This window comes from Bombina bombina, chromosome 6 (assembly GCF_027579735.1).
Source record: "Bombina bombina isolate aBomBom1 chromosome 6, aBomBom1.pri, whole genome shotgun sequence".
Taxonomy (NCBI): domain Eukaryota; kingdom Metazoa; phylum Chordata; class Amphibia; order Anura; family Bombinatoridae; genus Bombina; species Bombina bombina.
In genome coordinates, this window is record NC_069504.1 from 904,921,887 (window position 1) to 904,993,975 (window position 72,089).

Genomic DNA, 72,089 nt, shown 5'->3' on the forward strand with positions numbered 1-72,089 from the left:
GTTATGCATGGGTATGACTGATACAGGTGATCATGCTGCAAGTGTATAGGATAATCTAGCATAATGCTCTGCAAAAGCAGTCATGCTTAAAATAGAGATGATATACCAGGGACTGCAGCTGCTTATCTATGTAAAGATATTCATTTAGGAACATGCTAATGCTTATGAAAAAATTTAGAGATAAATTACAAGACATTTTTGTTGTGTTGCTATAGAATATATCATCCAAAACTAAACATATTTAAAAGAAACATATTGTTTGCTGCAAATGTTTTCAATAGCCAAGCTCCACCCACTAGTTGCCTCATTTGGAGGAGATAATCTGGGCTTGAGTTTACAATTGACGAGGCTAGTCACTGTCACATTGTAAGTGTAACACACATTATTTTGCAGTTAGCTCTTAAATTCAGTTTAGGAAAGATGTGTAGCAGCAGGGTTAGCCTTAAAGGGGACATGAACCCCAGAACCTTTCTTTCATGACTAAGATAGAACATACAATTTTAAACAACTTTCAAATTTACTTCTATTATTTAATTTGCTAAGTTCTCTTGATATCCTTTGTTGAAAATCATACATAGGTGAGCTGAATATATATGTCTCTTATTTGGTAACCTGATCTGTTCAGTTAGCTCTCAGTAATGCATTACTACTCCTTTAACAAAGGATACCATGATAATTACACAAATGTTATAACAAGTAAATTGGAAAGTTTTTTTAATTGAATTCTGTATCTGAATCATGAAATAAAATTGTTGGGTTTCACGTCCCTTTAATAAAGATGCAGGGTGATTTATTTATTTTCTGAGAATTTGAAGTCACAATTTTCAGAGCCAATCTAGATAAAAGAGGGGCAAACTAAGTTATGACACAACTAAACCTTTTATATTAACCCTTTGATGACAGGGTTTATTTGTCTACATCCCGTGATCACAAGATTTCAATGATGGGATCGGGTCAGGGGGGCATCCCTATGACGCCAGGCACACCCTCCAGACCGCGATCGCATCCTGCAAGCGCCATTGGCTTCAGGACAGCCAAACGGCTAGGACGTTCTATTCCGTCCTAACGGTGCTAAAGCCTGGCGCGGTTAGGACGGAATAGATCACCATAACGGTGTTAAAAGTTTAAAGGGACAGTCTATATCTTAGTTATCTTAAAAATCTTATCTTAGATTAAGGTACAAATATCCTCCTGCGCCCTTTCTATATCATGCAGAAGGACCAGTAAAAAATATTTTTTAAAATAAATATAATTTCTGGTCACTTTGAAATGGCTGCTTAGCTCAGCCCACTGATGACATCACGATCTGGGCTGCATCTAGGCACTCTGCTGAATAGCATTGAAAGTGTGTTGTATTCAACTAGTGAGCCTTTTGTGATTGGATGCCATATACAGCCCAGATCATGATGTCTTCAGTGGGCAGAGCTTGGTAGCCATTTCAAAGTGGCCAGAAACAATATTAATAAAATACTAAAATAACTTTTTTTACCATACCTGCTGCATGATATAGAAAGGGGGCAGGAGGCTATTTGCAGCTTAATCTAAGATAAGACTTTGACTAAGGTGCAGACTATCCCTTTAAGATCTCTAAGGTGTTTACTGCCCCTTTAAGAATACATGGGAAACCGTTACCCAAAAAAGTGCTGGACTCGGAAGTCCTACTCTGTAATATGGACAAGTTCTACTTACTGAAAGAGTAGTTCCGCCTGCCTAAGAATATGGTACCATGGCATCTTCAGCTATGCTGATCTGTATGCTACTCGTATGTTACATGAACAGATTTACAAAACCATGTCCATAATCAACTGCAGACATTTGTCATTTAATATTTTTACAGCCAGAAGCAGATTTCAGAGGCCAGGTGACATCCACAACCTAGTATCTCACAAGTTTTAGCATCATAGAGAGATGAAAGTATTCAGTGAAACTATGCTGAGAAATTTGCAACATGTATTTCAAAATGTTTATTACAACATGTTCGCCGTTATAGTAAATTCTAGTTTCCTTCATTCTTTCTACATGACAAGCACTTTGCTGCATGAATTATATTCTATTTCACAGTTTCTGCAAAAGCTAGAACAGGAAACCTGAAAACTTCCTGCTATGAAATTCCCCCCAGTACACTTTTGGGAGTGTTAATATGCAGACAATTACAGATATGCAAAACATCTGATCATTGCACTTATTTTTGAAGGAGGGGAATTATTTTTAACAATTCAAGTAAAACCAGCAGATTATCATTTAATAAACACAAAATAAAAGGGAAAGCATGTTGTAATTTGAATACTCTGAAGACAAGTAGTGCGTCTAGCGTACTGCAGAACTTTCTGAAGCAGACCACAGGGAAATAAAATGTGTAAAAGTTCTATTTGGGGATAGATTCCTCTCCCTGACACGACAATACCTTTTTTTTTGTTTGTTTTTAACATGGAGTTTAAATGTCTTTGTTGATTGTGCCAAAGACGGCTGCCATGTACAAAATAAATTGACTTTCACTCAACACGAGTTTCCTTTTGTTCTGTGAATGTAGCAATTTGCTTGTGTTCTGCAATACAGAGCTTTTTTTTCTTCTAGTCTCTCGACAATGGCTGGGAGGGAACATGTTGATAATCAATCTGTGGTACCCGTGGGGCTGAGGACTAGTGTTCAATGCGGCAACATCTAAGGAACCGCAGAGGGCCCGCTTCTACTCCTGCAGTATAGTTACCATACCAACTGCATTCTGAAATAAAGTGCCATGGGTAATGCTAAAACAATATTAGGATTTCAAATAAGAGGGCTATTAGGTTTAAAGGGACAGTCAATTCAAAATTAAACTTTCATGATTCAGATAGGGCATGCAATTTTAAACAACTTTCCAATTTACTTTTATCAGCAAATTTGTTCTCTTGGTATTCTTTTTTGAAAGCTAAACCTAGGTTGGCTCATAGGCTAATTTCTAAGCAATTGAAGGCAGCCTCTTATTTTTCACAGCTAGACAGCACTAATTAATATGTGGCATATAAATAACTGCGCTCACTTCAGGGGCATATTATAGCCTAGGCCAACAAGGCCGGTGCCTAGGGCAGCAGATTTGGGAGGGGCAGCACATTTGTCCTATCCTCTCTATAAAAGCCAGCACACAGTACAGTGAGCGATAAAGCGCAGGCTTTTACAGAGAAGACAAGGCACATGCGCTGATTAAGGTCGCTCTTCACAGGCAGTGTTCCGTTAAATTGTTGCTTCATTTAGAGCCGCCAGCGTTTTTGCAGTGGAAGCGGTCTTGGTGAGAAACTTGACAGGGGATATGGTTATAAGGTGAGGCTGGAGGAGACCTTGTGCTGATATGCTGCCGCCCCTTGTCAGCTGTGGTGGGAATGCGAGCACAGTGCTTATTGCAGGTCTTAGTAACTAACAGACTGGATGCGTATGTGCACTGCTTAGATCAGCTTGTGATGTCTAATCATAACCTCTCAGTGCTAATGCATGTTAGTTACTAATAGCTAGCTTTCTCTGCATTCATGAACGCATGGAGTAAATAGTAAACGGACACTTAAAAAGTTTCATTACTTGTATGATGGTAATTACTGTATGTTGTTGCATGTAAAGGGCAGTGATTGATTGTTTTTCTTTCTCTCTCTCTCTCTCTCTCTCTCATGAAAAAACAAAAACATTTTACACACTGACCCAAAAAAATAAGAAGTGGGGAAAAAACAGAATTTATGCTTACCTGATAAATTACTTTCTCCAACGGTGTGTCCGGTCCACGGCGTCATCCTTACTTGTTGGAATATCTCTTCCCCAACAGGAAATGGCAAAGAGTCCCAGCAAAGCTGGCCATATAGTCCCTCCTAGGCTCCGCCCACCCCAGTCATTCGACCAACGGACAGGAGGAAAAAATAGGAGAAACCATAGGGTGCCGTGGTGACTGTAGTTAGAGAAAATAATTCATCAGACCTGATTAAAAAACCAGGGCGGGCCGTGGACCGGACACACCGTTGGAGAAAGTAATTTATCAGGTAAGCATAAATTCTGTTTTCTCCAACATTGGTGTGTCCGGTCCACGGCCTCATCCTTACTTGTGGGAACCAATACCAAAGCTTTAGGACACGGATGAAGGGAGGGAGCAAATCAGGTTACCTAAACAGAAGGCACCACGGCTTGCAAAACCTTTCTCCCAAAAATAGCCTCCGAAGAAGCAAAAGTATCAAATTTGTAAAATTTGGCAAAAGTATGCAGTGAAGACCAAGTCGCTGCCTTACATATCTGATCAACAGAAGCCTCGTTCTTGAAGGCCCATGTGGAAGCTACAGCCCTAGTGGAGTGAGCTGTGATTTTTCAGGAGGCTGCCGTCCGGCAGTCTCATAAGCCAATCAGATGATGCTTTTAAACCAAAAGGAAAGAGAGGTAGAAGTTGCTTTTTGACCTCTCCTTTTACCAGAATAGACGACAAACAGAGAAAAAGTTTGTCTGAACTCTTTTGTAGCTTCTAAGTAGAATTTTAGAGCACGGACTACATCTAAATTGTGTAGCAAACGTTCCTTCTTTGAAACTGGATTCGGACACAAAGAAGGCACAACTATCTCCTGATTAATATTTTTGTTGGAAACAACCTTTGGTAGAAAACCAGGCTTAGTACGCAAAACAACCTTATCTGAATGGAACACCAGATAGGGCGGAGCACACTGTAGAGCAGATAACTCAGAAACTCTTCTAGCAGAAGAAATAGCAACCAAAAACAAAACTTTCCAAGATAACAACTTAATATCTATGGAATGTAAAGGTTCAAACGGAACCCCTTGAAGAACTGAAAGAACTAGATTTAAACTCCAGGGAGGAGTCAAAGGTCTGTAAACAGGCTTGATCCTAACCAAAGCCTGAACAAATGCTTGAACATCTGGCACAACTGCCAGTCGTTTGTGTAGTAAGACAGATAAAGCAGAAATCTGTCCCTTTAGAGAACTCGCAGATAATCCTTTATCCAAACCTTCTTGTAGAAAGGAAAGAATCTTAGGAATTTTTATCCTATTCCATGGGAATCCCTTGGATTCACACCAGCAGATATATCTTTTCCATATTTTATCGTAAATCTTTCTAGTGACCGGTTTTCTGGCTTGAACCAGGAGTATCTATCACAGAATCTGAAAACCCACGCTTTGATAGAATCAAGCGTTCAATCTCCAAGCCGTCAGCTGGAGGGAGACCAGATTTGGATGTTCGAATGGACCCTGAACAAGAAGGTCCTGTCTCAAAGGTAGCTTCCATGGTGGAACCGATGACATATTCACCAGGTCTGCATACCAAGGTCCTGCGTGGCCACGCAGGAGCTATCAAGATCACCGAGGCCCTCTCCTGTTTGATCCTGGCTACCAGCCTGGGAATGAGAGGAAACGGTGGAAACACATAAGCTAGGTTGAAGGTCCAAGGCGCTACTAGTGCATCCACTAGAGTCGCCTTGGGATCCCTGGATCTGGACCCGTAGCAAGGAACCTTGAAGTTCTGATGAGACGCCATCAGATCCATATCTGGAATGCCCCATAGTTGTGTCAACTGGGCAAAGATCTCCGGGTGGAGTTCCCACTCCCCCGGATGGAATGTCTGACGACTCAAATAATCCGCTTCCCAGTTTTCCACACCTGGAATGTGGATCGCAGATAGGTGGCAGGAGTGATTCTCCGCCCATTGTATTATTTTGGTCACTTCTTTCATCGCCAGGGAACTCCTTGTTCCCCCCTGATGATTGATATACGCAACAGTCGTCATGTTGTCTGATTGGAATCTTATGAATCTGGCCTTTGCTAGCTGAGGCCAAGCCCTGAGAGCATTGAATATCGCTCTTAGTTCCAGAATGTTTATCGGGAGAAGAGACTCTTCCCGAGACCATAGTCCCTGAGCTTTCAGGGATTCCCAGACCGCGCCCCAGCCCACTAGACTGGCGTCGGTCGTGACGATGACCCACTCTGGTCTGCGGAAGCTCATTCCCTGGGACAGGTGATCCTGGGTTAGCCACCAACGGAGTGAGTCTCTGGTCTTCTGATCTACTTGAATCACTGGAGACAAGTCTGTATAGTCCCCATTCCACTGTTTCAGCATGCACAGTTGTAATGGTCTTAGATGAATTCGCGCAAAAGGAACTATGTCCATTGCTGCAACCATCAATCCTACTACTTCCATGCACTGAGCTACGGAAGGACGAGGAATAGAATGAAGAACTTGACAAGCGTTTAGAAGTTTTGACTTTCTGACTTCTGTCAGGAAAATCCTAATTTCTAAGGAATCTATTATTGTTCCCAAGAAGGGAACTCTTGTCGACGGAGACAGGGAACTTTTTTCTATGTTCACCTTCCATCCGTGAGATCTGAGAAAGGCCAGAACGATGTCTGAGTGAGCCTTTGCCTTTGAAAGAGACGACGCTTGTATTAGAATGTCGTCCAAGTATGGTACTACTGCAATGCCCCTTGGTCTTAGAACCGCTAGAAGGGATCCGAGTACCTTTGTGAAAATGCTTGGAGCAGTGGCTAACCCGAATGGGAGGGCCACAAACTGGTAATGTTTGTCCAGAAAGGCGAACCTTAGGAACCGATGATGTTCTTTGTGGATAGGAATATGTAGATACGCATCCTTTAGAGATCCACGGTAGTCATAAATTGACCTTCCTGGATTGTGGGTAGAATCGTTCGAATGGTTTCCATCTTGAACGATGGTACTCTGAGAAATTTGTTTAGGATCTTTAAATACAGAATTGGTCTGAAAGTTCCCTCTTTTTTGGGAACTACAAACAGATTTGAGTAAAATCCCATTCCTTGTTCCGCCGTTGGAACTGGGTGTATCACTCCCATCTTTAACAGGTCTTCTACACAATGTAAGAATGCCTGTCTCTTTATTTGGTTTGAGGATAAGTGAGACATGTGGAACCTTCCCCTTGGGGGTAGTTCCTTGAATTCCAGAAGATAACCCTGAGAAACTATTTCTAGCGTCCAGGGATCCTGAACATCTCTTGCCCAAGCCTGAAGCAAAGAGAGAGAGTCTGCCCCCCACTAGATCCGGTCCCGGATCGGGGGCTACTCCTTCATGCTGTTTTGTTAGCAGCGGCAGGCTTCTTGGCCTGCTTACCCTTGCATCGGTTTCCAGGCTGGTTTGGTCTGTGAGGTATTACCCTCTTGCTTAGAGGATGCAGAATTAGAGCCCGGTCCGTTCCTGAAATTACGAAAGGAACGAAAATTAGACTTATTCTTGGCCTTGAAAGGCCTATCTTGTGGGAGGGCGTGGCCCTTTCCCCCAGTGATGTCTGAGATAATCTCTTTCAATTCTGGCCCAAAGAGAGTTTTACCCTTGAAGGGGATATTAAGCAATTTTGTCTTGGATGATACATCCGCTGACCAAGACTTTAGCCAAAGCGCTCTGCGCGCCACAATTGCAAACCCTGAATTTTTCGCCGCTAATCTAGCTAATTGCAAAGCGGCATCTAAAATAAAAGAGTTAGCCAACTTAAGTGCGTGAACTCTGTCCATAACCTCCTCATATGGAGTCTCTCTACTGAGCGACTTTTCTAGTTCCTCGAACCAGAACCACGCTGCTGTAGTGATAGGAACAATGCACGAAATGGGTTGAAGAAGGTAACCTTGCTGTACAAAAATCTTTTTAAGCAAACCCTCCAATTTTTTATCCATAGGATCTTTGAAAGCACAATTATCCTCGATAGGAATAGTAGTGCGCTTGTTTAGAGTAGAAACTGCCCCCTCGACCTTAGGGACTGTCTGCCATAAGTCCTTTCTGGGGTCGACCATAGGAAATAATTTCTTAAATATAGGAGGGGGAACAAAAGGTATGCCGGGCTTCTCCCACTCCTTATTCACTATGTCCGCCACCCCCTTGGGTATAGGAAAAGCGTCGGGGTGCACCGGAACCTCTAGGAACTTGTCCATCTTGCATAATTTTTCTAATAAAAGCAGTGCGCGTAGATGTTCTAATTTAAATTTAAATGTCACAACATCAGGTTCAGCCTGTTGAGAATTTTTTCCTGAATCTGAAATTTCCCCATCTGACAAAACCTCCCTCATGGCCCCTTCAGATTGGTGTGAGGGTATGACAGAACAATTATCATCAGCGCCCTCCTGCTCTTCAGTGTTTAAAACAGAGCAATCTCGCTTTCTCTGATATGCAGGCATTTTGGATAAAATATTTGCTATGGAGTTATCCATTACAGCCGTCAATTGTTGCATGGTAATAAGCATTGGCGCGCTAGAAGTACTAGGGGCCTCCTGCGTGGGCAAAACTGGTGTAGACACAGAAGGAGATGATGTAGAACCATGTCTACTCCCTTCATCTGATGAATCATCTTGGGCAACTTCATTATCTGTGACAGTACTGTCCTTACTTTGTTTGGACGCTTTGGCACAATTATCACATAATTTAGAAGGGGGAGACACATTGACTTTCATACATATAGAACATATCTTATCTGAAGGCACAGACATGTTAAACAGGCTTAAACTTGTCAGTAAAGCAGAAAAAACGTTTTAAAACAAAACCGTTACTGTCTCTTTAAATTTTAAACAGAGCACACTTTATTACTGAATATGTGAAAAAATATGAAGGAATTGTTCAAAATTTACCAAAATTTCACCACAGTGTCTTAAAGCATTAAAGGTATTGCACACCAATCAGAGCTTTAACCCTTAAAATAACGAAACCGGAGCCGGTTACAGTTTTAACCCCTCTACAGTCCCAGCTACAGCCTTTGCTGCGACTTTACCAAGCCCAGAGGGGAATACGATACCAAATGACGCCTTCTAGGAACTTTTCCAACTATCTTCAGATCCTCACACATGCATCTGCATGTCTTGCTCTCAAAAACAACTGCGCAGTAATGGCGCGAAAATGAGGCTCAGCCTACAACTGGGAAGGCCCTTCCTGACTGGAAAAGGTGTCTAACATAGTGCCTGACGTTAAAAAACGTTCCCCAAGTTTATAAGTGTGAAATACCAGCATAAACATGTATAAAATGCCCAAATAAAGCAATCGATTTTGCCCATAAAAGTGTCTACCAGTGATATAGCCCATATTAAGCCCTTTATTCTGCTTGAGACTAAGAAAATGGCTTACCGGTCCCCATGAGGGGAAAAGACAGCCTTCCAGCATTACACAGTCTAGTTAGATATATGGCTAGTCATACCTTAAGCAGAAAAGTCTGCTAACTGTTTCCCCCAACTGAAGTTACTTCATCTCAACAGTCCTATGTGGAAACAGCAAAGGATTTTAGTTACTGTCTGCTAAAATCATCTTCCTCTCACAAACAGAACTCTTCATCTCTTTCTGTTTCAGAGTAAATAGTACATACCAGCACTATTTTAAAATAACAAACTCTTGATAGTAGAATAAAAAACTACAACTAAACACCACATACTCTTAACCATCTCCGTGGAGATGTTGCCTGTGCAACGGCAAAGAGAATGACTGGGGTGGGCGGAGCCTAGGAGGGACTATATGGCCAGCTTTGCCATTTCCTGTTGGGGAAGAGATATTCCCACAAGTAAGGATGACGCCGTGGACCGGACACACCAATGTTGGAGAAAAGGCCTAAAACCTCTGAGGGGGGGGGGGGGGGCAGCAGAATATTGAGTGCCTAGGGCAGCACTAAACATAAATACACCACTGGCTCACTCCAGTGAAGTTATTTACAAGTCAGCACTGACTGGCTAAAATGCAAGTCTGTCAAAAGAACTGAAATAAGGGGGCAATGTGCAGTGGCTTAAGTGATTGTAAAGTTTAATGAATTACTGCCCAGTATCTAAAAAAACTTTACAATGACAATTCTTTTTTTGAAAAAATATTAACCATTGCATTATGGTAAACTTACCACCAATCCTCCACCCGCATCTCTCATACTGTATTTAGCATATAGATGACAAATCTTGCTTCCTCCATTAGTTACATGTCCCCTTTGTTGTCTATCTCATGGAGGAAGCCGGATTTGTCATCGATATGCTAAATACAGCAAGAGATGCGGCAGAGAATTGGCGTTGTGTTTACCATAACGAAATGTAGGGCTGCACGATTAATCGCAGATGCCATTTTAAACCGTGATTAATCGCCATGATTTAAAAACCGTGACAGTCCGTGTTTTTTTTGGAGAATTTTTTTTTACTTTGTTCGTCATGAAAACAGAGGCGGAGTCCTCCAGGCTTCAATTGTATGAGGGAGGATGAGAGGCAGCCCCATGGGCAGACCAGAGAAGCCCATTTTGTTGCAGAGTATGTGGGAGCAATGGCAACAGCCCCTTCATCTGGCAGTGGTCAAGCGGTGGTGGGACATGCGCTCAAAGTTGTGACTCTAAAGTGAGTATTGTACAAAAAATGTAAAGTGCCACTGCCATATTTTTTTTATTAACTTCTGTGACGCATAACATTGATTGATTTGATTCCCTGATAATTGAGTTGACTGTAGATAGATCATCAATCATCATCGTATGAGCAATTAGGTGAGTAGTCATAGTGTACACAAAATTAGTTTAAAGTGGCTTTTTTTTTTATAATCTTCTGTGACCATAACATTGATCGATTCCATTCATTTCCCTGATAATTGAGTTGACTGTAGATAGATCATCATACTGTAGTATGAGCAATTAAGTGAGGAGTAGAAGGGTACAAAAGTTTAAAGTGGCTTTTTTTTTTTTTTTAATTAACTGCTGTGACGCATAACATTGATTCCATTCCATTTAAAATCTATTTTTAGATAATGATAATTTTTATTATATATAAAATATATCATTGAGTTGAGTGTAGTAGATAGTATATTGCTCTTGATTCAGAACAGAAATTAAATATATTAATTTAATGAAGAAAACAGGTGGTGTTTTGTTTTGTTTTTTAACTTTTTATGATGTCCCTTACTGTATGTGGTCTTTCCAAAAAGTAGAAATGGTCTCCCCTGCCACCCCCTACGTCTATTTTTTCCTCCCTCCCACCGCCTTATTCTATAACTTTTATGTTCATTGTTCAACCAACAGCAAGGACTGCCTGTGAGTTGCCTCCAAATTCTAGTATCAAGTTCAACAAAGTCAGCCAACACATGTGGTTCCAGAATATATTGCATCCTGTTTCTTCTACAACATCAAGGTCATCCACATCCTGCACTGCATCCTTTTTTTTTTCTTCTACAACAAGGGCATCCACAACATCCTGGAGCCTGTGTCTTCTACAACAGCAAAGTCATCCTGCAAGTGCACTGCAAGCCTGTGTCTTCTACAACAGCAAAGTCATCCTGCAAGTGCACTGCAAGCCTGTTCTACAACAACAAGGTGAGCCACATTCAGCCAGTGTGTTCTACAACAGCAAGGTCACCATTCAGCCAGTGTCTTCTACAACAGCAAGACCATTCATACAAAGCCAGTGTCTTCTACAACAGCAAGGTCATTCATACAAAGCCAGTGTCTTCTACAACAGCAAGGTCAGTCATACAAAGCCAGTGAAGTGTCTTCTACAACAGCAAGGTCAGCCCTCCAGAGCCAGTGTATTTTACAACTGCAAAGTCAGTCTCCTCCAATGAAAGACTGTGTTGCCTCATTCTCAAATAAAGATGATGAGCAAACCCATTGTTGTATTCTTTATATTCAATTCATTACAAGTAAGCCTGTGGTCTCTTGACTCTCAATCAATGTGACTGCATCATCAAGCCCATTGTTGTCTTTATATTTAAATGCAAAAGCCTGTGGTCTCTTGTCTCTCAATCCAGGTGACTGCATCATCAATCCCATTGTTGTCTTCTTTATATTCTTCAAGTGCCGCAAGCCTGTAGCCTCTTTAATATCAAGGTAACTGCATCATCAATCCCATTGTTGTCTTCTTTATATTCTTCAAGTGCAACAAGCCTGTGGCCTCTTCAATCAAGGTGACAGTATCATCAAGCTAATTGTTGTCTTCTTTATATTCAAGTGCAAGCCTGTGGTCTCTTGTCTTAATTGCAGCAGAAGCAGATCATCCTCCTTCTTGATCCAAAATAATTGAGATTCAAAAATCTTTAGGAAGATTTTTCAAGATACTAGCATCATCAGAGCTAAGATGTAACAGCTAACTTCATAATCAAGCCCATTTAATTGTTGTCTTTCTATTCAAGTGCAAGCCTGAGTGTGGTTTCTTGTCTCTCATTATGCCACCCTACTGATCCTGGCAGCGTGTGCGGTAATATAAATCTCTCTTTTTTTTGTGCCAGCTGGTAGTGTGTGCGGTAGATAAAATTCAAGATGAGTTCTGATCCAGAGCTGTCCGTGTCCAACAATGATGATGATTATGATGACTTGCTGTTGCCAAAGAGAAATTCAACATCAGTTGTTTGGGAATATTTTGGATTCAGAAAAGATGTGACACAGAACCAAGTAATCTGCAAGATTGTGGAATGAGTGTTGCAACAAAACGAAGTAACACAACAAACCTGTTCCAGCACTTTAAAAAATGGCATAAGGAAATCTTTGAACAATGTATGGCAAAAAAAAAACACAGGCAGAGAAAAGATAACACCAAAAAGTTGTGAAGGTAAAGTTGAGCAGAAAGTGCACCAATCAATCATGAAGGCATTTGCAAGTACATCACCATATGCGAAGAACTCAAAAAGGCATATAGAAATAACCTACGCTATTGCATATTATATATTTAAAGACATGGTGCCTGCATACACGGTTAGTAACAAAGGCTTCAAAAAAAAAAATTAATGAGTCCGCTGCGCCATCTCTGCAACTTGAATAAGCCATAGTATCATAGCAGAACAGCTACCTGCTTTCTCCCTCCATTGATAGTGAGAAAAACTCTCTGCAATGGTGGGAAAAACTACATCAGATGAACTTTCCCAAATTAAGCAAGCTTGCACAAAAAATATATTTGTGTTCCTGCAACTTTAGCACAGGAGGAAATGTGGTGACCTGTCAAAGTTACGATTACCATTTTGGATTTAAAATTAACCTTAACCAGTCCACGACCAGCAGTAATTATTAAAATCCAATTATTTTTTTTAAAGTTATATATTTATGTTATTCTCCGATTTTAAATATATAATATAGGAAATATTATATATAATATATTAAGTTATTACATAATATTACTAAATTATTTCCTAGTACTACAAATTACAAATCATCAGAATTTCTTCCTGGGCCCTCCTTTTACAAGCTCTACAGCTTATAGTTTGCACTTAATGTGTCACTCACTATGACTAACCCACCCATTATATTGTCAGGTCAAATTACTTCTTGATTCACATGTCCCTTCTGTGTGAAACTGCGCATGCACTTAGTGCACTGACTGCAGTCTGGCTGTAGGGATGGCCAATGCCATAACCAGGGCATGTTCCAATGTTTTGTATTGTATTCACAGTTTTATTTTGGAAAATGTAATGTACTCTTACTGTACAATGCTGCAGTGCTGCTGCATGGATGTTAAAATGTTAACAACAGGTTGCAAGATTGACCTTGTCAATGCCACATCCCTCATGTTTTCCTGGACAGTCACTCAGCTAAATGACTAACACATGAAGCAGTGTGCATTGTACTACCTTCACTACACTTAGAAACACAAATCATCAGACAGTCAAATCAATCAAATAGTCAAATAGTCAGGTCAGCAGTTTTCAGGTTTCTCCATGCATACACTGCTTCATTTGTTACTCATAGCACAGCTAGACTGACTGCCAAAGAAAACATGGACAATGTGGTAAGAACTGGTCAGCTAATTTCATTTCAATTAGCTTTGTGTGTCTTGAGTTCACTTGTTTGTATTATGTACTCTCTAACTATAACTGTTCTTAGTGTACTGTTATGTACTACAGAATAGTTGTGTGTCTGATGTAATATGACAGGCAGTACAGGATGTCAGGATTGACCTTGTCAGTGCCACATCCCTTATGTTTTCCTGGACACAGTGCACAATCACTCAGCTAAATGACTAACACATGAAGCAATGTGCATTGTACTACCTTTACTACACTTAGAAACACAAATCATCAGTCCGTCAAATCAATCAGTTAAAAATCAAGTCAGCAGTTTTCTCCATGCATACACTGCTTCATTTGTTACTCATACCACAGCTAGACTTACTGACCAAGAAAACATTAAAAATGTGGTAAGAACTGACCAGGTAATTTCATTTCAATTAGCTTTGTGTGTCTTGAGTTCAATTGTTTGTATTATGTACTCTAACTGTTCTGTTATGTACTACAGAATAGCTGTGTAGTGTGTGATGCAATATGACAGGCAGAGCAGGATGTCAGGATCGAATTTGTCAGTGCCACATCCCTCATGTTTTCCTGGACAGTGACAGTTAGCTGTGTGTGCATTGTACTACCTTTACTACGCTTAGAAACACAAATAATGCTGCTGGTCCAACACTTTTCAGGTTTCTCCATGCATACACTGCTTCATATATGTTACTCATACCACAGCTAGACTGACTGCCCAAGAAAACATGGACAATGTGGTAACAACTGGCCAGCCAATTTCTTTTCAATAAGCTTTGTGTGTCTTGAGTTCACTTTTGTATTATGTACTACTAACTCTACTCTAACTATAATTGTTCTTAGTATTCTGTACTACAGCTACAGCTGTAAATTAATGTAATATGACAGGCTGCAGGATGTCAGGATTGACCTCGTCAATGCCACATCCCCCATGTTTGCCTGGACAGTCACTCATATAAATTAATAACACATGCAGCAGTGTGTTCATTGTACTACCTTTACTGTACTTATACACAGACAAATCATACTGCTGTAAAGTCAGCACTTTTCAGGTTTCTCCATGCTTCCACTGCTTCATATGTTGATCATAACACAGCTAGACTGACTGCCCAAGAAAACATGACAATGTTGTGTGTCAGAAGACCTAAGAACTGGCTAGTGGTAACCACAGCACAGGCAGCTAATTTTATTTTAACTATTTTGTGGTTTGTATTTTTATGCTCCCAGAGTGTATTGGCCATTGAGAAACATGTACATTAAGATTCTGTAGTGTTAAATACATTTTTAAATGAGAAATTAAGGCGTTTTAGTCATTTTTAATAAAATTGCGATTAAAACCGCAAACCACATTTTTTTGGGTCGAAAATCGTTATTTTTATTTTTGCCCATATCGCCCAGCCCTAACGCAATGGTAAATGTTTTTAAAAAGAAGCGTTTTTGTAAAGTTTAAATAAAGTGCCCCTGTTTTTAAGATTATTTTTAGATACTGGGCAGTAATTCATTAATCTTTACAATCACTTCAAATACAAGGTTATCACAGAGGTGAAAAGTATTAATATAGCCGTGTTGGTTATGCAAAACTGGGGAATGGATAATAAAGGAATTTCTCTCTTTAAACAACAATTCTAAAGTAGACTGTCCCTTTAAGAGATTTTTCCTTACAGGCAAATTCTCAGATGTTAGCCTTTTCTTACAACCGCACGTAGAACCAGCAGAGCTATCTCCTGTAGCATGTGCTTTCACTGAATGCCAGCATTTTCTGGAGGGCTAAGCAAACCCAATCTATATGATCACTCATTACTACGGGTATAGCTCCACTAGATATAGGAGGTGAAGGGGTAAACACAGAACAGCCTGAAGTGGCGTTTTCACGCTTTTATACATTTGTTTCTTACAGTAGGTGTCTCCATGATCTTCTTTAAAGGGGCATTGTAATATAATTGTATAGTGGGCCTTTTGATACTAGCATACATGTCAGCAATTAACTGCTACAAATATTACTAAAACATTTAGCTTTTAGACTGATTTTAAATTGGATATTTGTCATTTTTTATAGATACAAAACATAATCAATAAGCACTGCATTGTGAAAGATCACAATAGAAAATATATATTTTAAATGCATTTAAAGCTGTCATTCTGTTTTACACAGTTTTGCAGCCCAGAGACATGACCCTTAAACAGCACTAAATTTGCGGTGGCCAGTTAGAGACAAAGGAATGTTGGCACTGATCAAACAATCACTGTGTATGATGCTGCATGTCAGGGTAATGACTTATCAAGAAATACACTTTATTTGACAGGCAATTGGAAAAAAAATCCAAGATAAATTACTGAAAAATGTGGGCAAAATAAACAATGAAAAACATCACATTTTTTATTTCTACATATAATTAAACATTTATAGAGAACTGAATTTTCAGTGTCACATCCATTTATTACTGAAACTCACTCAAGATCACTGACTGGGCAGGCAAAAGAACCAAAAGAATGGTCATAACACAGGGTCCTATCTCTTTGTGTGACAACTGGCACTAGGAGGCTCTTCTTTCAGAATTAAAATCAGCCTAAAAAGTTGGAACTTTTAGCACTGACATATGCTGGGGTTAAATACTCCCAAAACAAAATTGTATCAAAATGTCCCTTTAACACACATAGCAGATCTCCCCTTACAAAATTTACATTTTCCCAGTGACTTCCAGCAAAAAGGAACAAAGTGTCACCATAATGTAATACAGAGAAATGGGAGATCACAAAGTATAAGGAGAAAATGCCTTCAGCAGGCAACATGCGTTTATTTAATATATTATACAGATGCCTCTGAGTCTAAAAGGGCAAGGGGGGGGGTGAACCTGCAACCATAGTGTCTTATTAAGGATGGAGAGGGAGGTGGGGGAGACTAACTGAAAGCAGGGGCAACAGAGGAGGAGAATTAGATCATATTTTAATACAGAACATTGAAAATAATAAGAATTTAAGACATGTAAAAATCCAGATGGAATAGTAAAATTAAAGTATTTATACACATACACGCAAAAAAAATATATATTAACAACGAAAAAAAAAAAAAAAAGAATTCCAAAAAGAGTCCATGGCAGGACATGGGGAATATACAGAACCTGGCACCCCTAGAAAAGGAGCCAGGAATTCCTAGCCTGGCCCCTCTGCAGCTGGCCCAGGGAAAAGCCTGGCATACAGCAGGCAGCAGCCATTATATGTTCTGACAGCATTGCAACTTTGGTTTGTTTTCAGTGGTGGGTGGCACATCGATGTGAACCACGTTGTTACTGGGGGATATATCATTCACGCGGATGTCAGACATCTGCTTCTGTGAAACAATGCGGTAAATCTCTGGAAGAAAAAAAAAAGGGAGAAAAATACACAAATTACTACTTTTATCAACATCATACAATTCTGATCAATCAGAATACACCATCATGTGATACATCAGGGGTTCGTTTTATTTGCCATGGTTGTTTTAGAGCAATCTCTCTTATAAGGGCAAAACACAAAGCGTACTTGTTTTTTATTGTCAAATGGGCTGAACATGGCCGTTACATTGTCGTGTATTAAATAAATAGTCTCTTAAATCTCAACGGAATTATCTAAACATTTTTACCCTACAGTTTTTTCTTGCAACTTAAAAAGGTGGCAGACTAAGTAAATATTCAAAACACTAATTTTACTAAAAGATAAACTCAGTGTTGGGAGCAAGGTTATAAAACACCAGAAGAGACTATACATGACTGCAAACAAAAGTATGTCAGATTATGGAATCCACTTGATGTGGCTAATCTTAAAGGGATAAAAAAAAATGGGACATGAAACACAATTTTTCTTTCATGATTCAGATAGAGCATGCATTGTTAAACAAGTTTCTAATTTGCTTCTATTAACTCATTTTCTTCATTCTCTTGGTATCCTTTGTTAAGAAACATGGAGGTAAGCAGCAGTTTTTTCAAGAATGTAATTCATTTACAAGAGCACTAGATGGTGCCACTTTTTCCCTGACGTAATGCTCATTACATGTGAACACTACTAACCTAGTTATCTCTTCAAGAGAGGATACCATGAGAAGAAAAAAAAAAAAGCAAATTTATTAACAGAAGCAAATTGAAACCTTTTTTTTTTTTTTTTATTGTATTCTGAGACTGAATCAAGATAGGAATTAGTTTGTCCCTTTAAACTCTACAAAAAAGAATGTGCAAGTGAAAGAACACTATTTAAAATGTGATTAGAAAAAAGTAATATTTCAAAAGGAACAGTCTAGACCCTTACTTCATCATTTATTGTTACATACCAGACCAGCATCTTATAGATATGGGAACAGTTGTAGGATGCTGCTCTTATATGTAACAATAAATAATCAAAATTATGTATTGGGTCTAAACTTAACCTTTAAGATGTTTATTTAGATTCTGAATAGAACAAGAAAAAGGTGTTTTTAGTACTATATGTTAACCAAGCCATGAATGTTCACCTGCCCATCGTGCCAAGACAAACACAATAGGCAAGTCCTGGTCTAGTACACACAATGCTATCTTTAAAAGGAACATAAACTTCACAAGTGACTTATAAGGAATTAGTGCCCAGTATTTAAAAATACCTCTTAAAAACTGGGGCACTTTAATCCAATAAACTTTACAAACATGTTTTTTTCATTACGTTAGACCGCCGATTCTCCTGTTTTTAAAGAGTATTTTTAGATACCGGGCACTTATTAAACTTTACAATCACTTAAACAATGCTTCCTGTAAAAGCCATCATTTTATCAGCAACAGCTTTTACTCTGATCAGGCCAACATAAAGCTACATGCATACATGTACTCGGTGTTCCCAAATTAAAATACTGCGCCTCCTCAAATACCCAAAACTGGGCTAGCTTGCAAGTGGCGCACTGTTGCAACCGTGCAAACACGCATATTACAATTTGAAAGTAAACTTTGTGCTCGAGCGCAAACAAAAACAGCTCTCAAAGTATTAGCGGGACTGGAGACCTAGCGTCAAATGTAAAGGTTATAAAAAAAATTAAAAAACATGTTCAAAACAAAAACTATTACACTCATATATACACTTCCTGATTAAAAAATAAATAAAACATGAATATTAATAAAACTGTTCTATAAGGAGGGGGAGAGAGAGAGGGGGAGAGAGAGAAAAGAAGAGAGAGAAAGAGAGAGAGAAAGAGAAAGAGAGAGAGAAAGAGAGAGAGAGAGAAGAAAAGAGAGAGAGTTTGGAATATAAATAATTTACATTCCAATGTTCTTCACTTGGAAGAAAATGTTCTTCGTTGGTCTAATGAGTCAGGTTAGCGTGCACACAATAAGCCCCAATTGAAGTCTAAGGGGAGAAGTTAGAGCTGTCTCAATATATGAACTCCTGAAATTAGCACGCCTGATCTTGTAATACGAGCACTACCCTGCCAGCGTCAACATTTTTTTACTTTGAGTGAAGGTTGCGCGCAATAAAATATTTTGTTTTAACAAACATTTAAACGGTTTTTACTTAAGTTTTTTTCTCTTTTTAGTTAAAACCAAATGCACATAAGAGGGGGGAAAAAAATTAAGTTTGTTTTTGTGTCAAAGCCATATCGGTGATACACTCATGTAAACATCACGTTTTACCCCTTTCCGACGTTAGGACGCTCCATGCCATCCTAACTGCACTGGGCTTCCTGAATGGGATTGCGGTCTGAGGGGAGTGCCTAGCGTCATAGGGACACCCCCTGACCCGAATCCCATCACTGAAATCTCGCGATCGTATGAACTATTGCGTGATTTCAATTTGTTTACATTGGAACGTTGTTCCGATGTAGACAAATGAGCACAGTCATGAAAGGGTTTAAGATCTGTCATGATGGATGACAGTGTCATGTATCTATCATTCATTTGGTCATCAAGCTGCTGGATCAATTTTGAAGTCTATTTCATCTGCATCTGGGTCATTACTGAACCTAAGTACATAAATGAAATTACCATGCACCAACTAGCTTTAATATAAAAATGTACACAGTGCACTTTATTAGAATATAGGCAAATTTTTCACAGAAATACACACAAATATACAGTATATATACGTGTGCGTGTAAAAAAATGTGCTAATGCACAGCACTGGTAAAACAAAGGATGCAAGCCTTCCATACAAGTGGCTGCAATCTGTTGCAGACAGAGTATAAATTGAGGATAAACCAAAATAATAATAAAAGAAAAAGCCTTAAAAGGGACCGTCTATTCCAGAATTTGTATTGTTTAAAAGATAGATAATCCCTTTTTTACCCATTGCCCAGTTTTGCATAACCAACAGTTATATATATATTATACTCTGCAATGAGCATAGTTGTGCTGCCCTATTTCTTACACTAGGTGACACTAAATACATCACATTGCCTTCTGCAATTTCCATTTAGCAAATTATAATAGCACGCTTGAATACCAATCTCATCCATAATCAGATATAGTTTCAGAATATATACACAGTATATTGTGAGACAAGATGTATTGTATTGGGAGCCCACAATAGGTTTGTGATCTGTAAATAGTCCTACATATAGTTGTAATGTATTATCATGGGACAAACGCGCCATTATCTGTACAAGAAAGATGCTTCTCTGCTAGCAGTAAGAAAGACGTTAATAGGCAGAGGGTGTCTATATTTCTATTATTTAGGGGGGCACAAGCGTGTCCAGCATAAATCATTATTTTGTAAACATAACAGTACTCTGTTCCTACTAATATTTAGAATGGGATCCCTCTAAAGACGACATTGCTTGGGCTTCTTAGCTCCCAAGGTGTTTACGTGTATGTGGGTGTAACAATGTACAAATACATACATGCATTAAAAAGGGATAGTCTAGTCAAAATTAAAAACTTTCATGATTCAGATAGAGCATGCAATTTTAAGCAACTTTCTAACTTACTCTTATCAAATGTTCTCCGTTCTCTTGGTATCTTAATTTGAAAAAGCAAGAATGTAAGCTTAGGAGCCAGACCATTTTTACTTCAGAACTTGGGTAGCGCTTGCTGATTGGTGTCTAAATGTACTTGCTTTTTCAAATAAAGATACCAAGAGAATGGAGAACATTTGATAAAAGTAAGTTAGAAAGTTGCTTAAAATTGCATGCGCTATCTGAATCACGAAAGTTTAATTTTTGACTACACTATCCCTTTAACTTAATATTGGGGTTGAAAACATTAAAATCATTTTTTTTAATAATATCACATAAAAATGCAGAATAACCTAGAATGTTAGGAATCGGAAGCATAATGTTAAGACCGGGCTAACAGAATAAAAAAACTATCACCTCAGCATCATTTGAATATGCTATACCTGGTCTACACAATCTACAAACGGCAAGTAAACACAGACTGCCGCCAGGGAAATGAGAACAGAGTTATGTGTTCTCCAGCTCTTCCTATCTTGTGACCTTGAGAATATTCCCATGTTCACGTACCTAGAGGACAGATTTAACCCCATTGTTGCCACAGGTCCACTGATGCAAAATAATTAGTAACCAATTACAGCCAGAAGGCAAAAATGGCCAAGGAAGACAGAAAAACATGCGTCACTTACTGGAAATTACAATCATCCAGCTTAATTTTTATAATAGTAAGGATAAAATCATTATAGTGAAGAAAATAAAAAATAAAGCATATGTCACTGAAAGAGAAAATCTTAAAAAACAGGTACTGCAAAAAACCTGGAAGATAGTGCCCAATTACAAGGTACTGAAATACTAAGAGGTGTGCAGTGATGATGACCAAACAAATTACTTCAAATTAAAATATTAAATCAATATCAAAATATTGAAAATTGAGAATGGTGTATTTTAAAAAGGGACAGTAAAGTCAAAATTAAACTTTCATGATTTAGATAGGGCATGCAAATTTTAAACAACTTCCTAATTTGCTTTTATCATCAAATTTGCTTTGTTCTCTTGGTATTGTTTGTTGAAAGCGAAATCTAGGTATTGTTCACATGCTAATGTATAAGCCATTGAAGGCCGCCTCTTATCTTGACACACAGCAGTAGTTCATGTGTGCCATATAGATAACATAGTGCTCACTTCCAGTTGAGTTATTTTTGAGTTAGCACTGATGGGACACTACTTGAAAATGTATATTGTTTAAAAAGATAATCCCTTTATTACCCATTCCCCAGTTTTGCCTAACCAACACTGTTATATTAGTATACTTGTTACCTCTGAGTACCTTGTATCTAAGCCTCTGCAGACTGCCCCTTATCTCAGTGCTTTTTACAAACATGCATTTTATCCGATTAGTGCTGGTTCCTGCATAACTACACAGGAGTGAGCACAACGTTATCTAATATGAACTAGCACTGTCTGGCTTTCAAAAGCTAATAAAAAAGACTTGAGATAAGAGGAGGCCTGAAAAGGCTTAAAAGCAGACAGAGGTTTAGAGGTATATTAATATAACAATGTTGGTTATGCAAAGCTGGGGAATGGCTAGTAAAGGCGTTATCTATCTTATTGAACAATAAAAATAAAAAAAATCAGGTAGGCTCTCCCTTTAAAGGAATGATAAAAGCAAAAAAAAAAAAAATAGTGCAGCAATCAAAAATCTTAATATTTTTTGAAAAATGAAGGCGATTATATTTATATTGAAAATGAAAGAAAATACAATGTTTGTACACAGCATATCCCTAGTGACAAGTTATAAGGACAATGCCAACAGCTTTATTTTAGGTGAGACGTGCACACAAACCGAAAGCAACTTTACCAGAGCGTTCTACAATGTCAGTAGTTTGTATATAAGGTGCAATGGTGTTTTTTACTCTTTGTCAGAGTCCCCTTGTCTATGTGCTCAACCACTACTAAAGGGTTAAAGGGACATAAAACCTAACATTTTTCATTCATGATTCAGATAGATTATACACTTTTAAACAACTTTCTAATTTACTTCTATAATCAAATTTTCTTTATCTAGGTATCTTTTGTTGAAAAGCCAGGGCAAAAGCTCATGAGTGTACACGTGTCTTGAGCACTATATGGCAGCAAGTGTGCATGAATGTTATCCATTTTCAAGAGCACTAGATGGCAGTATTATTTCCTTCCATATATTATTCTTTAACAAAGAATACCATGGGAACAAAGCAAATTTGATAACAGAAGTTAATTGGAAACTTTTGCTATGTCCAATCTTCACCAGCCTAACCTTACTCAGGTGGTCTCAGTAGGAGAAATTAAATAAGATACTGTCACACATTCAAGTTCTGCAAAATGACAGTTGTCTACTCACATGAAAAGAGGGTAGTTTGGCCGCAGAAAAGAAATTCCAGCAACACTGTTAATGTATTCAGAAAGTTTTCAGATTCAGCCACTGTTAATTTGCCGTTACGTTCACAGAAAATTCAAGTTGTTTTATGTCCCTTTAAGTTTATGTAGTTGCATGTCCACATATAGGGAGTAAAACTATTTGTGGCTGAAGAATTTTTTGTGTGCAGTGTAAATGATGTACTTTGAGATTTCCAGCCTGTCTTAGACATGAAATGGCACACAAGGATAATATTTCACTGCTGTACTTTGAGCAGCAGAAGGCTCCTACCACTGACTTAATGAATAACGACAAAAAATACTTTCACCATAAGGAAGCAGATGTATTATAATGGTTAGTACATTAGAAATACAACCAGCACCACCGTACTGATGAGGAAGAAAACGTGTGGAAAGCTTTGTTTGACTCATGAACTGCAAACAGTATATGTTAAAAATTCTGAAAAAACAAGCAACATAGGAATATATTTTTACAATGTAATTTGCAGTGACAAATTTGTTATATATCCAACTTTTTTTTTTTTAATCATTAAAACACTCTGGGCCGGAGTGAAAGCAATATTTGCACTCCACTGTGTAACACCAGTGCACGCTAATGTGCGTTGGCATTACAAGTTGTCAGCAATGCAAATGTGAGCTTGTGTTTGCATTGCGATCACGAGAGCGCGCTTCCATAAGCTCCAGAGACAGCATCAGAACCTAAGCGCAGTGATGGCAGCAAATATATATATATATACACACACATATTAACACAAATATATATGTTTATAAGCATATACATATATATTTCCCATAGTCCACAATGTAAAGGCACTCCCACCAACTTTACCCTCAAAATACTGCCTAGTGCTTAAAAAATAAAAATATGCTGCTATCTTTATGTTTAATAAAATACACTACACTGTATTTTGGGGGTATATGGGGCACATTTATAAAATTAACCAGAGATCTAATCTCTGATTAATTTTATAAGCGCTAATTGCTATTGTGAGCTTGCGGTAGCAATAACTAGACAATTGTAATCGCTGGTTAATTATCTCACGCCTGCAAACGGGCACATTTTGGATAATTTAAAGCTCCACCTATAATCTAGCCTGTACCTTTAAAAGGGACATGGATTCCAAAAAAATTCTTTCAGGATTCAGATAAAGACTACAAATTAATAAAGGTTTCTAATTTACTTCTATTATAAAATGTGTTTAGTTCTTATGTTATTCTTTGATGAAGAGATATCTAGATAGGTAGTGTGCACGTCTGGAGCACTACATGAACGGAAATAGTGCTGCTGTCTAGTGCTCTTGCTAATGTATAACATTGTTGCAAAATTGCTTCCACATCGTGCTGCAGACACATGCCCACTCCTGAACTTACCTTACTGCTTTTCAACAAAGGATAACAAGAAAACAAAACCAACATGTTGATAATAGAAGTACATAGGAAAGTTGTTTCACATTGTGTGTTCTATCTGAATCACAAAAGAAACATTTGGGTTCGATCAGGAAGCAAGTTGCTGGTCTACTTTACACATGAAACAAGTTTGATGACTTTGTTCTTCTTTACAATTAAAGATGATACCAAAGGTGTTTATGCTGATGCACTAAAAGAGGAGAGGATCTCACCTGTTAGGATGGTCTGGAAAGCAGCTTCCACATTTGTTGAGTCCAAAGCAGATGTCTCAATAAAAGATAAACCATTCTTTTCTGTAAGAGCACACATCAAGAGCGATCAGATCATTTCAGAAATAGCCGTATTAATATAAATCTGTGTGACACGTACATTAACACGTATATAGGTAATCTGTATGACACGTACATTAACACGTATATAGGTAATCTGTATGACACGTACATTAACACGTATATAGGTAATCTGTATGACACGTACATTAACACGTATATAGGTAATCTGTATGACACGTGCATTAACACGTATATAGGTAATCTGTATGACACGTGCATTAACACGTATATAGGTAATCTGTATGACACGTACATTAACACGTATATAGGTAATCTGTATGACACGTACATTAACACGTATATAGGTAATCTGTATGACACATACATTAACACGTATATAGGTAATCTGTATGACACGTACATTAACACGTATATAGGTAATCTGTATGACAGGTATATTAACACGTATATAGGTAATCTGTATGACACGTATATTAACACGTATATAGGTAATCTGTATGACACGTACATTAACACGTATATAGGTAATCTGTATGACACGTACATTAACACGTACATAGGTAATCTGTATGACACGTACATTAACACGTACATAGGTAATCTGTATGACACGTACATTAACACGTATATATGTTTTCTGTATGACACGTACATAGGTTTTCTGTATGACACGTACATTAACACGTACATAGGTAATCTGTATGACACGTACATTAACACGTATATAGGTAATCTGTATGACACGTACATTAACATATATATAGGTAATCTGTGGATAAATCTATACTGCTCAATTCACACAAACAGCATCAGTAAGAATTTTGTAAAGTTTATTTAAAATCAAAGAAAAACAAACCTATAACATTGAATAATGCTTCATCCCAGTCTTTACAATGTTTAACTCACTCTGATCAAAAAGATAAAATGCTTGAGTCCAAGTGAAAATTATAGGGTGTCACTAGGTGCTCTGAGATTTAAAAGGGACAGTCCACTGGATTCTTGTTATTGTTTAAAAAGATAACGTATTTCTTACCCATTCCCCAGCTTTGTACAACAAACATTGTTATATTAATATACTTTATATCCTTTAAATCTCTGCCTGTTTCTAAAGCCCTTGCCGCCTATTATTTCAGTGCATTTTATTAGCTTTTTACAACCAGGTGGTGTTAGATCATGTGTGCCATATAGATAACATTGTGCTCACTCCTGTGGAATTATGCATAAACCAGCACAAACTGGCTAAAATGCAAGATTGTAAAAGCACTAAGATAAGGAGGCAGTCTGCAGAGGTAAAAAGTATATTAACATAACAGTGTTTGTTATGCAAAACTGAGAAATGGGTAATAAAGGGATTATCTATCTTTTTAAACAAAATGTTTCAAGTAGGCTGTCCCTTTAAGTATTTTCTAATTTCTAGAAAAGCACTTGGATCCTTTGCTCATGGAATTTGTCTTTTCAGAGCTGGATTTATTTTTATGAACGTTCACACTAACATCTGTGCAAATCCAGATCTTAGCATTGAACTTTCACAGAAATAAACCCGGCAACGAAAAGAGCCGAATCCCAAGAGCGCCTGCCTTCTTCCGCATTTGGATCCTAACGAGGGATCCAAATGCACAAGTCTACTAATTATAAAGATTTTTCAGCTAAACAAGGGAATAAATGTAAATAAAATACACCAAATTATGCTGAACAACAAATTTCATACATCTCCTTCTAACCATGGATGCAGCCAATATGAAACATAGGTTACACTACATGTATCTGAAGAAAAGCTGCTGCACATGTGCAAACAGGTCAGCGCTGGAATGTAGTGAAAGCTAGATTTCAACATGGCAGCACCCATGAATAGAGAGAGGTGGGGCATAACCTCAATACTATGCTTAGATAATGTATTTTGTGTCGATGTCCCTTTAAATGGGGCATTCTAATATGAATATAAAATCCTCTAATTATTTACAGCAGTAAATGTTTGCAGTAGTGGAAGATGCAACACAATAACACAATGCAGCATCAGAAAAGGGTATGGTCAGAGAGCCAATTAGAAGTCACATATACATATTGTACGTGTAAAAGAGATAGATAGATATATATATATACATACACACACACACGTACGTGTGTGTGTGTGTGTGTGTACACATTTGGCTAGATTTTGAGGAAATTCATCAAACCCTGCAATGCACTGTTAATATTGCATGTGTCCATTAAAGCAAGAGGCTGTACCCATGGATTTAAGTGAAAGCCACCTATGACAAAATTTCCATACTAACCTGCAAATGCTCGGGCTTCATCAGTAGGCACTGATCTTAGATGGCGCAGATCGCTCTTGTTTCCGACTAACATGATGACTATGTTGTTGTCCGCATGGTCCCTTAACTCTTTTAGCCATCTTTCTACATTCTCATATGTCAGATGTTTGGCTATATCATAAACCAGTAGAGCCCCAACAGCTCCCCTGTAATACCTGCGTGGAAAGAAAACCGTTACAGCAGAAGATACAAACTGTCCAGACATGAACATAATCTAACAAAAGTTGTTTTTTTCCCCCATCTGATACTTAGAAGCTCTTTCTGCTTCACATATTCAGAACACATACCTCGACAACTGAGAGCTTACTGTTGTGCACTTTTTAAAAAAAACAAAAAACAAACACAACAACCTTTTGTAAATGGAACATGAAGTGCAAAAAGAAAAGGCTGTTACGTCATATAGGCAAATGAAAATTCTCCCTGTAGGGGATTAAACAGTACAGCGTCACTTTCATTTTTATTTTCATGTCCCTTTAAAGCTATGGAGATGTGTTTTTTAATAGAATTAGGAGGGACCAAAAACGCTTCCAGCTAAATTGTTGTGCAGACTTTGTCTTATCTAATTCCAAGTCTAAGCAAATAGCAATATAGCTGTAGTTTTATTTATTTTATTTATAAGCTTGTCATACAAAATATACCTGCCTTGCTGTGTTTTGGCAACATAATATGGGCATATAGAAGCCCCAGTCATCTAGCCATGACGGTTTAATCACAAGCATCTACGCTGACCTGCGTGCACAGGCACAATGTCTAAGAGCCATGAAGGTTTATGAGTAATGAAGGTGTTTCTCATATGCATGAATCTCTGCTTTGTATACTGATCTCCTTGACAACGAGTAAGGCAGTGTGGGAGCACAGATGAAATACAGGTCATGTTAAACCAAATAATTATTTAGTGGTAACTTCATGAATAAACATTTCCAGCCTGTTATATTCATTAAATGTAAAGCAATTGGTCAAAATATATAAAATCTGAAATAAATATGAGACAATTTAATGATCATTCAGGCTAGGGGGAGGGGGCACAAAATGTGCAAATATTAAAATGCCCATCAAGTAATGCTGATGTGCTTGATTAACATGTGCACGCTGCAGCACTTGTGAATGACAAGGCCTAAAGGACTTTATGTCTGTTGGCCAGTAAGCCACGAGGGGGAGGAGTTAAAATGTACAATCCTCCTTTTTTAGATGCTGCCGACTGTGATATGTTTCTTGAACTAGCATGACAGGATCACCACATTAATATAAACTGTTTGTGTTAAAATGTAACAATAGCATATTAAAAGGGACATTATACTGCAACATTAGCTCCCCTTTAATGTGTTCCCAATTATCCATTTTACCTGACAAAGGGCAATCAATATTTTACAAATTGATCCTTTACCTTTGTCATTTAAAATACCTGTCTTTTTCCAGTTAAAGGGATAGTAAAGTCAAAATTAAACTTTCATAATTCAGATAGAGCATGCAGCTTAAAACAACTTTCCAATTTACTTCTGTTATCAAATTTGCTTTGTTCTCTTGGTAGCTTTTATTGAACAGTAAAAAACAAGGTAGGCTCATAAGAGCTCAGGAGTGTGCACGTGTCTTTAGTACTCTATGGAAGCAGTGCTTTGCAACATTATTTTTAGCTTTGTTATACAATGTTACGAAACACTGCTGCCATAGAGTACTAGCTCTATCCGAATAATAAAAGTTTAATTTTGACTTTACTTTCCATTTAAAGCAGACACACTGAAAATAGCAATACGTAAACAAGAAGCAGTAGTAGAAATCAACCTCAATAGGGCATGGGAGAGAAAACCCAGTCCATTTGAAAGGGTGTATTGTTTGCTATATGTAGAAAAGAGCAGCATCTAAATATACTAGGTCTAAATATACTAGTGGGGGGGGGGGGGGAGGAGTTTGCATGAAAAAAAAATGTTAAGTAAAAGCTCTTTAAATTTAAAATAATAAAGCTGTAAAAGTTGTAGATTTCCTTATAAGCACTTCTTGCTAATACTCAACCACTAGTAGGAGGTGCACAAATGATACCAGCATTTTAGTTTAAATTGACAGTTTTTACTCAGGTAATGAAAATAACGTTTAAAAGCTGCGCTGATAAAATATTTTATTATATATATATAGATAGATAGATAGATAGATAGATAGATAGATAGATAGATAGATAGATAGATAGATAGATAGATAGAGAGAGAGAGAGAGAGAGAGAAAGAGAGAGAAAGAGAGAGAAAGAGAGAGAGAAAGAGAGAGAGAAGAGAGAGAGAAAGAGAGAGAAAGAGAGAGAAAGAGAGAGAAGAGAGAGAGAGAAAGAGAGAGAAAGAGAGAGAAAGAGAGAGAAAAAGAGAAAAAGAGAAAAAGAGAAAAAGAGAAAAAGAGAAAAAGAGAAAAAGAGAAAGAGAAAGAGAAAAAAGAGAAAGAGAGAGAGAGAGAGAAAAAGAGAAATTCTCTTAAATATTTGTTTCTGTGGATTCGGTGTCATCGCCAAATGCCAGAAATACTGATGTTATGTTGTTTAACTCCTCAATTAAGAGAGATATATATATATATATATATATATATATATATATATATATATATATATATATATATATATATATATATATATATATATATATATATATATATATATATATATATATATATATATATATATATATATATATATAAATAAATAAAAAACACACACACTCTGTTATGTTGCAAATGTTACAATATTGAAGAATAAAGGGCAGGGTTAAAGCAGCAGACTGCCACATTGTGACCCCTGGACTTTAGGCTGGACACACAGAAGACTCACGCTGACGTGATGGCTCGATATCTCTCCTGTCCAGCTGTGTCCCAGATCTGGGCTTTGATTGTTTTGCCATCAACTTGAATGCTCCTTGTGGCAAACTCTACTCCAATGGTGCTCTTACTCTCCAGGTTAAATTCATTACGGGTAAATCGGGACAGAAGGTTACTTTTTCCTACTCCTGAATCGCCAATTAATACAACTGTGGGAAAGAAAATATAAATAGTCAGTCACTGTGAGAATGTGCCCGGCCGATTGGTTTACTGCCTTTACATCGATTACAGTAGGTATGGCCAACTCATGGGGGCTGCAGGTCAATATTTTCTAAACCTGAAGGACTACATATTAATTTACAATCCAACATAAATAATAATATACTTCCTGAAAATGTTCAGTGACACAGTGGATTTAGTTAAGGTTGCAGGGCACCCTCATTCTGCTTTCACCTTAAAGGGACATAAAACACAACATTTTTGTTTTCATGATTCAGATAGAACATACAGATTTAAACAAAATTCCCATTTACTTCTGTTATCAAATCACGGATGTAAGCTCATTAGTGTTCACATGTCTGCAGCACTATATGGTAGCAGCTTTGCAACAATGTTATACATTAGCAGGAACACTAATAGGAAGCACTATTTCCTGGGCAGCCATTTTCTTTTTAATGTATTCTCTATCTAAATAATGAAATAAATATTTTGGGTTTAATGTTCCTTTAAGAGGAATCTTGAGTTTTGGCCACCCAAAGCACACATTTTTATTTATATATATTTTCTTGGGGCCACAAATAATAGTACCATGGGCCACATGAGGTCCTAAGACTGCCAACCCTGATTAAAGCATATAAGGGTGTTGATAAAATGGTTAAAGGGACATTAAAAAAAATCAGAATTTAAAAGGGACATTAAACACTTTGAGATGGTAATATAAAATGATAAATCTATTATATATACATACATATACACACACAGGTGAAACTCGAAAAATAAGAATATTGTGCAAAAGTTAATTTATTTCACTAATGCAACTTAAAAGGTGAAACTAATATATGAGATAGACTCATTACATGCAAAGCAAGATAGTTCAAGCCATGATTTGTCATAATTGTGATGATTATGGCTTACAGCTCATGAAAACCCCAAATCCACAATCTCAGAAAATTATGAAAAGGTGCAATATTTTAGGCTCAAAGTGTCCCACTCTAATCAGCTAATTAAGCCATAACACCAGCAAAGGGTGCCTGAGCCTTTAAATTGTCTCTCAGTCTGGTTCAGTAGGAGTCACAATCAAGGAAAAGACTGCTGACCTGACAGTTGTGCAGAAAACCATAATTGACATCCGCCAAGGAGGGAAAGCCTCAAAGGGTAATTGCAAAAGAAGTTGGATGTTCCCAAAATGCTGTATCAAAGCACATTATTAGAAAGTTATGTGGAAGAAAAAGGTGCACAAGCAGCAGGGATGACCGCAGCCTGGAGAGGATTGTCAGGAAAAGGCCATTCAAAAGTGTTGGGAACTTTCACAAGGAGTGGACTGAGGCTGGAGACAGTGCATCAAGAGCCACCACACACAGACGGATCCTGGACATGGGCTTCAAAATGTCGTATTCCTCTTGTCAAGCCATTCCTGAACAACAAACAACGTCAGAAGCGTCTTACCTGGGCTAAAGAAAAACAGTCCTCTTTTCTAAAGAGAGCAAATTTTGCATCTCATTTGGAAACCAAGGACCCAGAGTATGGAGGAAGAATGGAGAGGCACACACTGCAAGATGCTTGAAGTCCAGTGTGAAGTTTCCACAGTCTGTGTTGATTTGGGGAGCCATGTCATCTGCTGGTGTTGGTCCACTGTGCTTCATTAAGTCCAGGGTCAACGCAGCCGTCTACCAGGAGATTTTGGAGCACTTCATGCTTCCTTCTGCAGACGAGCTCTATGGGGATGCCGACTTTAATTTTCCAGCAGGACTTGGCACCTGCCCACACTGTCAAAAGCACCAAAACCTGGTTCAATGACCGTGGGATTACTGTGCTTGATTGGCCAGCAAACTCGCCTGACCTGAACCCCATAGAGAATCTATGGGGCGTTGCCAAGAGAAAGATGAGAGACATGAGACCGCACAATGCAGAAGAGCTGAAGGCCGCTATTGAAGCATCCTGGTCTTCCATAACACCTCAGCAGTGCCACAGGCTGATAGCTTCCATGCCACGCTGCATTGAGGCAGTAATTGCTGCAAAAGGGGCCCAAACCATGTACTGTGTACATACAGTATGCATGCTTATACTTTTCAGAGGTCCGATATTGTTCTATGTACAATCCTTGTTTTATTGATTGCATGTAATATTCTAATTTTCTGAGATTGTGAATTTGGGGATTTCATGAGCTGTAAGCCATATATATATATATATATATATATATATATATATATATATCTAGGAGAGAAAGTGGTTAAAAAAAACCACAAGTCTACTATAGCCTGCACTGATTAATAAATGGCAATTTAGAAAACTCCAGAAAATGGGGAACAATCTGCACCGAGAAAAATACACACTGATACAGTGACCTGTGCTGAATCACACCTTTTATTCAATACTGCTAAATTCATACATGGCCTGACGAAGCCCGATTTGAAATCAGCCTTGTGCGGGTGAAAACGTGCGTAGCAGCAGCAACACTGGGGTAACAGCTGAACCCCTTTGTTTTTTGATCGACCGGATGGAAACAGTCAGAGGAGCAATATAGAGGTAGAGACTGTTAACCCCTGTACCAAAGTCGAGTTTGGACATTGCATGAACTCTAGGGTGAGTGCAAATATTCATCTTTATCTGCAGCAGGAAAAAAGCCAGATTTAACAGTGTGAAGAGTCAAAGGCATGGTGCGGACCGTCCAAGGATGGGTCAGGTGAGAAAGGAGTTATCCCTGATACAGGTATCCGTGTGCCGTCTCTAAATTGTTGCTTTTCCTGGAAATAGCTGCCAAGCCACCCTAGCGTTTCGATATAATTGATAAATATAAGTGTGACAACTAGACTGTTCTATTACATACTGGACAGTATATGGAATTATATACAGGGGTTACACAACTCTAGCAGCTCCCTCTTATTGTATACAGCTTTCCTCTGTCTACTCAGCATTATCACCAAATAGGAGGATTATAAGTAAATGTCCTGGCTACAAGTTAACTATGTGCACTTCTGGAATTTCATTATTGCACCATAATTATTTCCCTATGGACATTATTATTTCACTTACCTCCCGGGATGGTAATCAAAAGAGGCTATATTACTAGTCTATCTGTGTCGACACATTAGTATCTGTGGTTACTACTTTATTTATGTGTTTAATATTATTTTATCATTTTGAGGTATTGCCTCTTTAAATTTAGCAGTATTGAATAAAAGGTGTGATTCAGCACAGGTCACTGTATCAGTGTGCATTTTTCTCGGTGCCGATTGTTCCCCATTTTCTGGAGTTTTCTAAATTGCCATTTATTAATCAGTGCAGGCTATAGTAGACTTGTGGTTTTTTTTAACCACTTTCTCTCCTAGTTCTTTATTCTATACGACACTACTGTCCAGCACCCCTGGTCTGCTACTTACTAAAATTGCAGATCAGGGTTGATTACCTTGGCCTATATGTAAAATGGTGCTGTGAGATATATATATATATATCGGCCGAAACATGTCTGTATTCAATGCTCACTGCTGAGTGTGTTATACCCATATCTGCTGTAGACCCCCGGATATACACAACCGGCACGGTGTATCCGGAACAGGAAGTTTGAACAGCAAGCTTTTTAATCCAACAAAGGTTAAACAAGAGGGCCTTAACCCATAACGTTTCGGTCTATACTTAGACCTTTTTCAAATGGAGCCCATGTGAGAGATAATTGAACCACATAATGAACAAACCTTATATACCCAGTGTAATTACAAATGTAAGTGAAACATAATAATCCTGATACCTGCCTCCCGCTCAATAGCCGACCGCCCATCACTGTCGGAGTCCCATGCGTGTGCACGCATACGTGATGACGTAATACGTCACGGCAAACAGAGTAAAGCCGTGTGTATAGTGTCATGGCAACGGTAAACAGAAGCCGTTCAAAATTATGGCAATATGGGGAGCGGAGCAGTGCGCTGAAGGATGTAAACCCTAATAAGTGTGTGCATAGGGAAGGCAGGACAGAGGATTACCAGATAGTGTAATAAGACAAAAGAATTAAGATCGAAAATCCATCTTGCTTCCAATCGTAATAAAGCCAATGCTCTGTCCCCACCTCGTCTTAATCGTGGAACATGGTCAATGAGTATTACTCTTAACGTAGATAGTGAGTGACCTGCTTGTAAAAAAAAGTCTAGCGACTGGTTGCTCAGAGCTACCCGTTTTTATGGCCTGGCGTATAGCAGATTTGTGATTCGCTAGCCTTTTTCTGAAGGTAGTTACCGTTTTCCCAATATAATATAAGGAACATGGACAGATGAAGGCATAAATGACAAAGTCCGATGTGCACGTCAAACCTATGTTGGATCTTGTACCGTTTATTAGTGTGTGGGTGATGGAAACTGTTACAGGTCACCATATGATTACATGTGACACAGTTACCACATCTGTAACACCCCACTTTGGTCTTGGGTAACCAAGTCCGATGATCATAGCAGTGCACCGGGTCGCTCAAGACTAAAAGATCTCACAGATTTTTAGATCTCTTATAGACCATCCTAGGTGGTGGAAGGTCATAAAAGGGCAGACTTGTGACTACCTACACTCCGTTTTCGAAAGTGGTATCTAACACCATTAACGACAATAGGAAAATAGTGGCAAAAGACACCAGTCTGCCCTTTTATGACCTTCCACCACCTAGGATGGTATATAAGAGATCTAAAAATCTGCGAGATCTTTTAGTCTTGAGCGACCCAGTGCACTGCTATGATCGTCGGACTTGGTTACCCAAGACCAAAGTGGGATGTTACAGATGTGGTAACTGTGTCACATGTAATCATATGGTGACCTGTAACAGTTTCCATCACCCACACACTAATAAACAGTACAAGATCCAACATAGGTTTGACGTGCACATCAGACTTTGTCATTTATGCCATCATCTGTCCATGTTCCTTATATTATATTGGGAAAACGGTCACTACCTTCAGAAAAAGGCTAGTGAATCACAAATCTGCTATACACCAGGCCATAAAAACGGGTAGCTCTGAGCAACCAGGCGCTAGACATTGTTTACAAGCAGGTCACTCACTATCTAAGTTAAGAGTAATACTCATTGACCATGTTCCACGATTAAGACGAGGTGGGGACAGAGCATTGGCAGCAAGATGGATTTTTGATCTTAACACCGTGGCCCCCAAGGGCCTGAACTCAATGATAGATTTTGGATGTCGCTACAAATGAATTCCTTACAGGCATCCCCTCCTTTGGACTGAGTTAAAAAACGCAAATAAATTAACAAAAATGTCTAATGACAATTAACAAAGATGTTTCTATTTTTCCATAGGCATGAAGGCACCTTAAATACTATAAGTGCATAGGTGTAGTCTTCCATTGATACTGTTCACATATAGATTGGTTTCTTTTTTGAAACTATGATATATGTGTGTCTTTTTAAAGTAATTGACTACCCTTAGAACATAGAGCACTATCCTGCAGCTTCATTTATTTTGGTTGCTGTTCTCTGATTATTGGGTTGCCACTTAGTGTATATGTATATGTATATATGTATATATATATATATATATATATATATATATATATATATATATATATATATATATATATATATATATATATATATATATATATATATATATATATATATATATATATATATATATATATATATATATATATATAAAGTTTACTTAATTATTTTGTCTTATTACACTATCTGGTAATCCTCTGTCCTGCCTTCCCTATGCACACACTTATTAGGGTGTACATCCTTCACCGCACCGCTCCGCTCCCCATATTGCCATAATTTTGAACGGCTTCTGTTTACCGTTGCCATGACACTATACACACGGCTTTACTCTGTTTGCCGTGACGTTTTACGTCATCACGTATGCGTGCACACGCATGGGACTCCGACAGTGATGGGCGGTCGGCTATTGAGCGGCGAGGCAGGTATCAGGATTATTATGTTTCACTTACATTTGTAAATTACACTGGGTATATAAGGTTTGTTCATTATGTGGTTCAATTATCTCTCACATGGGCTCCATTTGAAAAAGGTCTAAGTGTAGACCGAAATGTTATGGGTTAAGGCCCTCCTGTTTAATCTTTGTTGGATTAAAAGGCTTGCTGTTCGAACTTCCTGTGTTGCCTGCTTTCTTCCGGATACACCATATACACCGTGCTGGGTGTGTATTCTGGACTTTGCATGTATGTTGAACTTTCCTGCAATGCACCAGGTGGCTGAAATATACTTTCTGAAATATACTTTCATTATATTTTTTTTCCCCTTTTCCTGTAATTCCATTCTGAAATTGGTAGCTTTTCAGTTCGTGTCAGAAGTTGAACTGCAAAACAGTTATATTCCACACAGCCATTGGCTGCACACTGTAGTAACCAATTTATAACTTTACCTAATTGGCCACAGCAGAGAAGGTAACCTAAGTTACAGCATGGCAGCTCTCTTTGTTTTATAGACACTAAATCTTTACACTTATTTTGTCAATATTTAAGCAGCTATGAAACTTTAAAAAAACATACATCTACATGTTATTCCCAGACTAATAATTTCTTTGAATGCATCATTCTATCTAGCATTTTAGTGTTTAATGTCCCTTTAATATCCCCAAAACAGTTTGATTGCACGTGATAAAAACTATGTAATGTACTTTATTTTGCTTGTTTTTCCTGTAATTTGCCCTTGAAATGCTGGAGGGTTTGCATGCTCCCTAAAAGGTTGGAGTGCAACATTGCTTCATTAGTGCAGAAGCTCATTTATGTATATTCTTAAAAGGACACTGTACACTAGATTTTTTCTTTGCATAAATGTTTTGTAGATGATCCATTTATATAGCCCATCTGGAAGTGTTTTTTTTATAAAAATACATAGTTTTGCTTATTTTTAAAAAACATTGTGCCGACTCCTAACCAAGCCCCAATGTTTTAGATGTATACTGACGTCTATAGACATTCTGGCTGTGTAATGGGTCTTTTCATATGTAGAGGAAGGGGGAAGTGTCTGCCTGTTCCTTTTTCTCTAATTCCTTTCAGTGGGCGTCCCAGCCTAACCTCATCAAAAGTTTTTAAAAGATTTTATACTGGATTCTTATATCTGTGCATATTCTTCTTTATAGTAGTGTCTATTACATGCAGTTGCATAAAAATTGGTGTATACTGTCCCTTTAATTATTAAACCTATGTAAAATAGGAGAACACACAAATACACACAATGAAAAAGAAAAGCTCTTGGAGAAATCCCTGAAAATATTGGGCAAGGAGGCTTTTTTGAAGGACAATGCTTAAAATGGCATAAAACACTAATTAAATGAAAAATTATGAACTATAAGAACGATTAGCCTGAGCATAATATGCAGATACATTATTTTTGAGTGAGAAAGAAATGGCTGTGTGAAATATAGCAGCGCAAGGCATGTGGAGTCTGCACTTTCAATTCTCATGGGAACTAGAAGTATCAGTTTTTCTTTTTAAATTCTAGGAAAATAAGACAAATTAATAAAAGTACATATAACTTAATATTTTATATTACAATATAAACGGCATTTTTGAACCTTTAAATTCTGATATACTACTATGCATATATGCAAAATATACTTTAAATGTCCCTTAAATGAAAACATTTTATTTTTAGATATAGGGGTGTAAAAATTGAATATCAGATGGAGGCACAACCAAGAATATTTAGGGCCACCAGAGGAATTTTATGAGCTATGTATGAGTATCTTGTACCTATATTTATGTAGAATAGGCAAAACAAAAAACTTAGGAGGATTTTTTTAAGCCATAGAATATAATAAACCATTCAACAACTTACTGCAGGCTGTACCATAAAAGATGTGTTCAGGTAGGGCACTAAACAAAGCTAATGAACACTATACAGACTGTAACACATGTCTAGTCTGCAATCAGCCAGTACAGTGAAGGCAGTATTCAGCTGTTGCGTCACATGAAGCCAGGTGTGCCAGTAAGACAGGTCTGACCTACCTTAAGGCACTTCCTGATCCTTTACAACAGAGTCTGGTGACACTGACAGAATGCTTTCACTGAGGGAGGATCACAGGGAGAGGCCTGAACCGGCAGCATTACGCAAGCTCCCACTAGCAATAGTGTTTAATCTGTACACTACAAAAGGGGCAGTGGAGTTAGACCTTTGACATCTGTTTAGGGGTTGCCATAGACATTGTATAGATGACACACACAGGACTGTAAAAACAAGCAAAGAAAACTGCTGTTTGTGAAGTATTGTGATAACAAGCACAGAGATCTCCTGATATCTTGCACTTGTATTTCCAGTACAACAAACGTCATGCTCTGTCCCAATGCCAGACTGGAAGTGTACAGAACCTGCTGCTGTTGGGAGGGGGGAAAACATTAGCTGGTACAAAGGCAGAGGTCCTGTTTAATTCATGCAAGGTTCACTTTGTACTTATCACTAGGAGCTATGCAAGAATACACAGAGCTAGACAAATTCTTATCAGGCATAGCTGGGCTCAGTTTATCAGTCTAATTTACCTCCCCCAAACCTTGCCTAGGAAACTTCTAAAGGAGCATGCACGTAAATAGTCACTAATGTAGTAATCAGAAGACCGCTCAACAATTCATACAAAGGGATGATTAAAGGGACATGAAACCCAAAAATTTTCTTTCATGATTCAGACAGAACATTTAATTTTACAAAACTTTCCAATTTGCTTCTATTAGTTAAAGTGCTTCATTCACTTGGTATCCTTAGTTGAAAAGCATATCTAGGTAGGCTCAGGAGAAGCAATGCATTACTGGGAGCAATCTACTGATAGGTGGCTGCACACGAAAAAGCCTATTTTCATTGGTTCACTAGATGTCTTCAAATAGCTCCCAGCAGTTCATAGCTGATCCTTGAAAAAAGGATACCAAGAGAATGAAGCAAATTGGATAAAAGAAGAAAATTGGAAAGTTGTTTGAAATCACATGCTCGATTTGAATCATGAAAAATAAGAAAATGAAAAATGTTGGGTTTCATATCCCTTTAAATAGACGTACAACACTTTGTAATTATAAAACTTTCTGTTTAGCAATAAACTAGCATAGTGAAAGTTTGCAGAACAGATTAAAACCATGTTGTTAAGTTTGTTTTTTAATGGCCACCTCTACTATATAATTTGCTTCATCCTTTTGGTATCCTCCATAAAAAAAAAAACAAAAAAAAAAAAAAAAACCTAGGTAGGCTCAGAAGCAGCAATGCACTACTGACTGCTGATTGGTGGCTACACATAAATGCCTCATGTAATTAACTTGCCTGAAGTGTCCAGCTACCTCCTTCAACAAAGGATACCAAGAGAATGAAGCAATTTAATAATAGAAGTAAATAGGAAAGGTGGGTTTTTTTCATATTTAAATGCCCTATTTTACACTGTAGAAAAAAAGACAAAAACTAGGTGTGTGCCAATTTAGACCACCGGGGCTTGAAAACCCATATACATACATTTGTGAAGTTTCTAACGAACAGGAGACAAAACGGTTGTCATGGTGAACCTCAGAAATAGAGAGTATGAAAAAGCATGACACACATTAGCAAGAGAGTTCTGAGCTAAATGTCTAACACAAGATATTCGATAAACAGAGGGAAGGTTATGGCTTGGAGAATTATGCATACACTAAATAAAAATCTGCAGCCGCTGCATTATATGCGCATCCTAGAAGATCCTAAACAGTGTGGTGAAGCCATGCAATCCATTAGCTGTACTAGATTGTGCATTGCATCACTGAGATCAGCACCAGAGCATGTAGGCTCTCATAAGGGTGTGCTGTGTGACTCACAATAAGATGACACACACACCCTTACAATATTTTAAGAGCGGTTACAATGATCAGTCCTGAATAAAGACTAGTGTTACAATACAGCTAACAAAAACACAACAAAGTTATGATAGCAATGCCAGTCTAATAAGAACTTCAACTTGTATGTGGTTTATAACATTAAAACAAAAATTCCACTGAAGTATAATGGTGCACAACAAAAAAAGGTTCACCAGGGAAACCTGTGCTATTATCTTAAAGTCCTGCGGATAGATTATGAAAAAATATTTTATATAGGAGATCCTGCCTACCTTGCACACTGATTTAGTGCCGCACCTATACGTTTTTGAATAAACCACTTTGGTTCAGAGTTCCCTGGTATCCTCGTTCTTTTGCGATTATATATAATATATATATATATATAATATATATATATATATATATATATATATATATATATATATATATATATATATATATATATATATATATATATATATATATATATATATATATATATATATATATATATATATATATATATTAGAAAATACAGAAAAGCGCAAAAGCAACAGATCTAAGTGGAACTAAACTGACTGCTACATATAAGGACAATATACTATCATATCCTCAAATAGTATATGTACATTTGATGTCTTTCAATCCATAACGATATTATCTTTTTCTCAGACCATATAGGTTTTAGGCACACTACATAGGCATATTATTTGAATTGATATTTTACCTTTGCCTTACTACATACATGAATATAGTGGTCTTCTGTATTAGGTGGATAGCGCTGAGTATTTGTATGGTTTTTTATATATATATATATATATATATATATATATATATATATATATATATTCAGTGGACAGTACTGTATATAAATGATCGGCATTTAAAATAATTCAAAATCTTACTACGGTACTCAAAAATAATCTACACGAAAGAGCAGCAGTTAAACAAGTAAGTATTCTGCATGAACATGGGTTAAGTAAAATGCATTGAAATGTAAAGGAAGTGTATGTTTGTATAACGGATACCTAGGTATCTATGGACCTTTGACTGATAGGACAACTCCCACAAGGAAACAGCTGGTTAATTCAGCAAGGGAGGGGGGGTTAAACAGAGTACATTTTTCAGTATAATGTTCCTTTAACGTGTTTAAAAAACATGCCCTCTTATTATAAGAGTATTACACAAATAAAGAAGGAGAAAAACACCTTTTGTGTAATAGGGATTAGATAACTATCAAGACAATCCAAATGCACTCGCACAATCTAAATTATGGCTTGACAAATACCAGTGAGCTATGGCTCCATACATTTTACTCCTGGCTACTACTTTATTGAATTATTATACAAGTAGCTACATAAAACCTACTTGCCAGCATCCAAAACATAAAAAATTAAATCAATTGGCCTCAATCAGACTAACTGCAAAAGTTTAAAAAGGTGAATTCTACAATAGTATTGAATAGGTTAAAATTCAGATAACACCAATAAAATGTTATTGAAACTTAATAGACATACAAAGTATAATACAGATAATTTGCATATACATAATTTATTGTATCCTCAAATTAAGAAAAACTGTGGTATATGAATTCATATTTGTGCTTACGCAAAATATTGCTACATATGAGGCAATCTGAGATTCAGACATTTCCTACTAGTGCTGAATGAAGCTTTAGTGGGGGAGTAAATGTTCTGTACAGGCTGGTGCTCCCCCCACACCCCCCCCCCCCTGCATTCCTTACCTATGAGAGGTCAAACTCAGCTTCAACCACTGACCCTGAACACCAGCATCCAGCAGGGTGAAAGTCCCAATGCATTCTGCACAGCTTCTTAGCCTCAGCCCTAAGAAATGCCAAGACTCACGTCTTCTAAATATGCACTTCTGACTATAGACTTTTCAGCATTTCATATATCTAAAATCCTTCTTGGTTATTAAATTGTGTTACAGGTTCCACAGTACATTAATTGTTTTAATATAACATTAGGTAATAATCAAGACATCAACACCTAAATAGACAAGTGGGGTAAAAGTTTAATATTAATACTAAAGAGAGCAGAAGCAAAATAATTTGTATGAGCCCCATTTATTGATATAGAAATAGCTAAGAGCTATTAGAAATAAGGTAATGCAGGTGGAAAATAACTATCAGGCCCATGAACATAAAGCTTTTGTGACCATACCAAATAAATAGGACAAACAAGTTGTTTAAAAAAATATAGATTTTATATCACTTCATATGTTATTTAAAAATCTCACAACATAGTAACATAGTTTTCCTTTATAAATTAAGAAATACCTAATCACAGTACTTTTGCAAAACCTGTTTCAGTTGTTAAGCAACACAGGTTTAAATCGTTGGCACTTGGCTGTCAGGGGCTGTATTTACGTCACAAGTGGCACTGGACAAAATAGTGAGTACCCATAAACTGGCACCTTTATTTATAAAGCTCTGGTAAATTATTCATGTCCCACTGACAGGCTAACCAAGACTCAGGGCATCACGTACACGTTCTCACTCTGAGCCTCTAACAAATATACATTTACATATCTATATCCTCAGCTCCAGTAAATATACCCAACGCAGCACCATTTATAATTGTCTGAGGCTTCATTACCACACCGCGCCCTAACTTACCTTTGAATAAGAAATCATACTCATCGTCCCTAGTGCCCATCCTGTCGAAGAGTGTTATGTACAAGAGCTTCGGTTCAGCAACAACCGACAGAATCTCCAGGAAGCCCGGTGTGTGCCCGAACCCCTCCCTGTAACAAGAACAGCGCTTCCGCCCAACCTCGACCCGGAAACGCTGGTACACGTCATCTCCGTATTACCTGTGCGATTGGCTGCCATCTTTGTACACTCAATAGAATTTTGACAGACCATAAATGTGATAGAAAGAAAGTGTTATTTAACTTTAATAATAGTTTTTTCATGGTTGGCATTATGATGTGTTTTTCCTACAGTTCCAGCTTGACTTATAATGGTGTCGGGAGTTTTATTAAATTGACAGCGTGAGGTAAAATATAGAATATCAGAGGGTATATATGCCGCCGAAGCGCTTTTTAATTTTACAACCAATAAACGGGTTTAAAAGAGGATATATTTTACGTAGAAAAATGATTTCACAAATTATCATTGTAGCCGCGGTGAAAAATCGTTTTGCAAGAATTGGTGAAGAAGAGGTTCCATGGTGTAATGGTTAGCACTCTGGACTCTGAATCCAGCGATCCGAGTTCAAATCTCGGTGGAACCTAATGTTTTTGTTGTAAATTTTTGTATTACACTTGGGGATATAATTCTTTATTTTGGGTTACTCTTTTCACATGGAATACTTTTTTTTAATAAAACAATAATTCTATTATTTAGACAGAAAAGTGTAGATTATAATTTGCAGTAATAACGTTTTGTACTGGAATTGCTTGTTATTAAATTGACTGATACATTGATGATCTTAGCTCAGACTTCAGTCTATGAAATATCCTTTTGCAATCTGAATCTGCACTCATTTATTTCAAGAGATATTAATACGAATGTATCGTGATAATGTATATGTCTCGTGATAATTAGTATTTTGCTTACTATTTTTGTGACCTATGCTTTTTTATTTTATTAAAGGAACAGTAAAGTCAACAACTTTCATGGCTCAGATGCAGCATGGTATTTTAAACACTTTCCCAATTTGCTTCTAATCGAATTTGCATCGTTTTCTTGATGGCACTCTATGGCGGCAGTATTTGCAACAAAGTGTAACATTGCTACAATGTTGTAAAGCACTGATGTCATAGAGTGCTAAAGAAACGTGCATGCTCCTGAGCCCCTTAGAGCCTACCTAGATTATTATCCAATAAAGGATAAAAATACAACTAAGCAGTAATAGATAATAAAAGTACATTTGACAGTACACTGTACCATTAATCAGACTTTAAGTTACAGGAAAATTAAGTAACATAAATAATTAAAGTAAATTACAAACTTTTTTTATTAAACATAATCAAACATTTTATATGAAAATCTCAATTTGTTTAGAAACAGTGTACTGTAAAATTATTTTTCAGTTAATGTGTTTCCAATGACTTGTTATACCAGCTGCAGAGTATAAAATGTATGGGAAATTGCACCTTTAGATTTATTTTTCTATATGAATTAATGTTTTTGGTCTTTGAAACCACAACCCATGAAAATGTACAGAGCTTACAGGGAGATTAGACCTCATTATTGTATTTCGCTACATAAATACAAAGGCTGAGCTAACAATTGAAAATAAACATTTTAGCACCTCTCTTCCACCCCCACTGGGAATATAATTTCTTCTAAATTAGTCAATTAGTTGCCCATATCTGTGCCGTAAGAGTTATATCTCTAAAATAGGCCTTTAGATGAGACCCCATCAGATAAAGGGATATAAAATATTTAATTATGTGTAGTTAAAAAAAAAATTGCAATCTACTTTTATTATTTATTTTGTTCCCTTTTACTGTAATTTAACTCCACTGACTTTCTATAAAGTAATGGTTGCCACCATGTTTTAGCTTAAAGGGACAGTCTACTTGATTTTTTTTTACTGTTTAAAAAGACAGAACGCATTTACTACACATTCCCCACTTTTGCATAACTAAATTTGTTATATTAATATACTTTATAACCTCTAAATCTCTTCCTATTTCTAAGCCTCTACAAGCCGCCTCTTATCTCGTTGCATTTTATTAGCTTTTCACAGCCAGACAGTGCTAGGTTGTGTGTGCCATATAGATAACATTGTGCTCACTCTATTGGAGTTATGTAGGAACCAACACTAATTGACTAACATGTAAGATTGTAAAAAGCACTGCGATAAGGGGCACTCTGCAGAGGTTTAAATACAAGGTAATCACAGAGGTACACTGTCCCTTTAAGTTTCCCTTTATCTATCCTTCCTGCTGAGGAGAGTTAGGTAAAGATATAAAAAAAGGCAATAAAAGAGAGTGAGACCAAACAAGGCTGTGTTAAACAAAATTATAAACAACTTTTATTATTTAGTTTGCTTCCTTCTCTTGTTATCCTTTGCTGAAAGGTTCATCTAGGCAAGCTAATGAGCAGCAGAGAACCTAGGTTCTAGCTGTTGATTGGTGGTTGCACAAATTAGATAATAGAAGTAAATTAGAAAGTTGTTTAAAATGATATTCTCTATCTGAATCATGAAAGAAATAACATTGGATTTCATGTCCCTTTAAGGCTAAACTTTGCTTTAAATACATCACTATGTCTTGCATGTATTTACTGTTTAACAATCCTTTTACATGCCCAATATTTTTACATATATTTTACTGGACAGCAATTCAAAATACTGGTCTGTTCAGTTAAATATTGAACACATGACAACTCAAGTCATCATACAGAATATACATAACTAGTCTTAAAATGTGTAAGGACATGTATGTTTGTAGCTGCCCAACTCCCTCCCCCTCCCTACCCTCTGACCACCCCCCCCATCCATTTGGTTCCCCTCTCCCTCATCCCCCCTCCGCTGTCAACATTTTTATTTCTGTAGCATAGCGGTCCCACCCGCTCCCGCCCCCTCCCGCGAGGTGCCGCCCACCCGCCTCCCTCCTAACCCTCCCGGTGCTGGCCGTCACTGCCTTTTTTGGAAACGTGCATTGTCTCGTGCGCAGTCGGCTGTCTCTGATCCTTGGCCAGGTATGTTTTTGTCTCACGCTGCAGTCTCTACTGTGCATGACTGCATTGGACAAACATACCTGGCCTTATAATATAGGATTTATTATTATTATACTTTATTTATAAAGTGCCCACATATTCCACATCACTGTCCATGGGTACAGTTGATATAAATAATAAGATACAATATTTGTAAGAGACAAGACATTTGACCAACACATATTGGAGGACTTGAGGTCCCTATTCCTGTAGGAATTTACAATCTAGATGGGTAGGAGGGTGAGAAACAGGAGATGAGAACTGCAAGTGTGAAAACTATGTTAATACAGAGTTAGTTGAGGGCAATTATTACGTAAGTGGAATTAATTTGTTACTGAGTTGGGCGATAGGCGTCCCTGGACAAAAATGTCTTTAAGAAGGCAGAATAAAGGAAAGTCTGGCAGCGCGAGGAAGACCATTCCAGAGGGTAGGTGCCGCATTAGAGTAGCGTGGGAAGAGGCGATGGTATAAGATGCAAGGAGCAGGTCATTGTTGGATCTTAAGGGGTGGGCTGGAGTATATTTGTGAATCAGTGAGGACAGGTAGTGGGAGCCGCGATGGTAAGGGCTTTGTAGATCAGGGTGAGAATTTTGTATTTAATTCTGCTGATAATGGGGAACCAGTGAAGGGACTCACAGAGAGGGGCAGCAGATACAGAGCAACTGGAAAGGTGGATTAGTCTGGCAGAGGCATTTAGGATGGATTGAAGGGAGAGAGGTGGGCCAGTGAGTAGGTTATTCTAGTAGTCAGTTCAGAAATTACAAGGGAGTGGATTAGTTCCTTAGTGGTGTCAGAAATTGACACATTTTGGAAATATTGTGTAGGTGGTTGCAGCAGGATCAAGAGAGCGATTGAATGTGGGGGATGAAGGACAGATTGGGGTGAAGTGTAACTCCGAGGCAACGGACGTGGGGTGATGGGGAGATAGTGATGCTGTTAAAAAGTGATAGGAAAGTCAGAAATCGAATTAGAGCTGGGGGGGGGGGGATTAGAAGAAGCTACATGTTACTCTCTATGTGGTGAGAGGCCATCCAGAAACAAATGCCAGATAAGCAGGAGCTGACATGAGAAAGGAGAGAGGGCTTATGAATCCTTGTAAATATATATATATATATATATTTATATATATATAATCTACCAAACATCATCCTATATAGAATTTGACAAAATGTTATCAATCTTTGCATCCACCCAGTTCACTTAATATTTTGAATACCTTCAATTTTTAATAATCTAAGAGAAACAAGGATTCATAAGCGATGATATTATCAACATAATAAATGTCTCAATGCCAGGTAATCCTATTACTATAGCAGTTATTCAGTGACTATAAAGATATTATTATTATTCTTTATTTATAAAGCGCCAACAGATTCCGCAGCGCTGCCCATGGGTACAGGGATAACAGTACAGTGGAGAAACAATACGATAAGACACAAAATTTTACAGACAAATACAGGGGGAATTGAGGGCCCTGTTCCCGTGGGAACTTACAATCTAAATGGGTAGGAGGATTGGAAACAGGAGGTGGGGACTGCAGAGGTGAGAATGATATTAGTGAGGAGATAGAGGGCAACTGTTAGTTAATTGGTTAGTTTGTTAATAAGTCGGGTGATAAGCTTCCCTGAACAGAAAGGTCTTTAGGGAACGTTTAAAGGAGGAGAGGTTAGGGGCAAGTCTGACATCTCGAGGAAGTGCGTTCCAGAGGGTTGGTGCCGCACGAGAGAAGTCCTGTAGTCTAGAATGAGAGGAGGGGATGGTAAAGGACGCAAGAAGCAGGTCGTTGTTGGATCTTAGGGGACGGGCAGGAGTATATTTGTTGATGAGTGAGGACAGGTAGGGTGGGGCAGCATTGGTGAGGGCTTTGTAGGTCAGGGTGAGAATTTTGAATTTAACTCTGTTGTGAATGGGGAGCCAGTGAAGGGACTCACAGAGAGGCGCAGCAGAAACAGCGTCGAGAGAGGTTGATTAGTCTGGCAGATGCATTTAGGACAGATTGGAGGGGAGAGAGGCGGGAGAGAGGGAGGCCAGTTAGTAAGTTGTTACAGTAGTCAAGTCGGGAAATTACCAGGGATTGGATGAGCTGTTTGGTAGTTTCAGCACTCAGAAACAGGCGAATTTTGGAGTTATTGCGTAGGTGGTTGCGGCAGGATGAAGAGAGCAGTTGGATGTTGGGAATGAAGGACAGATTTGAGTCAAGTGTGACTCCGAGGCAGCGGACTTGGGGTGATGGGGAAATAGTGGTGCCGCCAATAGTGATAGAAAAATTAGAGACTGGAGTGGAGCTAGAGGGGGGAATTAGAAGTAGTTCGGTCTTGGACATATTTCTTTCTTTCATGTAATTAGCAAGAGTCCATGAGCTAGTGACGTATGGGATATACATTCCTACCAGGAGGGGCAAAGTTTCCCAAACCTCAAAATGCCTACAAATACACCCCTCACCACACCCACAAATCAGTTTTACAAACTTTGCCTCCTATGGAGGTGGTGAAGTAAGTTTGTGCTAGATTCTACGTTGATATGCGCTAGTGGAGCTAGAGGGGGGAATTAGAAGTAGTTCGGTCTTGGACATATTTATTTTTAGGTGGTGACCCCTTAGATATGACCCCTTGTTTAGATATATAAATACAGGAATACCCCGCCAACACAGTAGTGTAGAGACTGGTGAACTGCTGTTAAGCAAAAACCGCCTTAAAGTGGAGCGTGGCAGTTTTAGCTTTTATTTCACTTGGCAATGTGCTTGAAAACTTGAAAACATTTAAACTAACATATATAAGGTATGTAATAGCGCAAAGTTTAGTATTCTATAAAAGCTGTACAGTACCTGTAAAACAGTGTAGTAAAATGTGCCCAACTACGACAGAGAGACACTGAGTGCACTACAATGCTGTAAACAGACCAAACTGCGCATAACAAAATGGCGCCAGTCGCCTATCTCACAATCTCGCGATGAGTACAGTACTGTTTCGTAATCTTTGGAGGTTGGACTTCAGCTTCGTATTAACCTATCACTGCAAAGTGAAGCGCTGTATAGTGGTGTATTCCTTTCTCGATAAAGTGTTATATATAATTTACCTTCCTATTTTCTCTCAGTGTTGTCAACAAATGTACAGTATATTGACTATATAATGTTAAATAAACTTTTGGGCTCATCTCAATGCTGAGATTTGTATAATTCTCTTTCCTGTTAAGGGGTGGATAAATATTGTAGATAGGTCAGTTGAACAATCAGTAGATAACTGAATCATCTCAAGTAAGGGAGATATATATTATTTATTTGCCTATTCGCGCTGTGTTGTAGCAACATCTGAGGACTGGAGTTTTAGCTTCACTGATATGAAGTGTGCCACAGGGAAAGTTTCATGTAAAGTATATCAATGTGAAAAGCCTGCCATAGAGGCAGGTTCCAGGTAAATGTGTCACTTAGAATGTGCTAGGAAAAGTGTATTAAGCACAATGGTGATACATTAAAATTAGCCAGATAAACTGTGTATGAAATTAATTTAGACAGAGAATGGAGATTGCTTATCACACACTAAAATGTAAAATTGTATTATCCTATTAATGTAGGAGACATAATATAGGGCTTGCTTTCATTGAGTTGTTAAAAATGGAGCCGTAAGCTACCGAAGTTGCTGACAGCTAAAAGTAATTTACGGCTCCATTTTAGTACCAGGTTTCCATTGAAATATGTTGCGCATTGCTCACAGTTGCTCTTTTCGTGTAGATGCAAGTTAACGCTGTGTTAACGCTTCCCTCCGACGTTGGATTTCTTGAAAATCAATTAGTTGCTATGGTAACCCGACCTTACACAATTAACGTTTAACGTCTGTACTCCTTACCTGTTATCACCTCTAAAGGGAAACAAAAACAAAGATACACTTATTTATAATACATATTTTTAACTATAAGTAAATACTATTTTTTATTATAATTATAGTTTCCACTTTATTAATATATGTAATATGTATTGCTGCCCTAGGCATAGGTCTAGATTGAATTCTGTAGATATGTGCTTGCATATATTTTTATATTTAAATAGATACTGATATTTCCGTTAAAACAGAAGTGCAACTACTCCTATACATGGGGCAACAATAAATATTACATATTACAATTTATTTCTACATGAAACACTTGCATTATTTGTAAGTTTTAACATTTCAATGGGAAATAGGCCTGAAAAAGCTCCTTTTTCCTCTTTTACACCTAGTTGAGCTGGGGTAATTTTTCTCAATGTATCGATAGCCTCGGACAGTGTATTAATGGTTTGCGCTTTCATTGGAATAATTTATCACTTAACGGCTTCTAATACTTTCTATGGGACGCGAAACCGAGGAATAATGCACCATTGGAAGCAGTCGATAAACAAATATGCTTCAGACAGCATATATATTGGTTTGTGAGCTCACGCAAACCTAATTACGGCTCAATGGAAGCGAGACCAAAGTTGGAAAACATATCTGTGTTGCGTGTTTTTCATTATTCGCTGCTAGTCTAATAATGTTCAAATATTTGCTGCATTGAGATTTAGTAAAACTGACTTTTAAGATACATAAATTCCTAAAAACAGAAAACAATTATCTGATGCTTTAATAGATTTGATGTGATATACATGATTAGCAGCTTTCCTTATAGGAGAGTTTAAGATAGTATTATTGTGCATCAGTTGGGGTACATAGGAAAGAGATATACAGTATGTCTGCAGAGGTACTTGCAACAAAATATTAAGAAACCCTGCTGCAGATAAATGTATAGCGACTAAAGTTTATTATGCTTTTCAGGGTACTGTCTTGATATTATTATGAGTGGGAATCAACCTGTTCAGAATAAATTGATAGGTAGATAATAGGTTGATTTTTATAGATTCACATGTATGCTTACATAGATACTATCAATAATGTAAAAACTTCTTTTCACAGAAGACAAAGTTTATGTGCAATATCAGAATTGTAAAGACCAATGCCCACTCATTATAACTCCACCACTGACAGATCATCCACCCTTTGTGTGATTAACCAGCTTACTAATAAATCATATTTTATAAGCAATAATAACTTCCTATGACACACTCAACCAGTATTGCAACATATTGGTTTGTCTTACAGGGAGTTAGTTCCTAGGGTGACTTGACTGACAACAAATAAGAGGTGGGTGGATGATCTGTCAGGGGTGTTAATGTGGTGCTTTCATCTGAACCCTTTAAAGGGACAGTAAAGTCAAAAATAAACCTTTATGATTCAGATTTAAGAACCATTTTAAACAACTTTCCAACTTTTTTTCTGTTATCAATGTTGAATGTTACACAAACAAACATACCCAACAGTCATTATTTGTAAAGAATGTGTCTGAACATGTACCCTTCCTTATGTAGACTAAATAGAACTGTTGCAATCGAACACTGGAAACAACTTGAACCAAACTTGTTTGCCATTTGCATGTTGCTGGGTGCCAGCTTGCCCATGCTTCTGGCAACATCAAAATGGTGGAAAACCACAAAAAGTATGCAAAATATACCAACATGTAAAAAACAATTGTAAATTTGACACTTGAAGTTGCTATCAACTTAAAGGGACAGAAAACTCCAACATTTTCTTTCATGATTTGTATTGAACATACAATTTTAAACAACTTTCCAATTTACTTCTATTATCAAATTTGCTTCATTCTCTTGTTCATTGCACTACTAGCAGCTAGCTGAACACATCTATTTAGCCAATCACAAGAGACAAATGTGTGCAGGCACCAATCAGCAACCAGCTCCCACTAGTGTAGGATATGTGCGTATTCTTTTTCAACAAGAGATACCAAGAGAATGAAGCACATTTGAAAATAGAAGTTACTTTAAAAGTGTCTTAAAATTGCATGCACTATCTGAATCATGCAATTTCTATATTTTAAGTAAATATAATCTTCCTAAAAAGCATTTATTTTTTTATATAAATAATTTGTCTTATCATTATACAGACAGGATAATTCTAGTTAAGATTTGTTTTTCTTTAAATCCTTCCTTAGTTGAGAAATAATTAATGTATATCCCTGGGATCATATGTGGTTTCCTTCTTTCTAAATTACTGCTCCTGTCATTTTACACCTGTCACGGATACAGTGGCGTCACTAGGGGTGTGCGGGCCACACCCGGGTGACACCCTCCAGGGGGTGACACCACCAGAATTTTTTTAAATTTTTTTTTATTGAAATTCAAAGAATTACAATGTAGAGATGCATAGATTTTTTTTATTAGAGAGGCCAGCATTTGTGAACATTAGTGGGACTGGGGTAGTTGTAGACACTTAATTTTTTTGCCCCTTGAGCCAGCGCTGCAATTTCCACAAATAGTTTTCCCGGCTGCTTTTGCTTGTTTGTACTTTGCTTCTCCCCTGCCCAATTTCACTATGATTGTTGTGGGCGTGCCGGGGGGCTTGCGAAGTTGCGCTGCTAGCCTAAACCTGCCTGCCTATCTGTGCTCACTGCTCAGTGACGTGTGGAGCAGTGGAGTCACTCACTGCTGTGCTGTCTCTCTAAACGAGAACCGGGAAATCGTGAGGGGGGATGCCTGGCACCTGACCGCATGACTGTCTGACACTGTCTCTAAAGTGAAGGAGCCACGTATGATGCCCACCAGACTGGTATGGTTACGGTACACTAAGTGCACATGACTGAAGAGCTAGGAGGGGAGGGAGGGAGGATGGGCGGGGGTCTGGGGGTGGCCAGAGTGCAGAGATGATTGGCCATAAGAAGCGGTAGGCACGTGGCCCGGGGCTGTGCACTGACAGACTTGGAACAGAGTCAGAGAGCAGAATTTTCATAGTTTGCACGCCTAAACCTTTTTTTTAGTGATTTATTTTAGAGTGCTCTGTTTAACTTTCATTTGATGCTCTGCGGAGCAAGGGAGCAGCTCTAGGCATGAGCTTTATAATTAATGCAGTGCAGATTACATATTTTGTTTGTGTGTATGTGTCTGAGTTTTTGTGTGTGTGTGTGCCTGAGTGTTTTTGTGTGTGTGTGTGCCTGAGTGTTTTTGTTTGTGTGTGTGTGTGTGTGTGTGAGTGTTTTTGTGTGTGTGTCTGAGTGTTTTTGTGTGTGTGTCTGAGTGTTTTTGTGTGTGTGTATGAGTGTTTTTGTGTGTGTTTTTTTGTGTGTGTGTCTGAGTGTGTTTCCGAGTGTTTGTGTGTGCAACTGAGTGTGTTTTTAAGTGTGTCTGAGTGTTTGTATGTGTGTGTGTGCCTGTGTTTTTGTGTTTGCGTGTCTGCTTTCTGGGGGGGTGACACCATAACTTACTGCACCGGGTGACACCAACTCTAGTGACGCCACTGCACGGATACCAGGCTGCAAGGGTTAAACCTCCACCTCCTACTACCTAGCCCCCTCTTGTTTCTCAGCAGATTTGTATTTTTTTAGAGCAACCACAATCTCCCAGACCTTTAATTTGCTTTGTTTTATGGTTTACACATCCTCATGAAAGAGCTGTTCCCTGACTGCCTAGTCCCTCTCTGGCTGGCCGGGCCCCTGGAACTGCCGGCCAGCCACATCGTCCCGCATCCCCAGTGTCCCTTACCCCAGGTTGCTCCAGCAGCCCCTTGTCCCAGAGCTCCGCTCTTTTGGGAATTGGTATCCCTTGGGGAGGGCAAGAGGTGGGGTGATTGCCAGAAGGGAGCTCCCTTGGGAACCAGGGGTTCCGGACCCCCCTCTACAACCCCCACTCCCCAGTGGCCTTCCCGGTGTACGTTTAGTCACCCATAGCTCCGGTGCCCAGCCATGGATCATGTCGCTTTATGGACTGTAGCAGCTGGGGACCGAGGGCTTTCCAACGACACCCGGGAAGTGCCATCACTTCCCCAGGATCACCCCGGAACCATCATCACTATACCGCTGGACACTATGGGACAATGGACTCTATGGAAGGCGCCAGCCTGTCTGGAGGGGCGGGAGATTTGGGGGACTGATAAGGCTCTTATCTTGATGTTTTCCCAATAAATATGTACTTTGTTTTTTAACCTGAATTCCAGTCTGTCTAGTTATTTGGGTGGGATTGCCTAAAATCACTTTCTCCGCTACTTAGCGGCAGGTTCCAGGTACAGGAAGGATCCTTTGGCGGAGCTACCCAGTCGGGGTAGCCAGAGTCCTTCACAACACCATTAAATGTTGGCTACTTCATGGCGTATACACATACACATAGAATGTAGATATAAATATGTATACATGACACATATGTGTACAACATGTGAATGTTTACATTAAAACAAGTGCATTCTTGTGGCACCTGAATAACAACTCTCATTTTGCTGCTCTTTCAGATGTCTCCATTTATATTCCAGCATTGCCAGAAACACACACACACTTTCCTGCCTAGTGTTTCCTTGCACCCTGTATTACTCTGTTTTACTATGTTCTTTTGGTATCCTTTGCTGAAGAGCATATATAGGTAAGCTCAGGAGTGTGAATGTGTTTTAAACATTAAATGGCAGTGTAATATGTATAACACTATTTCAAATAAATGTAGCAATTACTGCTACCATATAGCTCTCAAGATGTGCACACTCCTGAGCCTAACTAGGCATGCGCTTCATCAAAGCATAGAAGTTTACAAAGGTGATTGCGCAATACTCAGAATTTCTAAGCCTTCCCAAAAAACTACTACCTCCCAAGTAGAAAAAAACAAGAGTACCAAAAGGGATGGCACTAAAAAGCCAGAAGTTACCTAAACAGGGAAAAATCAAAAGATACAATGTATCCAAAAGTTAAACAATTTATTAAAATTTCATCAGTAGTATAAAATGCCATAAAAATAAGGGACGTCTCCCTCCCCCAAATAAAAAAAAAAAAAAAGTTAATAGCACTTTAAAATGAATACCACCTTAAAAAAGAGACAATAATCACCTCTCAGAGGATACTCTGTATCCTATTAGCTGTGTTCTTTCCTTTAAAAGGGGAGTCAATAAGTTACTATTGCAGCAAAATTAAACAGTTTTTTAAGATTGGCCTTCAGTACCCAAGACCGCCATTGAAGTATCTGATTATTGCTTGGAGATAAAAGAAATACCTTCATCCAGGTGTAGAACCCTCATCACACGCCCGCTGCATCAGAAACCACTGATTATTCCCCGGGCTTTGTGCCCTAACTGATATTCTGTTTGTGGGATAATCTGCATTGAGCCTCCTGTTTTTGCCGTATGAGTCTTCAGGTCAGTCTTTTTCATATAGATTTTATTTTTTCGATACTGTTTTTTGCATTTGAATCTGTATTTTTTTCTCTTTTTTTTAGGTGGTATTCATTTTTATGTGCTATTAACTATTTGTTTTTTTTTATCTGGGGGAGACGTCCCTCATTTTTATGTCATTTTATACTACTGCTGAAATTTGAATAAATTGTTATTTACCTTTTGGATACATTGTACCTTTTGATTTTTTTCCTGTTTAGATAACTTCTGGCTTTTTAGTGTCATCCCTATTGGTACTCTTCATCAAAGCATACCGAGAGAATCAAGCAAAATTCATAAAAGAGCTAATCTGAAAGATTTGTTGTAATTTCATCTGAATCCTGATGGATTAGAACACGAGAGCCTACCCAGGTATGCTTTTTAACAATGGATACCAGGAGAACAAAATAAATTGATAATTGGTAATTTGAAAACGTTTTTTCTTATTACAAAGTGTATCTGAATTATGAATGTTTAAATTTGACTTTTGCGTCCTTTTGAATAAGATTTAAATGGAAACCTTAAAGGGACATAAAAGTGCAAAACATAAAATGCTTTAATATGTTAGAACATTTTATTATACACTATTGCTTGCATATAAATATGTGTTTAACCCATGCAAAGGACTTAAAAACATAGTTAAAGAGACACTGAACCCAAATTTTTTATCTTGTGATTCAGATAGAGCATGCAATTTTAAGTAACTTTCTAATTTACTCCTATTATCAATGTTTCTTCGTTCTCTTGCTATCTTTATATGAAAAAGAAGGCATCTAAGCTTTTTTTCTTGGTTCAGAACTCTGGACAGCAGTTTTTCATTGGTGGATGAATTTATCCACCAATCAGCAAGGACAACCCAGGTTGTTCACCAAAAATGGGCCGACATCTAAGCTTACATTCTTCCATTTCAAATAAAGATACCAAGAGAATAAAGAACATTTGAGAATAAGAGTAAATTAGAAAGTTGCTTAAAATTTCATGCTCTATCTGAATCACGAAAGAAAAAATTTGGGTTCAGTGTCCCTTTAAGGTCAGCTGCAGAGCAGTAATGCACTATTGGGACCTAGCTAAACAAAGTAAATGAGCCAATGACAAGAGGAATATGTGTGAAGCCACCAATCACCAGCTAGCTCCGAGCCTATCTAGGTATGCTTTAGATCAGTGGTTTTCAAAGTGTGAAGTGGGCCTCCGGGGGGGGGGGGGGGGGGGGCGCTAGAGCATATAAGGGGAGACGGGGGAGCAGTGACACATCGCACTATCCTGTGGAAACCACAAGCAGTGACTCAGTTTGGCTAAACATTTTAAGAGTCAACAATGGCACTTGCTACATCATAGTAGAATAAGGCAAACTGTAGGATGAAGGTAGAAGAAAGGCACTGAGGTCCAAATTGCTCAGAGACGGAATGATAAAAATAAATATTATAATTATAAATAAATTAACATCTATTATGGGGGGGGGGTAATGGTATTGTAAATTTGGTCAGAGGGGAGGCCACCTTTTAAGACTTTGAAAATCCCTGCTTTAGAACAAAGGATACTAAGAGAACAAACTGCATCATCATCCTATTGCATACACCCACAATAAACCGTGAATTAGTGTCTATAGCTAGGCTGATGTAGCCTGTGACTGACTCTACTTAATAAATAAAAACTAATATTTTCAATGAGAATGGATTTATTTTTAAAATCATCACATCTTTATGAACATAAAATGCTATCAGCCCCATTTAGTGGGTGTACCAGACTAATCCCATTAACAGTGTTACATTGGCAGCTTCTAAGTAAGTTTTTAAAAGGTTTTATTCTGGATTTTTATATCCGTATCCGTGTGCATATTCTTCTTTATAGTAGTGTCTATTTATATACACTGTATTTATATATACTATATATATATATATATATATATATATATATATATATATATATATATATACATATTTGAATATCAGTATGTTTCTGTCAACTCTATCCAGATAAAGATAAATCTTAAATCTCTTCAAGTTAAAACTACAGAATTACAATTGTTTAATAAAGTGACCTGCAACCCACATTTTTGTTCATAGATTTAGATAGATTAAACAACTTTCTATTTACTTCTATTATCAAATGTGCTTCATTATTTTGGTATCCATTGTTGAAGGAGCAGCAATGCATTACTGAGAGCTAGTTGAACACATAAGGTGAGTCAATAACAAGAGGCATATCTGTACAATCTCTTGGTGTCTATTGTTGAAAAGCATACCTAGGTAGGCTCAGGAGCAGGCACTGCTGGTAGCTAGCTGGTGATTGGTGGCTACACACATGTGCCTCTTGTCATTGGCTCACCAGATGTGTTTACCTAGGTCTCAATAGTGCATTGCTTCTCTGGAGATGACTCTAAAGGGATAGAAAGGACAAAAAACGAAATGTACATTGGTGCATATTTGTGAAATAGAAGCATTTTTATTTTATACTTCCATTAGCAAAAATGCTACTAATAAAAGTTATTACTGTTTTTTTGCAGCATACGCACATATCTTGTGAGGGCCGTGCACCAGTATTCAAACACTGCACCGTCTTAAATTTCAACTTTGCAGAAGTATTAAACACCATCTTCAGCTCTCTGAGCTTGAATGCTAGAGCATGGGCCCTCACAGCATATGTGTGTATGCCACAGAAAAACAGGGATGACTTTTACTACAATCATTTTTGCTAATGGAAATATATTACAAAAATGCTTCTATTACAAATAAAAAAAAAATCATTCATGCACATTTCAGTTATGACCTTTCTATCCCTTTAACTATGTTTTTAACTTCTTTAAAGAAGTCTGACCTCTCGATAATTGCGCTAAGCTTAAAGTGAAACTGCGAGCTCACGGGAGTATTAACCAACCACTTGTAATAGCTGGTTATTTAACGTGTGCCCGTAAAAAGGCAAATTTACCTCTCTATCGGCTAGATTTGGAGTTTTGTCGGTAACAACCCAAAAATCTAACGCCGGCTTTTTTCTGGCCGCACCATAAAAATAACTCTGGTGGGGGGACACCCGGGCGGCGGCCATCTTACAGGTCGCACTGAGCTTCAGCTCCTCAAGCTATCTTCACTGGAACCTGATTTAGCAGTGCATTTTTAGCAACACCTTGCTTAAAACAGTGGAGAGGCTGGACTGAAGAAGTCCGAATTCAATATATAGGGTTTTTGAATAGTGACTAGGCTCTATAGCCCTCAGTACCGGACTTTGCACTTTGAGGCCTTCCCCTATTATAGAAGCCTCAGCCTGTCCCCACAACTAGCTGTGCCCTGAGTGCGCAGAAGACACTACCAATCTTTATAACTACGGAGCATAGCTGATGACTTACTTCTCTACAACAGAAACTCTGCTTTCTTTGGTAATGAGGGACATACCATATTTACCTTAAACCCTCGCATTATCGTTTTCAAAATGGCGCTGGACTCTAAACTGTTCCTGAGGGAAGTCAGAGCCTTGCTGGAGGAACATCATAATAAGCTCCACGCAGTACTCAATGAAGAATTTAGTTCCCTACAAGCGTTATGTGCTAATATAAAAGGAAAGAGGCAGCCTTTGCAGGAGCTGCAGAATAAATCTCTCCCGCACCCGACCCAACTATCTCCTGTCAATCCGACCAAAGAGGCCCCACAACATTCACCTAATGGCGAAACTTGCCTGAAAAGGGACTTCAGATCTGAGGGATTAAGTCCGGAGACACCAGGGAATGGAGCTCTGCTATCGGCTCATGTTACTCATTTTCAGGAGGTCAGTCCGTTTGTATATGAAGGGGACAAATTATCTCCAGAAATCAGCGGTTTGCTGAGTCCCCATATGTTGACTAAGGTCTGGCTTGGACTCGGAGGCTTGGGAGGATCCGAGATGCCTGTCACTCTTGAGGGCTACATCTTTACTATGCCGCGATATGACACAGTGTGGGAGAGGGCGTTTGGCCTGCGACAGGCAATAGGCACAACGGAATCGCTGCTATCCCAAAGGGCTCGCAGAGAAACGGCATCCCTAACTCAGACGAGCAAGCAGCAAGCAGAACAGCCGAGGGAGATACCTTCTTTCCCACACAGCTTCATGCAACAGCACTCGGCACGGTCACTTAAAACCGGGGTAGGTTAAATGCCCCTCTTAATTGAAGTCGCATGGCAGACTTTTCTTCAGGCAACCCTGATGACAATCCACAAGCCTGCGTTGCGAAATAACACTCACAATTTTTGGGGGTATTACTGTGTTAAAGTACACTGCCCTCAGACACCTATATTTTGTTTCCCTGCTCAAGTCCTCTCCATTGCAACCTAGAATTAACTTTTTCTCTTCATGGGACATATTACCAGACTTTAACTTTCCCACTTTGGCAGGACAGATGTCTCATCAACCAAAAGCACACAATAACCAAACCGGTCCTCACTTATAATATGTCCTATGCTTCCCTAAATACAACTCTGTCAGCTAGCTCCAACTTTGCAATGCCAGACTAGGGTGTATTATGCTGTATGTTTTATTATCGCTATTATGTTGGTAATGCCCTCTATGGCTTTAATGGGCTCGCAACTAATTCCTTTGTAGTCTCATATGGTTGAGTTTGTATGTGTGAAACAAGTTTTCTTTACCCCCTTTTTAAGTCAGTTTTCCCCATGCTTATTAATGGTTAAAATTTGCTGGAACATGGGAACAAACCCACCATAGAGTCAGATAGGACTGTATACCCCAGAAGGGATCTAGGTACTGTGGATGTGTGTATTTATGTATTTCATGGCCATTCAACTACACCTTTCACAGACATGGTTTAACATAGACAACTAGTTTATGGTAGAGCTAATCCCCACATATTGAGCCAATGCTCCTCCCAGTTTTAGCAGTCCCTCCCCACTAGTCCAAGCTCTATATTCCCTAAGGATATGCTAGGTTAAGAAATGACCCCTCTACCTTCTACGTATGTTCCATTCCTCAGCTTATATTATCAACCCTGATAACTGCATACAACCGGTGGTATCAGATATACTGATATTATGACTGTATTTTTCTTTTACAAGCTGGATAGTAATATTGAATAATCATTGACTGCATTCACCTGTATATTAATTGTTATAATACTGGGCTAGCGTAGGTACAACTAAGGTTAAAAAACATGTATCTGCTTTGCATTATTTCTTACAGAGGCCTTCCTAGTCCTTTAAACCCCCTCCAATAGTATAATCCAATTTTCAGCTGCCCAAAAAGTTTAGTTACTTTTATTTTTTTTATTTTTTTTTTGGGTGTACAATTCTTAATCCTTCAATGGAAATTACTGACCAATAGCCTATGGGTTCATTTTATTTTAAGTATGCTAAGCTTGAAGTAAGTTGGTATTAGCCTGTTTAGTTTGTCTCCAATCTCCATAGTTCCTTAGTTTTCTTTTCTAAAGGGTCCAAAAGTGGCCCTATATCATTAAATATCCACCCCCGTTATTTATCACATAATAATTTGAAAGTCCAAGAGTGACTTAGTGTGCCAAAGGAGGTGTAAGAACCAAATATTCAGATACTAATTTTCCTCCGCTAGATCATTTAAGTCTTGTGTAGGTCCAAGAGGGATCTATTGCGACCAGTGAGGAAACTATTTAAGGAGAATATTTAAAACTGAGGTTCCAGAAGTTTACCTATTTCTGTTATTTATGAAGATTTCACGTATTAACATTGTTCTTTGTTTTATTGAAATTGTTATCTTATGTTCTGTGGTAATCTGTATATGATATTTTCTTTGTATAACCTCAATAAAAAAATTAAAAAAAAAAAAAAAAAAAAAAAAAAAAAAATAACTCTGGTATTGAGAGTCCACATAAAGGCTGCGTTAGGCTCCAAAAAAGGAGCGTAGAGCATATTTAACGCAGCTTCAACTCTCGATACCAGAGTTGCTTACGCAAGCGGCCAGCCTCAAAAACGTGCTTGTGCACGATTCCCCCATAGAAAACAATGGGGCTGTTTGAGCTGAAAAAAAACCTAACACCTGCAAAAAAGCCGCATTCAGCTCTTAACGCAGCCCCATTGTTTGCTATGCGGAAACACCTCCTAAATCTGCACCTAACACCCTAACATGTACCCCGAGTCTAAACACCCCTAACCTTACACTTATTAACCCCTAATCTGCCGCCCCCGCTATCGCTGACACCTGCATTTTATTTTTAACCCCTAATCTGCCGCTCCGTAAACCGCCGCTACTTACATTATCCTTATGTACCCCTAATCTGCTGCCCCTAACACCGCCGACCCCTATATTATATTTATTAACCCCTAATCTGCCCCCTCAACGTCGCCTCCACCTGCCTACACTTATTAACCCCTAATCTGCCGAGCGGACCTGAGCGCTACTATAATAAAGTTATTAACCCCTAATCCGCCTCACTAACCCTATAATAAATAGTATTAACCCCTAATCTGCCCTCCCTAACATTGCCGACACCTAACTTCAATTAGTAACCCCTAATCTGCCGACTGGAGCTCACCGCTATTCTAATAAATGTATTAACCCCTAAAGCTAAGTCTAACCCTAACACTAACACCCCCCTAAGTTAAATATAATTTACATCTAACGAAATTAATTATCTCTTATTAAATAAATTATTCGTATTTAAAGCTAAATACTTACCTGTAAAATAAATCCTAATATAGCTACAATATAAATTATAATTATATTATAGCTATTTTAGGATTAATATTTATTTTACAGGCAACTTTGTAATTATTTTAACCATGTACAATAGCTATTAAATAGTTAAGAACTATTTAATAGTTACCTAGTTAAAATAATTACAAAATTACCTGTAAAATAAATCCTAACCTAAGTTACAATTAAACCTAACACTATACTATCATTAAATTAATTAAATAAAATACCTATAATTACCTACAATTAAACCTAACACTACACTATCAATAAATAAATTAAATACAATTCCTACAAATAACTACAATGAAATAAACTAACTAAAGTACAAAAAATAAAAAAGAACTAAGTTACAAAAAATAAAAAAATATTTACAAACATAAGAAAAATATTACAACAATTTTAAACTAATTACACCTACTCTAAGCCCCCTAATAAAATAACAAAGACCCCCAAAATAAAAAATGCCCTACCCTATTCTAAATTACTAAAGTTCAAAGCTCTTTTACCTTACCAGCCCTGAACAGGGCCCTTTGCGGGGCATGCCCCAAGAAGTTCAGCTCTTTTGCCTGTAAAAAAACATACAATACCCCCCCCCCAACATTACAACCCACCACCCACATACCCCTAATCTAACCCAAACCCCCCTTAAATAAACCTAACACTAAGCCCCTGAAGATCATCCTACCTTGTCTTCACCTCACCAGGTATCACCGATCCGTCCTGGCTCCAAAATCTTCATCCAACCCAAGCGGGGGCTGGCGATCCATCATCCGGTGGCTGAAGAGGTCCAGAAGAGGCTCCAAAGTCTTCATCCTATCCGGGAAGAAGAGTAGATCTGGACCGGCAACCATCATCTTCCAAGTGGCATCTTCTATCTTCATCCGATGAGGACCGGCTCCATCCTGAAGACCTCCGACGCGGACCCATCTTCATCCGGCGACGTCCAACTGAAGAATGAAGGTTCCTTTAAGGGACGTCATCCAAGATGGCGTCCCTCGAATTCCGATTGGCTGATAGGATTCTATCAGCCAATCGGAATTAAGGTAGGAATATTCTGATTGGCTGATGGAATCAGCCAATCAGATTCAAGTTCAATCCGATTGGCTGATCCAATCAGCCAATCAGATTGAGCTCGCATTCTATTGGCTGATCGGAACAGCCAATAGAATGCGAGCTCAATCTGATTGGCTGATTGGATCAGCCAATCGGATTGAACTTGATTCTGATTGGCTGATTCCATCAGCCAATCAGAATATTCCTACCTTAATTCCGATTGGCTGATAGAATCCTATCAGCCAATCGGAATTTGAGGGACGCCATCTTGGATGACGTCCCTTAAAGGAACCGTCATTCGGCTAGTAGGCGTCGGGAGAAGAGGATGAACCGCGTCGGATGGAAGATGATGGCTCCCGAAGAAAGAAGATTGAAGATGCCGTTGATAGAAGACTTCATCCGGATCATGGACCTCTTCAGCTCCCGCTTGGATGAAGACTTCATCCGGATCATGGACCTCTTCAGCTCCCGCTTGGATGAAGACTTCATCCGGATCATGGACCTCTTCAGCTCCCGCTTGGATGAAGACTTCAGCCGGATCATGGACCTCTTCAGCCCCCCGCTTGGGCTTGGATCAGGACATCGGAGGAGCTCTTCAGGACGGATCGGTGAACCTGGTATGGTGAAGATAAGGTAGGAAGATCTTCAGGGGCTTAGTGTTAGGTTTATTTAAGGGGGGTTTGGGTTAGATTAGGGGTATGTGGGTGGTGGGTTGTAATGTTGGGGGGGGTATTGTATGTTTTTTTTTACAGGCAAAAGAGCTGAATTCTTTGGGGCATGCCCCGCAAAGGGCCCTGTTCAGGGCTGGTAAGGTAAAAGAGCTTTGAACTTTAGTAATTTAGAATAGGGTAGGGCATTTTTTTATTTTGGGGGGCTTTGTTATTTTATTAGGGGGCTTAGAGTAGGTGTAATTAGTTTAAAATTGTTGTAATATTTTTCTTATGTTTGTAAATATTTTTTTATTTTTTGTAACTTAGTTCTTTTTTATTTTTTTGTACTTTAGCTAGTTTATTTAATTGTATTTATTTGTAGGAATTGTATTTAATTAATTTATTGATAGTGTAGTGTTAGGTTAATTGTAGGTAGTTTATTTAATTAATTTATTGATACTGTAGTGTTAGGTTTAATTGTAACTTAGGTTAGGATTTATTTTACAGGTAATTTTGTAATTATTTTAACTATTTTAGCTATTAAATAGTTCTTAACTATTTAATAGCTATTGTACCTGGTTAAAATAAATACAAAGTTACCTGTAAAATAAATATAAATCCTAAAATAGCTATAATATAATTATAATTTATATTGTAGCTATATTAGGATTTATTTTACAGGTAAGTATTTAGCTTTAAATAGGAATAATTTATTTAATAAGAGTTAATTAATTTCGTTAGATTTAAATTATATTTAAGTTAGGGGGGTGTTAGGGTTAGACTTAGCTTTAGGGGTTAATACATTTATTAGAATAGCGGTGAGCTCCAGTCGGCAGATTAGGGGTTAATGTTTGAAGTTAGGTGTCGGCGATGTTAGGGAGGGCAGATTAGGGGTTAATACTATTTATTATAGGGTTAGTGAGGCGGATTAGGGGTTAATAACTTTATTATAGTAGCGCTCAGGTCCGGTCGGCAGATTAGGGGTTAATAAGTGTAGGCAGGTGGAGGCGACGTTGTGGGGGGCAGATTAGGGGTTAATAAATATAATATAGGGGTCGGCGGTGTTAGGGGCAGCAGATTAGAGGTACATAAGGATAACGTAGGTGGCGGCGCTTTGCGGTCGGCAGATTAGGGGTTAATTATTGTAGGTAGCTGGCTGCGACGTTGTGGGGGGCAGATTAGGGGTTAATAAATATAATATAGGGGTCGGCGGTGTTAGGGGCAGCAGATTAGGGGTACATAAGGATAACGTAGGTGGCGGTCGGCAGATTAGGGGTTAAAAAAATGTAATTGAGTTGCGGCGATGTGGGGGGACCTCGGTTTAGGGGTACATAGGTAGTTTATGGGTGTTAGTGTACTTTAGAGCACAGTAGTTAAGAGCATTATAAACCGGCGTTAGCCCAGAAAGCTCTTAACTACTGACTTTTTTCCTGAGGCTGGAGTTTTGTCGTTAGATGTCTAACGCTCACTTCAGACACGACTCTAAATACCGGAGTTAGAAAGATCCCATTGAAAAGATAGGATACGCAATTGACGTAAGGGGATCTGCGGTATGGAAAAGTCGCGGCTGAAAAGTGAGCGTTAGACCCTATTTTGAGTGACTCCAAATACCGGAGGTAGCCTAAAACCAGCGTTAGGAGCCTCTAACGCTGGTTTTCACGGCTAACGCCAAACTCCAAATCTAGGCCTATGGGTGCACATCAAAATAGCACTCCACTCGTAATCTAGTCCAAAATGTTAAATTATGCATACCATCATCATTTATTTTGCCTGCTTTCGTGTAATACAATTCTAAAAATTGTAGTTTTGACACTGCACTCAAAAGGCAAGATTACAAGTAGCGCGTTATGAGTTTCCCCCGCGCGATGTGGTCTTTTCACAATCAATTTCGATTGCGCAGGTATGGCAAGTCTTGAAAAATTGCGCATTTGCCTTTTACCCAACAATCTTTTTCGTGCTCGAAGAGCTGTAGTTAACAGTTTTGCGCAACATAAAAGTTTCACTAAACACATAAAAAATAATACATTACAAAGTACAGTTACACTCATATTAACACTGTCTAGTAAAAAATATTAAAAAAAAATATTGCACACAAAACTTATAAGGGCTCAAAGATACGAGATCTCGGGTGTTAGAAAAAAAAAAGCAGACGCAGGGATTTTACATTGACATACATACACATACATTGAGAAACATGGATTTATATGTATACAGATATGTTTAACTATGGAGATAATTAAAAGATTTTACATTTCAATCGTATGCACATTAAACACTATCTCAGAGGGATTTTAAAAGCGATATTCGCATATAGATCTCGAGATATCTAGATATATATATTCATATACATATCTCGCTATAAATAGATATCATCAGATATATAGAGAAATAGTTATTTATAAATAAATAGAACATATTCCATTGCGAAAACATTTTCGCAATATGAATATCCCCTTTTTTATGTACAGTTTTCGAGGAGAATACGTCATGGGCTTTGCACAACATATTAAGGGTTTTATGTTTTTTTTTTCTATTTGTCTTCTTCATTGACTTTTATGGGGAATTTGTGAACGCACATGCGATTTCGCGTTTTGCATTACGCGGCTTAATGCGCAAGCAAAATAAGTTATTTTGCAACTTGTAATAGCTGTGCAAACCCAAATGCGAAAAAGCCATAAAGCACGTGGGGTTTTCACAACTGATTTGCTGCACGACTTGAAATCTTGCCCAAAGAGTCTGCAGGATCCAGAATTCTAACCCTGCAACATTTTACTGAGCGATTGCTTGTTCAGAGCAGGATCTCGTGTATATCTTTGTTAATAGACCAAGAAGAAGAAAACCATAATCAAGTCTTTTCAAAGGGTTTGTCCCTAGACTAATGTTATCAAACATTACTTTGCATGCAGAACTTTTACAATGCAGTGCTAAAGTGCTGGTATAGATTTTACATTTAACAAAAAAAAATATTGTCCCTTTAAAGAAACATAAAAGTCAGCAGTATAATAACTATTGCATTAATAACTAAAGCATAGAAAAATAATGCAAATAACTGTAATATTTTCTGCACTATTAAACCAAGCTGTGTGCATATATGAGTATTAATATTTTAGCTTTTATAGGTCCCATACGTGTGCCATTTGGTTGTAAAATGTTTCGATTTCACCCGGGACTCTCAAGATACCACACGCACCTCTCAAGCTCCTGCTTGAAAAGAATCTGAACAAGCCTGATCCTAAAGGCAAAGAGTGTAACTAGTCATTATACCTACAATAAATACTGACACTAAATGTGCAGTTATGCAGTGCTGATGAGAACCCAAATGTGCAGATCATCAGTAAACTCCATTATTTAATACCACTTAGTGCCACTGAGTACATTTTCCTGTATTATAGATGTATAAGCACTTACTTTAAGGCCTGAATTAAGAGCAGTCTGGTTAATGTGTGCAACATATAGTGAAGAGGATAGCACAACATGTCAAGACTAATATATATATATGTATATATATATATATATATATATATATATCACTTAGAAAGATAGAGTCCTATATTCAGTAATAAGAACCAAAGAAGGACAAGGCTGCACAGGATAACACTTTAAACCAAACCTTTATTATATAGGTGGTAAAGACACCGGGTCTGCCTTCATAAATTAACAATATATTATATACCATATAGAAGGTGAATCAAATGATGGTACATCACAATATCAAACAATTCAACAATTACCCCCTACATGATAGCATGTTACAAAGCTGGCCAGCTATCAGTCCATGTTTAGAACCGGGCACATAGTGTCAGAACACACTCTGGTAAAATTGGAACAGGTACCGTCCCTTTTCTCTGCTACAGTCCGGGCACTCAGTGTAAATACACGCTCCGGTAGCAAGATGTAAGTCCGGTCTCCTATATACCCAAACAGGCCTGAAACAGATTTTCTAGCTGAGCAGTGTACTCAGATGCTACTTGCTGAGAGAATACTGCCGGTTGCAAGACTTAAACCGCACGGCTTACCTTCACCTTCCTTCGTTCATGGGGTAGATGCCATCCGGCTACTATATACCTCCATACTTCTATGTCACGTGATGCACATGCCGATGCGGGTGTTCATTTGCTGAACTTCGGTAGGGATGAATATAGTGAGCAGGTACAATCAGAGCCGCTTCACCTGATGGCGTTCTCCACGCTGCTAAATTACAATCCACACATTACGTGTTTTGCCCCTCCCCTTTCTGGGTTGGACTTGAGGCTTCCTCAGATGTATAATGTTACCACTACTAGTGGTGTTTAAATACCGATTCTGTTACCTTGTAACACATCCCTTGTTACTATATCTTAAAGGGACATTAACGGAACAGTCTACCATAGAATTGTTATTGTTTAAAAGATAGATAATCCCTTTATTACCCATTCCCCAGTTTTGCATAACCAACACAGTTATATTAATATACTTTTTACCTCTGTGATTACCTTGTATCTAAGAATCTTCTTCCAGCCCCCTGATCACATGACTGTGACTGTTTATTATCTATTGTCTTAAATTTAGCATTGTAATGTGCTAAATCTTAAATAACCCCCTGTGCCTGAACACAGTGTTATCTATATGGCCCACGTGTACTTTCGGTCTCTTTGTGTTGAAAAGAGATTTAAAAAGCATGTGATAAGAGGCAGCCCTCAAAGGCTTAGAAATTAGCATATGAGCCTACCTATGTTTAGTTTAAGCTAAGAATACCAAGAGAAAAAAGCAAATTTGATGATAAAAGTAAATTGGAAAGTTGATTAAAATTAAAAGTCCTATCTGAATAATGAACGTTTGATTTATACTAGACTGTCCCTTTAACGCCATACAACAACCTTATTCTGGTAATTACTTTTATGCTTTAATGTACATTTATAAAGCACTTGTGAGGTGACACCTGTTCATGGCCTAAATATTTACATTAATGTTAACAGCACATTATATTTTATACATTAAAAACAATTGCAAGTGTGAGGTATATACATGCATAATACCACATATCACATATTGCACAGATCTAATATGTACTTTACATTGTTACATTTGTTTTAATGTTTTAAACAAGGATTCACAAAAAGCAGGCATATTCTATTTTTTCATTTAGGCCAACGGGGGACAATGTGTTTAATCTGTACATCCAGCGTGATTCATGCTGGAGTAATATTTGATCAATGTTGCCCCCTCTCCTCTTAGGCCTAATATGTTCAATTCCTAGCACTTTTAATAGGGTGAAGTCAGAGTTATGGAGCATTTGGAAGTGCCTAGCCACCGGGCTATCCTGATCATTGTCCTTAATGCTGTCCCTATGCTCCCTAACTCTGTCTTTCAGTTCACGTGTCATCTTTCCGATATAGAATTTGGGACACGAACAATGTAATAGGTAAATTACATTCTTAGTGTTACATACAATTTGTTCATGTATGTTATAGATTTTGTCTGAACATTCTGTACAAAAACTAGATGATTTTTTTATACATTTGCAATATACACACCGTCCACAATTGACAGCCTTTCACCACTTGTGATTTAGTTAACCAGTTTGTGGGTACTTCCTTTTGAAATTCACTGTGCACTAGCCTGTCTTTTATGCTTGGGGTCCTTTTGGCAGTCACCAGTGGATATTCAGATATATATCTAGCCACAGAGCTGTCGCTGGATAAAATATGCCAGTGTTTAATAAGTATGTCACAGAGTTTATTCCAATGGGAATTATACATTGTGATCAATCTAATTTGATTATTTTGAGTCTGTGACTCATTATTTTCTACCCCATGAACGAAGGAAGGTGAAGGTAAGCCGTGCGGTTTAAGTCTTGCAATTGGTAGTATCCTCTCAGCAAGTAGCATCCGAGTACACTGCTCAGCTGGAAAATCTGTTTCATGCCTGTTTGGGTATATAGGAGACCGGACTTACATCTTGCTACCGGAGGGTGTATTTACACTGAGTGCCCGGACTGTAGCAAAGAAAAGGGACGGTACCTGTTCCAATTTTACCGGAGCGTGTTCTGACGCTATGTGCCCGGTTCTAAACATGAACTGATAGCTGGCCAGCTTTGTAACATGCTAGCATGTAGGGGGTAATTGTTGATTTGTTTAATATTGTGACGTACCATCATCTGATTCACCTTCTATCTGGTATATAATATATTGTTAATTTATGAAGGCAGACCCGGTGTCTTTACCACCTATATAATAAATGTTTGGTTTAAAGTGTTATCCTGTGCAGCCTTGTCCTTCTTTGGTTCTTATTACTGAATATAGGACTCTATCTTTCTAAGTGATATATATTTCTTTGGGACTGTTCGCATGGACACAACACTTCCCCCGTAATTATTTTTATATATATATATATATATATATATATATATATATATATATATATATATATATATATGTGTGTGTGTGTGAGAAAAAGGAGCAGAGAATAGTGCTAGATAAATGCCGAAAAAGAGTGAACAGATGGAGGTCAAGTGGAATAGATTGTCAATTCTAATTCAAATAATGGTTCTATTTAAAATTAAATATATTATATTATTGTTATTATACAATAAAGTATGAACCAGAGATACAAAGATTAACAAAATCCTATAGCGTGGATAAATTAATAATATGGCTAGATAAAAATAGATATGAGCAATTCAGAGTTGATATTAATTGTGATAATAAATAAAAGCTTTTATGATATGATTATACATGATTAGATAGTAGTAGATAAGTCATAATTGATACAAATTAAATGTAGGACCAAGAACATCAATCATTCAGTTCACTATTTAAAATAAATGAGAATGTTCCCAGGTTCTGAAGACAAATAAAATCCTTTAATATGCCATATACAAAAACAAGTAATATTTATAAAAACAATTTATGAATAAACCTAGTATGTGAAGCAAAAAACTGCTAAAAGATCTGCTAGAAAAAAAAAAGGTACAACCAATAGGTACAAAAAATAGCTTAAAAACTGGATAAAAATAAGGAAGTGTGTTTATTCACACCTAGAAATCATAAGGTGCACCTAATGAGCTCACTAAAAATAGAAACTAATGTTGAGTTTGATATTGGTCTGTCCTTCTTGCACCATCTAACTCGTAGAAAGTATAAAGGTGAGTGGGGTGACCACAGTGCTCCAATCTTATCGTCAATATAAATATCTATATCTAAATAAAAGAGGATGCTAATCTTTAGATAAATTGTGTGATAAAATCTGGTAACAATGAAGATATACAATAAAAAATGAATAATGATGAAAATAGACAATAAAAAATGAACAATAAAAATGCTGGAGCATAAAAAACTCTATGGAAATTTAAAATATAAAAAATCCATAAATGATCTGGAAAGCCTAACGATCGAAATGTCCTAACAGATGAAGGAATGAGAGTAACTTATCTGATCCCCATAAGGGGAGAGGTGTCTGGTAAACCGAATAGCGTGCAAACAACGCTATGTTATGAATGAGAGATACCAGGACCGGAAGTGACGTCACAAAGTATCGCAATCCCTTACGTGTTTCATGGAACACTAGTATACTTTGCCAGAGGGTAATCCGGTACCATCCTTAGCTGCTATTTATGCTAGGAGACCTAAAATTGTAAATTTTGTAAGACACAGATAAGATACTGAAGACCAAATAATTATTTATTAAAAAAGACTTGACATTAATTTAGAATTTGCAATTGATTAAACATTTTCAAAATCCAGTCAAAATATGATTATTTATGTGACATAAAAAAAAATATATAATATATATATAATATACATTATATAATACAATTGTGTATGCACATATATACACGGTATTTGTCCTCTAAAAATTGATTAGGTATTATAAGTTTTGTGGGTGCTAGGATATTTTTCAGATTTATATTTTTCCTGTATGTTATTATAGGTTTGTTGGATATGAGTGTCCCTAATATGGGGTCCTCCTTTAGGATGTGCCAGTGAGTTTTCAAAATCCTCTCTATTTTTGGTACTGCATTGTTATATGTAGTGATGTAACGAGGATCATTATGTTTTCTATTCAGTGGTTTTAGTTTTCTGTTTTGCTTTATTAGAGTCTTTCTATCCAGTTTTTCAACCTTTCTATAAGCCTCTTCTGTGTTTATTGGGTTAAAGTTTTTTACATTAAATTTTTCTTGTAATGTTATTGCTGCTTGTTCGAAATCTGTTCTCTTCGAGCAATTTCGTTTAATCCATTGAAATTGACCAAACAGTATATTTTTAAACCATTGAGGATGATGTCCACTCCTGGCATCTAAGTATCCGTTTGTGTCGGTTTCTTTTATATACAATTTTGTGTGTATTTTGTCTTCCTCAATGTATATAGTTGTATCCAGTCAAGGAAGAGGTTCTGTTCTCCTTTCCATATTACCAAAATATCGTCAATGAATCTACACCACTTCACTATATAGGGTAAATAGGGATTATTATTCCAAATTCTTAGATCTTCAAATTGTCTCATATATAGATTTGCAAAGTTAGGTGCAAATTTAGTGCCCATGGCCATTCCCACTAGTTGTAGAAATATTTTATTCTCAAAACTAAAATAGTTTCTTGAAAGAATTATTTCAATGGCTTCACATATAAAGTTTGTTTGTTTTTCGTTCAAGTTATTTTTCAATGAATATTTAATAGCTTTGACACCCTTCTTGTATGGAATTGCAGAAAACAAGTAGAGCGGAACAGCACTCTCTATGAAGTGGGTGCTCGTGTAGACCGGTGAACTGCCTATTCACCTATTAGAAGTCACAAAGATGATAATGTCCACATGATTAAGGGAAATTAATCCCGAAACGTTGCTGTTTTATTGTGTCCTGAAATAAAAGAAATTTGTCATTTGGAGTGCTGTGGACATTATCATCTTTGTGACTTCTTGTATGGAATTGAGGTGTATAGAGCGGTAATGTCTAAAGATGCAAAAGAGAATTCTCTCTCCCATGTAGAGTGTCTTTTATATTTTAGTTCTGGTACCAAGGGGTGTAAATAGGGATCCACATATTGTGAGAGACTACTCGTTAAATTATTAATACCCAAAATGATTG

General features: G+C 37.8%; 1 protein-coding gene and 1 non-coding gene across 2 annotated transcripts; one reads left to right on the top strand and one right to left on the bottom strand.

Moving 5' to 3' along the window:
- Nucleotides 1–16,055: 16,055 nt before the first annotated feature.
- RAB11A (RAB11A, member RAS oncogene family) lies at nucleotides 16,056–42,574 on the bottom strand. Its single transcript, XM_053718533.1, has 5 exons — nucleotides 42,424–42,574; nucleotides 29,806–30,001; nucleotides 26,967–27,160; nucleotides 24,613–24,693; nucleotides 16,056–17,052 (listed from the first exon to the last, which is right to left on the bottom strand). Exons 1-5 carry the CDS (start codon nucleotides 42,461–42,463, stop codon nucleotides 16,913–16,915), a joined length of 651 nt encoding a protein of 216 aa, XP_053574508.1. The 5' UTR covers nucleotides 42,464–42,574; the 3' UTR covers nucleotides 16,056–16,912.
- A 396-nt stretch (nucleotides 42,575–42,970) lies between these two features.
- On the top strand, nucleotides 42,971–43,042 carry TRNAQ-CUG (transfer RNA glutamine (anticodon CUG)). Its single transcript has one exon. It is a non-coding gene; the product is annotated as a tRNA-Gln (tRNA).
- The last annotated feature ends 29,047 nt before the right edge of the window (nucleotides 43,043–72,089 follow it).

Bases quoted from the DNA above. Each gene is read 5' to 3' on its own strand.
- RAB11A (XM_053718533.1), bottom strand. From the start codon at position 42,463: ATGGGCACTAGGGACGATGAGTATGATTTCTTATTCAAAG. The intron at 24,694-26,966 runs GTTAGTATGGAA...GTGCTCTTACAG, and splicing joins TGAAGCCCGAGCATTTGCAG to AAAAGAATGGTTTATCTTTT. The intron at 17,053-24,612 runs GTGAGATCCTCT...TTTTTCTTCCAG, and splicing joins TTTCCAGACCATCCTAACAG to AGATTTACCGCATTGTTTCA.